We start from the raw sequence: 59,440 nt of genomic DNA on the forward strand, positions 1-59,440 counted from the left end.
GGATCCGAAGCCCCCCACCCCACCCCCAAAACCCAACCTAACCTAATCTAACCTCTCTCTCTCCCGCTCCTCTGCAGAACCGGGGTTCGGACGCGTGGGTGGAGAGACCTCTCCAGGAATGCTGAGCGGAAACTTTGGGCCAATGAGGTAACAGCGTGCTTGTCTCCATCAGCAGTTGCTAGGCAGGTTGGCGACTGGGCAGGGGGGGGAAAAAGGAGAAGGGGGGGGACGTATTGGTCGCTTTTTGCAGCCTGGCTCGCAAGATGTCTCCTCCTGAGTAGCGCCTCTTAAGGCGGGCGGGTTTCTCGAGGCAGGACGTTTGCAATACAAATCACAACACCCGGGCAGATACAGCAAAAGTTCTATGCCAAATGGGGGAGATTCGTTCAATTATGCATCACATCCCAACGTACCACAGTGTATGCCTGCTTCAGCTCTGAATATGTTGTAACAACACATGAAGGAATACAACACATTTATGATGTGTGTGTGTGTGTGTGTGTGTGTGTGTTCCCCTTCTATTTTTTTTCTTTTATTTATTTTTTGGTCTCCTTTTTTCCTTTTGATTTTTCTTCCTCTACTTCGATTAAGCTTCCTTCCCCTAAAAGTTGTATCAATCAACTTTTATTTTCTTCTTCTTTGTGTGTGTGTGTGTGTGTGTGTGTGTGTGTGTTTATATATATATATATATATATATATATATATATATATATATATATATATATTCACATAACTGTTGGTTTGATATTGTTAGGGGATTGTTTGTATTCATTCCTTTGTCTTAAAATAAAATGTTTAAAATGTATAACTTCGTTTGTTCATCAAATCATGTATTGTATATTCAGTTCTATTTTTAAAAAAATTAGCAAAAGTTAATGATTTTTAAGCTGCAAACGCGGACTGGAATAAATGTGCCTCACGCCCTACAGACTGTGATTTGATTTTATAATACCCTTCGTCCTTTTAACTCCCTCCCTCCCATTCTTTCGAGGCAGTAAGCCAGTGTGCACCAATTGCTGGGGAACATGGGTGGGAGGGTGCTGTTGAACCATGTCCTGCTTGTGGGTCCCTGATCGACGGCTGGTCAGCCACTGTGTGAACAGAGTGCTGGACTAGATGGACCCTTGGTCTGATCCAGCAGAGCTCTTATGCTCTTATGACTGTGACTCGGTTTTATAATAGCCTTTCTCTCTCCCTCAGTCCTTTTACCTCCCTCCCATTCTTTCTTTTCCTTCCTCACACTTGGCCAGACTCTCTGCCTTGTTAGTCTGTTGCAGCAAAAACAACCAAGAGTCTTACTGTACTTTAAAGATTAACAAATTCACTATGGCAAAAACGTTTGTGAGTACTCCCCACTTTTATCAGATGCAGGTCATCAAGACAGGGAGCTGGTGTGGTGTGGTATATACTGGGACGCGGGAGATCCGGATTCTAGCCCTCATTAAACCATGATGCTCACTGGGTGACTTTGGGCCGTCATGGTCTTTCACCATAACCTACCCCACAGGGTTGTGGTGGGGATAAAATGGAGAGGACGGTGGTCATGTAAAGTGCTTTGGGCTCCTTGCAAGAGGAAAAAAAAGTGGGTTATAAATATAATTTTAAAAACTCAAATGGCATAGAATCACAGAATAACAGAGTTGGAAGGGGCCTACAAGGCCATCAAGTCCAACCCCCTGCTCAATGCAGGAATCCACCCTAAAGCATCCCTGACAGTTGTCTGTGTTGTCACCGACAGTATTTTGTGAATGACTACCAGTAAGGTAACTATCACTGTGTGTACTCTTCCTACATTCCCTCTGATCTCATAAGAACATCAGAAGAGCCCTGCTGGATCAGACCAAGGGTCCATCTTGTTCAGCATTCTGTTCACACAGTGGCCAAGCAGCTGCCTCAATGGGAAACCGACAAACAGGCCATGGATGCAACAGCACCCTCACTTTGTACAGTTCCACCATCCCCAACCCCTATCTATTATATTATTATTAGCTGGACATCAGAAAAATCTTCCTGTTAGAGCAGTACAATGGAATCAGTTGCCTGGTGAGGTGGTGACCTCTCCCACACTAGAGGCCTTCAAGAGGCAGCTGGACAAGCATCTGTCGGGGATGCTTTAGGGTGGATTCCTGCATTGAGCAGGGGGTTGGACTCAGTGGCCATGTAGGCCCCTTCCAACTCTGCTATTCTATGATTCTATTACATTTATATACCGCCCCATAGCCTAAGCTCTCTGGGTGGTTTACAAAAATGTATCTATACATAGATATATCTATATATATAGATAGATCTGCCATCTTGAGGTTAACACTTCACGCATCTGATGAAGCAGACAGCGTCCACAAGTTATGCCATAATACATTTATATTTTTGATGCAGCCTTCTAAATGCTTGAGTGTTGTAATGTTATGCTCATTGGCTTTTAATAGAGAGAAGATTAGTCAGACAGGCTTATGATAGGCCCAGACCAAGTAGCCCTCAGAGCAGCAACCTCTTCTTGTCACTGTAAGAGTGTCTAAACTCATCAGGGTCAGGTAAATCTTTTCTCACTGCTTTGATTTCCTGTGGTGTGTATGTCCCTCTAAGATGAAACAATCCTGGAGGTTGTGGTCTGCATATGCTACACAGTGGCGATTCAGAGTTTATATTAAAGCCACCTCCCCACCCTAAGCACTGGCAGCTGTGGGACCCCCTCAAACTTTTGCAGAGACTGAGGTGTTTTTCCTGCCATGCAGGAGCTGAAGTCCAAGCATTCACTGAGGACTGTAGCTAATTCAGTCTTTCACATCTCTGTTCAGAAGTCTCACTGAATTAAATGGGGCTGACTCTCAGGTTAGTGGGTATAGGATTGCAGTCGAGGGAGTCACAAAACAGCTCAGGTTTTCATGGGGATGGGGGGCAATATCAGTGCAAAAGAGCTTAAAAACTGATCAGTGTATTTAGAATAATTTAATTTAAAAATGGGGAAACCTTCTCCTCATCTCTCTTTCTCTCTTACTGTCAATGATGTTACACTTACTCCAGTCAAGGAAGCTCATAGTCTTGGCTTTATATTTGATTCCTCGCTCTCCATTATTCCTCATATTGAGGCAGTAGCTAAATCCTGTCGTTTTTTCCTGTATAATATTGCCAGGATTCGATCATTTTTGTCTGTCTCTTCTGCCAAGACTCTTGTTCATGCATTGGTTATTTCTCGGTTGGACTACTGCAACCTTCTTCTCACTGGCCTTCCTTCGTCTCACTGCTGCTAAGATCATCTTCCTGGCTCGCCGCTCTGACCATGTTACTCCGCTTCTGAAATCTCTTCATTGGCTTCCAATTCACTTCAGAATCCAATATAAACTTCTCCTGTTGACCTACAAAGCTTTTCACTGTCTAGCTCCTTCCTATCTCTCCTCTCTCATCTCACACTATTGCCCCGCTCATGCTCTTCGCTCCTCTGATGTCATGTTTCTCACCTGCCCAAGGGTCTCCACTTCCCTTGCTCGGCTTCGTCCATTTTCTTCGGCTGCCCCTTACGCCTGGAACGCTCTTCCAGAACATCTGAGATCCACAAGTTCAATCGCAGCTTTTAAAGCTCAGCTAAAAACTTTTCTTTTTCCTAAAGCTTTTAAAACTTGATTTTGTTCTGACTTTTTACTGCCTGTTTGGTGCATTCTCTTCCCCTCCTTATTGCTTTATTATGATTTTATTAGAATGTAAGCCTATGCGGCAGGGTCTTGCTATTTATTGTTTTACTCTCTACAGCACCATGTACATTAATGGTGCTATATAAATAAATAATAATAAGTTAAATATTAATATAATAAAGATAATTCTATAACTTTTAAAACTAAGTTTCTGTGGCTTTGAACTCACTGGGCAGGGCATTGGAAAATAGGTTTTATTTTTTACTGAGCAATTGCATAGAACACTGGTTGTATATGTTTACTTAAATTTCTACATGTAATCGATGTAGGCGCGTTTTTAATGAAAGTAGCAAATTCTGCTTTCCCGGTCCTAAATGTCTACAGTCTTGAAATAGCTCCTCTTAAACCAGACTTGTGTACACTCATCTTGCGAGTACACCCTATTGAACACAATGGAACGGTTACTTTGAACACATTGGACTGCCACTGCTAATCCTTGGACATAAATTTCCACAGTATGTGGAATAGCCAAATGCAACCTGTCCCCACAATTGTAAGCTACAATTTTTGGTACACGGATGGCATGTACCAAAGTTTGTATACCAAACTGAGGTCATAATAGAAGTAGTAACAGTCAGTCTGCGCTATAACTTTTGTTTGCATCTGTTTATACACTAGAGGAAATAGTTAAGGATACCAGTTCAGCATTCTGGGGCAGCAGTTCAGGATGGTCCAAAACTCCATTTTAAGAATGCAATTCCTATAGGGTGGGGTGGCTCATTAGGGTGTTATCATAGAATAGTAGAGTTGGAAGGGACCTACAAGGCCATCGAGTCCAAAACCCTGCTTAATGCTGGAATTCATCTTAAAGCATCCCTGACAGATGGTTGTCCAGCTGCCTCTTGAAGGCCTCTAGTGTGGGAGATAGCAAATTATTATTTGGTTGCATGGCTTTCTGATATATATTTAGTAAAACTTTTTTTAAAAAATAAGGTTGTTAATTTTCTGTATTTTATAAATATCCAAAACTTGTGTGTATGTCCCCACCCCACCCCACCCCACCTAAGGCCAAAGAAGTTGAACAGAAATATCTGATTAGGAAAATAAATTAAATGCAAGTAGGCTGCAAACCAACCACATTGTATACTGTAGTTCTTTCTGAGGACTTTGGGCTGATTTTAAATGGTCATACTTTAAAGGCACCACCTCTACAGAGAGAATTACCATATTGGGGAAACTGCTTCATGAATTACGTGATTAAGGGCGCAATCCTACGCAAGTTTCAACAGAAAGAAGTCCTACGACTCACAGCATTAATTCAGCCTTGTTTAGCTTGGAAATATACAGTAAAGCGGGTTGTAGACACTTTAGCGGGTAACTACTCAAGTCTAAAAAGGCAAACATCACTGCAGCCTAAAAAGTAGATTGAAATCTATTAAATGCTTTATTTAGGAAAACAAAAACAAAAAAAATAGGAAAAGAAAGCAAGGGGAAACTAGTCAAATGGACAATGCAGGATTAACGGAAAGTAAACAAAAGGGACAGAGTCATATGCAGAAGCTGCTGTCCAGCCACCCAGCAGTCTCTTTCTGCTCCTTTTAAATGGGAAACTAGATTTTTGACAAGGACCAGACAAAACAGAAAGCAATGTGTAGTTTAACTAAACACATAACTGCACCAAGCTGTCAACACGGGGAGATGATAATAATAATAATAATAATAATAATAATAATAATAATAATAATAATACACCTAATGCTGCATTTCAAGCTACAAACCCATGGTACAATTCGTCTGAAATACAGAGTCCCCTTGCTCACAATATGCCCTCTGAGCACATAGCCATGAGGACAGATGCCTGTGTACTGGCTATGTGGGTGCACATACATACAGGGAGGCAACATTTGTTCATGACAAGTGACCACATCGGTGCCTAAACATAAGGCTACTTGGACGCTTCGTAAGATTTGCCTCCCAACTGAACTCAGCCATGGCAATGGAAGTGGCCACCATATATCGAGCACTGAATCACAACTAAGATATGATTAGTCAAACAAACTCTCCAATTATTGATATGCTTCTTCCTGGATTTGAATCTTTTAAAACGAACAGCCATGCTCCATTTGACCTCCGACATTCCAGTTATTACTAGGATTTACAGAATTCTTCTGAGTGTATTCTTTGATGTGATCTAAGATTTGTACTTTGACAAAAGCTCATTCCACTCTTCAGCATTCTAGGGTTTCTCACTTGTGTGTATTCTTTGATGTTCTACAAGTGTTCTGCGAATACTGAAACTCTTTCCACACTCAGCACATTTATAAGGTTTCTCCCCACTGTGAATTCTTTGATGTGCTTTAAAGTTACTGCTAGCATTGAAACCCTTTCCACATTCCGAGCATGTATAGGGCTTCTCACCTGTGTGAATTCTTTGATGTCTCTTCAGGTGTGCACTCCGACTGAAGCTCTTTCCACAATCAGAGCATTGATAGGGCTTCATGCCTGTATGAATTCTTTGATGTGTTTGCAAGTGTGTTCTACGACTGAAGCTCTTTCCGCACTCAGTGCATTTATAAGGCTTCTCTCCTGTATGAATTTTTTGATGCTCACGAAGTGTGTAGCTCTCAATAAAACTACGTCCGCACTCCAAACATTTATAGGGCTTCTCCCCAGTGTGATTCATTAGATGTCTTTTAAGATTTCTACTAAGACCAAAACCTTTTCCACACTCAGAACATTTATAGGGCTTCTCTCCTGTGTGGATTATTTGATGTCTTTTAAGGCTTCTACTGAGACTAAACGTTTTTCCACACTCAGAACACATATATGGTTTCCTGCCAGTATGAATTGTTTCATGTGATTTAAGGCTTCTGTTATCAGTAAAACTCTTTCCACACTCAGAGCATTTATAAGGCTTCTCTCCAGAGTGAATTTTTTGATGTGCTTTAAGGTTTCCGCTGTGACTAAAAGTCTTCCCACATTCAGAGCATATATATGGGTCCTCAGCTGTGTGGATTTTTTGATGTCTTTTAAAAAGTGTATTATGACGGAATGTCTTTCCACACTCAGAGCATTTAAATGGCTTCTCCCCTGTATGGATTCTTTTATGCTCGCGAAGTGTATAGCTCTCACTAAAACAATTTCCGCATTCAGAACATTTATAGGGCTTCTCCCCTGTGTGGATTCTTAGATGCGATTTAAGGATACTGCTAGCGCTGAAACTCTTTCCACACTCTGAGCATTCATATGGCTTCTCTCCTGTGTGAATTCTTTGATGCCTCTTCAGGTGTGTGCTACGACTGAAGCTCTTTTCACACTCAGAGCATTTATGGGGCTTCTCTCCTGTATGGGTTATTTGATGTGTTTTAAGATGTGCGCTGCAACTGAAGCTTTTTCCACATTCAAGGCAATTATAGGGCTTCACGCCTGTGTGGGTTACTTGATGTTTTTTAAGCTGGTCATTACGACTGAAGCTCTTTTCACATTGAGAACATTTATAGGGCTTCTCCCCTGTGTGAATTCTTTGATGTATTTTCAGGTTTGTGCTGCCATGAAAGCTCTTTCCACACTCTAAACATTTAAAACGTTTTTTGTTAGTATGGATTCTTTGATGCTCTCTAAGGTTTTTTATTTGACTAAAACTCTTTCCACAATTGAAGCATTCATAGGGCTTCTCGCCTGTGTGAATACTTTCATGTTCTTTAAGGGTTTCGCTACTGCTGAAACTGTTTCCGCAATCCGAGCATTTATATGGCTTTTCCCCTATGTGTAGTCTTTGATGCGATCTAAGGCTTCTTCTAGGAATTAAACTTTTTCCACACTCTGTTTCATAGCGCTTCTTGTCTGCGAGAATTTTTTGATGTGATATAAGGAAAATGGTCTGATGGAAGCTCTTTTCATATTCTGAATATTTATAGTGGTTCTTGCCTTCGTGGAATTGCTGATGCAGTGTAAGGTCTGAGTTGCGACTGAACTGTTTCCCACACTCCAAGCATGGGTATATTTTCTCTCCGGTGATAATTTTTTGGTGTTCAGCTTCTTGAGGAGCACAAGATTTGTCCTCCCACTTCCGTTTCACTTTTCCTTTCCTTTTCTGCTGCTTCCTCTCTTTATTGCAGTCCTTCTCATCACCTAAGGAATAAAAAGAGAAATCTGATTAGGGAGGAACAGATTCTCAACTCAGGGAACAAACCCAGTCAATTGTCTGTTTTGACTAAATGAGGAGAAAATATGTAGTAGGGATCAGTATTTTCCCAAATATATTGACTAGCATCTGATGATCAGTAGAACTGATCTGAGTGATAAACGGAATTTTAACCCTCCCTAGGCATAGGATCACACAATCAATTTCTATCAGAAAGAAATGTCTGTCAGCAGACAAGAATGCTTAGCCTGATAACCTCAGGGAAAAAAGAGAGGAACCCCACTGTGAGAACACTGTGGAAAGGATACAAACATCAAAGAACTGTCTGAGTATGATGACTAAGTCACTACTGGGTTCTACTGTGATGTAAATGAATGTGTATTCTATTGCAATGACACCATTAGACTTAACAACTCATCTTTGATAAATACATGATCATTAACACTTCAAAAGGTGCAGATAAGTGTAACACCACAATTAACATAGAGATACATATACATACATCTTACTGCAGACAGTTGATGAAGATACAACAATATGAAACAATAATCACACCTTAAAAAAAACATTTCAGGCTTGGATCTATGGAACTCTGCTCCTGTTTTTAATAAAGCTTCTAAATAGATCTCAATATTAGGAAAAGCTGCCTCAGCTATTAAGCCTATAAATTCTGCCTGGTTCCTATGGAGTAGGCATAGGATTGACATCGCTACTAAAGACAACGCTTCAAGATTAACAAAAGTGAGATGCTTTTTACAGCAATTATTTACAGAAGGGAATAAAGTGTTACTTTGCAGATAATAGGTTAAGATTGTTTCAGTGTAGTTAGATTAAATATGCAGCATCTTCCCCAGCCAAATAAACTCTCAATGGCCCAGTTTTCACTTCACAACAACCAATGGATCATTTAACCCATGGGTTGTCTGGGATGATGAGGAAGAGAGACGGTGTTGAAATGTGCTCCACTCTGCCTTACCCAGGGAGGCGGCCCCTCCGTCACGCGGCTGTACGATCCCCTCGACCACCTGCGTGGCCTCTGGCGGCATGTTCTGTGCCTTGGGGAAATCCGTGGCTGCTTTGGCCAGCACGCCCTGCACCTGGAGTGAGGAGCCCAGGAAAGGAAGGGGGACGAGGGATTGGGAAAGAAGATAAACAGGTTAGCAAGGGCCAAGAACCGCATTTCTCCATGTCCTTGAACTCAATCCTGGTATGAGAAGAGGAGTAAAACAAGGCGTCTCAAGCCTCCCCGGTAAAAACAAACAGAAGTACCCAGAGACAAGCTCCCTCCTTCCCAGTAAGTTTAGGAGCTTGTTCATGTGAAGCGGTTTTGGTGCCTACAAATGCTAATCCTTGTGATTCCCCAAGGAGGGCCTGCTCCACTCAGAACCACTCTGCCCTTGACGGGGGTGAGGCAGTCGGGACGTCCCTTTCTTGGGAGACCATACAGAAAGGGAGAGGTTCCTTGTGGGCATTTTTAGGATAACATCCCATACATTCTCGGCCCCAGGAAGCACTCCAGATGAAACTCTCTCACCTCCTTTTCCTGCGTTGTGTCCTGTGAACCGCCTGCCTTGGCCACCGCCTGGGAGCCAAGGACCTTCTTCTGCATTGGTTGTTCCCAGAATCCTCCACTGCTCCCAGCCTCATGGTCTTTCCCTGCTTTGTAGCCAGATGAAAATTGCTCCCTCATCTTCGCTCGCTGCCACAATAACGCCTGGAACAGGGCTGCAGGATGGCTTTGCTCAGCTGCCATTTTCTTTCTTTCTTGTGGGAAGGCCTGCTCAAACATGGGCAGCCATTAAGCCCTGCAGTCAACAACTTTTTATGTGTCACAATAATTACTTTCTTTCATATTTATTCATTTTTATATTTATTTCATTTCTATACTGCCCAGTAACTGAAGATCTTTGGGCAGTACACAAAAGCAAAAAACAGATTATAAGGAACAGTAACAAAGGTTTCTCTCTCTTTTTTGTTGTTGTTTATTCGTTCAGTCGCTTCCGACTCTTCGTGACTTCATGGACCAGCCCACGCCAGAGCTTTCTGTTGGCTGTCGCCACCCCTAAATTCCCCAAGGTCAAGTCTGTCACCTCCAGAATATCATCCCTCCATCTTGCCCTTGGTCGGCCCCTCTTCCTTTTGCCTTCCACTTTCCCTAGCATCAGCATCTTCCCCAGGGTATCCTGTCTTCTCATTATGTGGCCAAAGTCCTTCAGTTTTGCCTTTAATACCATTCCCTCAAGTGAGCAGTCTGGCTTTATTTCCTGGAGTATGGACTGGTTTGATCTTCTTGCAGTCCAAGGCACTCTCAGAATGTTCCTCCAACGCCACAGTTCAAAAGCATCTATCTTCCTTCGCTCAGCCTTACTTATGGTCCAGCTCTCGCAGCCATAGGTTACTACGGGGAATACCATTGCTTTAACTATGCGGACCTTTGTTGTCAGTGTGGGATAAAGTAGATACTTGGGGGGGGGCAGCAGCAGCAAGGCGTCTTTTCCACCACAGCCCAACTAGCAGAAGCTTGATGGCTATATACTACCTTCAATATCATTGGCAGTATGCCTAGGTACAGGGAGCACAGGCGGGAGGGTGCAATTGCTCCCGTGTCTGCTTGTGGGTTTCCCAGAGGCAGCTGGTCGGCCACTGGGCGAACAAAATGTTGGACTAGATGGAACCTTGGTCAGAACCAGTGTGGTTCTTCTTTGGTTCCTGCTGCCACACATGCCTATGCACTGTGCATGATGTGGTCATAGCACAGGACACTCAAGCAAAGAGGCACTGGGCAGGCTGCAGCAGTGAGACCCACCTGAAGGTTGGTAGAGACCTGCAGCTTGAGTAACAGGGCTCTGGACTGTTCTCTCGGAATTCCTTTCCTCTTAGCTTAGCCCTTAGATTACCCCCACATTTCCCAATGACACGAACCCCCCACAGCAACCACTGGAGTCCAGGTCACCCCACTCGCATTTTGAACTCACCAAATTCCCACAGAGGGCTGCCAATTAGTTTCCGGGTGAAGTATAAAGTGTTGGTTATCACCTTTAAAGCCCTACATGGTTTGGATCCAGGCTACCTGCGGGATCGCCTTCTCCCGTACAATCCGCCCCGCGCACTCAGGCCCTCTGGGAAGAATTTACTCCAGTCAACAAAAACAAGGCTGACAACTATTACCCAGAGGACCTTTTCTTCTGCCGTTCCCAGTTTGTGGAATGGCTTGCCGGGAGAGATTTGTCAACTTAATAGCCTTCCGGAATTTAAGAAAGCCATAAAGACTGATCTTTTCTGGCAGGCCTACCCGGCTGAATTTTAAATTTGCCTTTTAATGATGTGCTGCTTTTAGTGATGTACTGGTTTTAAATGTTTTAATTGGTTGCATGATGTTGCATTTGTGTTGTTCTCCTCCTCAATCCGGAGGGAGAGGCGGGTAACAAATAAATTTATTATGATTGCTACGGGCAGAGAAAATAAAAAACTGCTTTCCCCAAGGGAACTTGCAGGGGAGGAAGGGAATGTTCTTTCTCCCCATGTAGTTCTCTAGGAATTTCTCCTCCAGCTTAAATTTTATATTGCCTCTCCCCAGGCAATATGGAGGGCCTGCCTCTTTAACTCTGAATCTGCACAAGAGAATAAGCAGACCATAGAATTGTGGAGCTATAAGGGACCACAAGGATTATCTAGACCAACACTCTGCATGTGCAGGAAAAGCAATTAAGAACGTAAGTAGAGCCCTGCTGGATCAGACCAAGAGTCCATCTAGTCCAGCACTCTGTTCACACAGTGGCCAACCAGCCATTGGCCAGGGACCCACAAAGCAGGACACGGTGCAACAGCATCCTCACACCCATGTTCCCCAGCAACTGGTACACACAGGCTTACTGTCTCGGATACTGGAGGGAGCACATAGCCATCAGGACTAGAAGCCATTGATAGCCTTCGCCTCCAGGAATTGATCCAACCCCCTTTTAAATGGAAAATAGTTCTTGACCATCATCCCTTTGGCACCCTTTTATGTACCTGAACAGTGCAAACATGACTCCCCTCAGCCTCCTGTTCTCTAGACTGAATATCCTAAGTTTTAGATTGCCTCTCCCCAGGCAATATGGAGGGCCTGCCTCTTTAACCCTGAACCTGCACAAGAGAATAAGCAGACCATAAGTTCCATCAGCCTGTCCTCATGGGTCATGTTTTCAAATCCCTCTATCATCTTTGTTGCCCTCCCCTGAAACATGGCTACAAGGACATTTATACTCAAACTCTTGTTCCAGATTCACTACACAAGACTTTTCTGTCTCTTTCTCCAGCGAGGCCCTGAGTAATCCTCAGTGCCACCCTGGCCACCATTGTCAAGACAGCCTGACTGTCCTAAATCACCCCTAATTGCCCTTGTGGACAATCTGTAAATTTGGGCGAGAAACATTAATTGCATGAAACAATTCATGTGAACAACTTTTCTCCTCAGGATAGATTGCTTCTTCCCAGGTTCAACTTATGCTTCCACCCACCCACAAATCTACACAACAATCTGGCAAACTCTGGTCCTGCTGCTAAATGCCAGATATGTTGTTCTTGTTTTTCTTAATTCCCCTGGCTCATAGTTTTCATAGAATCATAGAAAAGCAGAGTTGGAAGGGGCCTACGAGGCCATCGAGTCCAACCCCCTGCTCAATGCAGGAATCCACCCTAAAGCATCCCTGACAGATGGTTGTCCAGCTGCCTCTTGAAGGCCTCTAGGGTGGGAGAGCCCACAACCTCCCTAGGTAACTGATTCCATTGTCGTACTGCTCTAACAGTCAGGAAGTTTTTCCTGATGTCCAGCTGGTTTTGATCTCACCACTGCAGCCCTGTGACTCTCCTTGAACACACACACACACACACACACACACACACACACACACGTCACTAGTGTACCCCCCTTTGTTTAGGCAGGTCAGTGCCTGATGCATTTTGTTTTATTCCCTCAGGATGGATCTGAGGAGTCAACCAGATTAGCCAGGAAGTAGACAGTGGAGCCAGGTGATCTGGAGGAACACCTCCTCCCATATGTATCTGCCCAGATCCTAAGATCGCCTTCAGGGGTCCTTCTCCGTGATCCCCTGCCAAAGGAAGTGAGGCAGGTGGATACCAGGAGGAGGGCCTTCTCTGCTGTGGCACCCCAAATGTGGGATAAGCTCCCTAGAGAGGTTTGCCTGGCACCTACGTTATACTCTTTTTGACACCAGGTGAAGACCTTTTTATTTTCCCAGTATTTTAACAGCTTACCATCTTCACCTTTTAACTTCGATGTTTTAAATTTGTATTTTAAATCTGTATAAATCTCTGCATTCCTTCTCAGTTTTATCCTGACTGTGCTTTTATATTGTGTTTTATATTGTGGCTTGTTTCATACCTTGAATTGTACTTGATGATTTTAATTTTTGTGAACTGCCCAGAGAGCTTTGGCTATTGGGCGGTACAGAAATGTAACAAATAAATAAATAAAGCATGGCAGGGAGTGTGGGTCCATGGCTCATGAGGGAGAGCAGAAAATCATAGAATCATAGAATATGTGTGAAGATGTCCCTCCTTTCATCTGTCTTGAATCTCTCACTAGTGATGACCTTGTGTCATGATAGAGGAAGAAAAATGCCTCCCTACCCACTTTTCCCACACCATGTATAATTTTATACACCTCTATCAGTCTTTCCTTACCATTTTTCCAGGCTAAACAATCCTAGCCATTGTAACCTTCCTTCATAGGGGAGATGCTCCAATCTCTTAATCATTTTAATTACAGGGATGACACTAAGTGAAATCCTAAATGATATTCATTTATAAATGCTATTGGAAGGCAGCCAGGTGGGCAGTGTACACTTTGAAGTATCCTTGAAGAAAGAGAATCTTCTGTAAACCGCCCAGAGATCTTCCAAGCTAAAGAATCCTAGCTCTTGTAACTTTCCCTCATAGGGGAGTTTCTCTAGTCTCTTTATCATTTTAGTTGCCCTGTTCTGCACTTTTTCCAACTCTACAATATATAGGTGCAGTGATCAGAACTGTGCACAGTATTCTAAGGGCTCATCTACACAAAGCGGGATATTCCACTATGAAAGCAGTATAAAAAAGGCAGCTGATTTATAGCGGTAAATACTGCTTTATAGCGGTATTGAAGTGTACTGACAACTGTGGGGGCCCATTGACACATACCATATACCACTTTCATAGTGTTATATCCTGCTTGGTGTAGAGGCGTCATGGGCCCCAACAGTTGTCAGTGCACTTCAGTACCACTATAAAGCAGTAGTGTAGAACCTGTAGTGCACTTCAATACTGCTATAAAGCAGTAGTGTGGCTCCTGCCTTTTATATACTGCTTTCATACTGGAATATCTGGCTTGGTGTAGATGAGCCCTAAGTGTGGTTGCACCAAAGATTTGTATAAGGGCTGTATGATACTGGCAGTTTTATTCTCAATTCCTTTCCTAACTATGCCTAACATGGAGTCTTCCTCTTTTACAGCAGTTGCACCTGGGTTGACATTTTTATCAAGCTGTCCACCACAACCCCAAGATCTCTTTCTTGGTAAGTCATTGCTAGCTAAGATTCCATCAGGTTATACTTGAAGTTGGGGGGGTTTTTTTGCCCCAATGTGCATCACTTTACACTTGCTTACACTGAACCATGTTTGTAATTTTAATTTCCATTCTTAAGTTTGGAGAGATCCTTTCAGAGTTCCTCACAATCCCTTTTTGTTTTTTAACCCCTCAAAACAATTTGCTGTCATTGACAAACTTGGCCATTTCACTAAGAAGTGATCCTTATTCCAGATCATCTATAAACAAGTTGAAAAGCACTGTTACCAATACAAATCCCTGTGGGATGCCCCATTTACACTTCTCCAGTGGAAGAATTTGCCATTTATCCCTCATCTATGCTTTCTGGTTTTTAACCAGTCACTGATCCATAACAGGACCTCTCATCTGATTCCATGACTGCTAAGTTTGCTCAGAAGTCTTTGGTGAGGGATTTTATGGAGAGCCTTTTGGAAATCCATGTAAACAATGTCTAATGGATCACCCTTGTCTATATGTTTATTGACACTCTCAAAAAACTTTAAAAGTTTAGTAAGACAGGACTTACTTATGCAGAAGCCATGTTGATTTCCCCCCCCCAAACAGGGCTTGACCTTCTATATGCTTACTTTTTGTTGTTTATTCGTTCAGTCGTTTCCGACTCTTCGTGACTTCATGGACCAGCCCACGCCAGAGCTTTCTGTCGGCCGTTGCCACCCCTAGCTCCCCCAAGGTCAAGTCTGTCACCTTGAAAAAAAAATTAAGCTAACTGGCGTGTAATTTCCTGGATTCCAACCCCACCCGGATCTCTTTTTAAAAATTGGTGGCAATAATTCCTTGACACTGCTCATTAACCATGCCAGTGATATCTTGCTACCTTTCTTAACTTGTGGTACACATTTGAGCTGAGCTTCTATTATTGTAGTTTTGAGTAACCTCCAAGCATTTTGAAGGGATTTAATCCTCTTCAGTCCCACTTTCATTTTACTTTTCACCTGTTCCCTAATTTTAGAAAAGTTTCTTCTTTTTAAGGGAAATGCTGGATTGCCTGGCAATTTTCCACCTGAATATATATTAAATCTGATAGCACTGTGGTCACTGTAATCCAGTCGGTGCAACAATAGTTACATTTCCTACATTACCTAGGGAGAGGTAATGTGATGTAGTGGATTTGGGGGATCAAAGTTCTAATCCCCACATGGCCATGAAGCTCGCAGGGTGACTCTCAGCCTAAGCTATCCCAGAGGATGGTTGTGAGAATGAAAAGGAGAGGAGGAGGATCATGCAAGCCACTCTGGGTTCACTGCAAGAGATAAAAAGGTAGGCTATAAATGTAATAACAAAATAAAACCTTATTCACCATGGTTAAAGGACCTGAAGTGACTTCTGAACACAGCCTGGCTTTCAGGCTTAACCACCATGGTTAAAGCCATGGTTTAAAATGTCTTCTGAATGAGGCCAGTATCTAATTTAAGAAGGAATGTAGTTTTCAAGGGCTGAGCCCTTTTTTTGTGTTAGGTTTTTTTTTAACCCTTATTGAGATGTATTCTTAAACTTGGTGCAAGTCCTTTCTCTGAGCTTTTATTTTACGAATGTATCTATAAGGCCTAAAACCTTAGCCTACACTGCCCCCAAACTAAAGCTAGCCTACACTTTTTCTGTTTATAAGCGGAATCTTCCATGAGCTGGGCTTGCACAGTGAAGTAGTGTGCCTTGAATTGCTTCTATTGCTTGGTATTATTTATTTAAAACATTTGTATCCCGCCCTATATCATTAAGATCTCAGGGCAGCGTACAGATAAAAGCATACAGTATAAAACAATAAATATACACAGCTAAAAACAAATTAAACCACGAACCAAGTTAAAACAATATATAATTTAAAAGCAGTAAAAACAATTAAAACAGTTCATTCCTAAACTTGGGTTCCATTGAAATATGCGGCTGAGGTTCTCTTCAACAATCCGGGAATCCCTGCTAGAGCAAGGCTGCAAGAAATGAAGCGCTTGCTGGATTCTCTCCCCCGGATTTAGCTCCCAACACGAAGTTTGCAAAAGGTTACCCTTCCGGGATTTCGCTCCCACTGCTGCTGTGCCTTTGTTATGGCTTCAGCGGATAATTTATGGCCTGGGTTCAGACAACACGCTAAACCATGCTGCTTAACCACCAAATAGTTAAGAGAATGCATTCACCATTTTGTGGTTAAGCAGCATGGTTTGGTGTGTTGTCTGAACCCAGGCCTATGAGTTTTAAACGATTACCGGAGGCGATTTAATTGCTAAATAAATCAACGGCACTTACCTCCTCCTGGCACGGGTGCTGAACTCGCTCGTGTGCTGACGCTCGCAGAACGGACTCCCTTGCAAGCCGGGGGTCCTTATATCGCTAGGCTCGACTCTGGATATCGCTCATACAGCTGGGCCGAAGCTGAGCCCCGTCCCAGGGAGCCCCAGGGTTTGCCGCGGGGCTAAGCGTCTCTCAGCCCCTGCAAGCAATTTCTTCTCCTCCTCCTTTGCAAACGGGGAGGGGGTTTATTTTAGCCCCCGGAGGTACTGCGCTCAGCAGCCCCCACCCAGCAGAAGAGCCCCTTCCCACCCGCAGGAGCACAAAGCGCCCCTGTGGCAGGAGCCTCTCCCGGGACGAACGGATCCCAAACCCCCCAAAAGAGCCTCTCTCTCTCCCGCCCGCTCCTCTGCAGAACCCGGTTTTGGGCGCGCGGGTGGAGAGGCCCCTCTCCAGGAATGCCGAGCGGAAACTTTAGGCCAATGAGGCAATGGCGTCCTCGTCTCCGTCAGCAGTTGCTAGGCAGGTTAGGGAGGCCGGAGGGGGAAAGGAAGTTCGCTTTTGCATCCTGGCTTACCAAGATGTCTGCTCCGGCAGTAGCGCCTCTGAAGGCGGGCTCGTGTCTTGTGGCAGGAACTTTGTTGGGGAGAGGAGTAAATGGAAGGAGTGGGTGGGGAAGGATGTATAATGGCTGAGAGCTTGCGTTGGGTCCGATGTTAGTCCTACTTCGAGGAGACCCATTGAAGTAAAGCCTGGCACAGGGCTTAAGCAGAGGATTCCCCCCAACCCCCCAGCTCTGCTGCCTTTCCCAATGGCTCCTCCGTTGCTGGAGAAAGCGGTTTTGTTAGCAGTCCAAGCTCTCCCCGTTTCCGTGATCAGTGCGTGTTCATCAAAGGAATGCAGAATCTTGTTTGTGGGTTAGAAACCTTTGTGGCACCCTTTGGATCAGGCAGCATTCGTTGCAGACCTCAGAATCTGTCCCCCTCCAATTCTGCCTCTGCAGTTGTTTCGCTTTAGGAGTCTTCAGTGCGGCCAAATGCTGGGCAAAAGCGGGTGGGGAGATGGATTTTCCCGACAGCAATATCCCTGGTTCAAACCACACGACAAACCACACTGAACCCATACTCAAGGTTAAGTGTAGGTTAAATATAGGCCTTTGAATTGTGGGTTTGTTTGTTTATTTATTTATTACATTTCTATACCACCCAATAGCCGGAGCTCTCTGGGCGGTTCACAACTCTCTGGGCGGTTGTTGTTGAAACGTTTATTTTTGTCTTACCTGAAACCCAGTTTGTTCTAACAAACCATGGTTTGTTAACCATGAACAACCCACAATTCACAACCCAACAATAAACTGCCAGAGATTCCGCCCAGCCTCTGTCTCCTGGTCACTCTTTCTCTCACCAAAAACAAAAGGAGGGTTGCTCCCAAGCCAAGGTCAGAAAAAAGGAGAAACGGGTTCTCAGGATGCAAATAATTTATTTTCACGAAGCCCGACACATTTCGGCCTGCACTTTAGTCAAAGGTCTTCCTCAGGGGGCTGTAACGTTAATAACACATTTAAATACATTAGGATAACACATAACATTAAAATATGTTTTTGTTATTACGTTAACTAGGCACATTGCCCATATGTAAGTTTTAAAACTTTTAACATTGCACAGTAACACTAGGGCCTATACACATGTGGAATTAATAAAATCATTTTTTTAAAAAAAAATATTGTGAATGTCAACAAACAAAACAGAAAATACATTGTGAAAAATGTGGGGGGGGGGGAGAACCACCCATACATTTTGTATATAGAATTATCATTTCCATCATATGACGCAGGGGGGTGGTGGAAGGGAGAGAATTATACAAAGGTTTCAAGAAAAGCAGACCAAATATCCGTATATTTATCCACTTGCAAGTTGCATCTCTCTAACACTCGTTCAAAAGTTGATAATGTTATTAGGTCCTTGATCCATTGCATTGTGGGAGGTGTGAATTTATCCTTCCAATGTGTCTTTGGGCTGTCATAAGGGCTCTGAAGATCCATGTGTTAACTTCCAAGAAGCCGATAGGTAATTTAGGAGGAGATGCACATTATTCCATATTATAGCTCCGGCTATTGGGCGGTATAGAAATTTAATTAATTAATTAATTAATTATAGATTGTTTCAGGGCAAAGTTCATCCTTATTATAACCTTATTATGATTTTATTAATAAAATCGTATAAAACTAGTTTCCAACAGAAGTGTAATGTACAAATCTTTACTTGTTAAAAGATAGTGTCTGCAGAATATCCTCTAGCAAGATCATTGTCTCCTGTGATAATCTGTGGCGATTCAGAAGAGTAACATTCAAATCCATCCTTATATTATTGTTCATTTTGGGGTGGGGTGGGGGCTCTGCCAGGTGTTTCCATATAGTTGTGATAAGTCCAAAGTGTCATAGTGAGGCACACTGCTGCTATTGTAGGAGAGAGTCTGCAAATAGTTGCTGAGTTGCAGGAGCGGTAAAAATTCTAGATCTTCATTCAAACCACTTGGATACAGAATCTATTCTATTTCCCTTCTTAGTAGTAGCTGTTTGTGTATTAAGTCTATCCAGTGCCCCAAATTTTAAATCTGCGTAAGAATGCTGTTTCTACAAAATGGTTTACTAATGGAGCACCTGACCCATTGTTTTTTTATGTTGCTCAGGTACTCTCCTATGCATCTTTTTAGACTTCTGATTGCCTACATAAATCTTAGGGTATTTACATGGGATAGCATAAATGACAGCAGCACTGCTGCAGATGGTGAAATGACTCAAAAATGTTTCTGCTGGTCAGAGGGATTTGTGAATTCTGTGGCTTCGGAGGCGTATTTGCAATAGCAGCAGTGTACACATGGATGATGACCTTTATGTCCACCGGATCATCCCTGTCTGAATTTTAAACTCACAGCATTGTTATGATCAAAGGAATAAAATGGAATTCACCTGTAATTTCCAGATAAGAAGTAAGGCATGGTGGCACCAGGTAAAATATTGGGTGAACTTCTGTCATGTATTATTTTTATTGCTGCATTTAAACCCAAGGCGGTGTACATAATCCTCCTTTCCATTTTATCCTCACAACAACAACCCTGTGAGGTAGGTTGGGCTGGGAGTCTGTGACTGGCCCAAAGTCACCCAGTGGGTTTCCATGGCCGAGTGGGGACTAGAACCCGGATCATAGAATCATAGAATCATAGAATAGCAGAGTTGGAAGGGGCCTACAAGGCCATCGAGTCCAACCCCCTGCTCAATGCAGGAATCCACCCTAAAGCATCCCTGACAGATGGTTGTCCAGCTGCCTCTTGAATGCCTCTAGTGTGGGAGAGCCCACAACCTCCCTAGGTAGCTGATTCCACTGTCGCACTGCTCTAACACTGATCTCCCAACTCCCAGTCCAACACTTACACCACACTGGATGTACTTTGAATTCACTTTTGATCAGTAAGTTTCTTATGTTCCTGGTTCTTTTAAAGGAGACTCATTGGTTTCTCTTGACACCCAGGGAAGTGCTGACTATGTGCAGTGTCTCCTGATGCTTCCTTGCAGGTGGTTGGTCATATAATCATATGTTAAACTGCAGTGGATTTGGTCTGAAGGTGTTGTGTTCTTTTATGCTAAAAGCTCTACCCACGGCTTTTTCTCTGCTTTTTGGAGGCTTTGTGCAATTACAGCATAGGGGTACCCTTTTTCTCTTAACTGCAAAGACTGTCTGAGATTCTTGTCTGAAATCTGAACAGTTACGTTTGAGTCTTAAGAACTGTCCATATCAGAGGATATTTCTTAGAGAGCAGGGACGGGAGCTATTGTAGCTCAGATATCTGGGAACATCAGTGGGTTTTCTGTAAATGGAGGTAATAAGATGTTCTCCCTCCTTCACTTTTAAGTCTAAGAAATGAATTTCTAGGGTGTTAAACTGAATATCAAATTTAACATTTTCATCCTTAGAATTTACCCTCGTTATAAATTGTTTCAAGTCCTCCCCATTTCCCCGCCAAATGTTAAATACATCATCAATATATCTCAGCCATACCAGAAGATGTTTTACGTATTGGCCCTCTGATGAAAAATGTTACCTTTCGTATTCTGCCATGTACAAATTGGCCACTCTGGAGCAACTCTACCTATATTCCAGCTATACTAGAGTGACCAGATACAAAAGAGGGCAGGGCTCCCGCAGCTTTAATTGTGATGAAGAGGGAATTTCACCAGGTTCTGCATGCATATAAATAACACCTGCTGAAATTCCCTTTTCTATACAACTATAGAAGCCCTATCCTCCTTTTCATATAGTCACCCTAAGGTGAACCTGTTTAAAAAATGTTTAATATTTTGATATAGGATGTATTTAATTTTATTATGTCACTTTTAACCTCTTTATCAATTTTAATGTCAGTGATCATATTTATGGGATGTAACTGTAGTACAATTTGTTTCATATGAAATGATTGTGTATTTTACTACATTAACATGAAAGTTCAATTAAAATACGTATTTTAAAAAAGTATAGTGTATTGATTTTCTGTGCTGAGTATCACCTGGAAGAAAGAATCCCGGCATCAATCTCTTCCCCATATATACACCTTGTACCTTACGTTCCTATAACAACGATTTAATGTTCCCAGTCAGTTCTATAAAGGCAATGCCCACTTAATTACAGCACACGAGCACCAGAGAGATGCATTCCCTAGAACATTTTGAATTGGAAAAAAAATCTGGAACATTTTTCAGTTCTAAATCATCCAAGATCTGGCTTTCATGTTTATTTAATATAATTTTTGTAAACTTTAAAAATAAAATGAATGCTATGTTTGACATACATTTAATAAATCATTAAAAAAAATAAGCCTGTGTTAATTTTCTGGGTTTTATAAATGTCTCAATAGAATCATAATAATAGTTGGAAGGGGCCTATAAGGCCATCGAGTCCAACCCCCTGCTCAATGCAGGAATCCACCTTAAAGCATACTTGACAGATGGTTGACCAGCTGCCTCCTGAATGCCGCTAGGGTGGGAGAGCCCACAACCTCCCTAGGTCATTGGTTTTATTGTTGTACTGCTCTTACAGTCAGGAAGTTTTTCCTGATGTCCAGCCAGAATCTGGCTTCCTGTAACTTAAGCCCATTGTTCTGTGTCCTGCACTCTGTGTGGCAACCTTTCAAGTATTTAAAGAGTGCCATCATGTCTCTCCTCAGGCTCCTATTCTCAAGGCTGAACATGCCCAGTTCTTTCAGTCTCTCCCCATAGGGCTTTGTACGTCTCTTTTTTGCCATAAGACCAAAGAACTTGAAATAAAATACCTGATTAGGAAAATAAATTACAACTATGCTGCCATGCAATATACATCATATACTGCTGTTCCTTCTGAGGATTCTAGGTTGAATTTAAATGGTAATATTCCAAGGCATTCCCTCCCCCAATACCACACACAGAGAGAATTACCATTCTTTTAACTGGGGAAACTGCTTCATGGATTACATGATGGAAAAAGAAATCCTATGCTCACCAGATAGTTAGTTTTCCCCATGCCCCTTGTAGCCTGCAGAGAAAACCATACCAGCTTCCTCTCTGTGCTTGGAAAACAGAGCACAGAGACAGGAAATAGGGGAGGAGACCAGGCTGGCTGGCTTATGCCATTTCCTATGGCCAACCAGCCCTTTTCCCTTCCTCTCCAAAGTGCCGTTGCTAGACAGATGAAATCACCCATCTAACAGAAATGCGGAGCGACTGGAGCACGGAGCTGCCTCTCTCCTCCTGCCCTGCATTGGATACCTATTTTTAAATCAATTTTTTATTGAAAGTTTCAAGAAAACAATGAAACAAAAAAAATTGCAAGTGTTAACTACATGAATTAAAGGCCTTAGTTTCAAATATTACAAGAAGCAAAAAAAGGAGTAAATTACACATAAACTTCAGCAAAGGCGGAACAAATACAAGTCCATTTGTGAATGGCGCCTATGTACCACTCTTTCAAATGTTGCAAGTGTTGATAGGTCTTTAATCCATTGCATTATAGGTGGTGAGCTTTTATCTTTCCAATGTTGTAGTATTAGTCTTTCAGGAGTCAAGGGGGGTGGGACAATTAAACTGGCCATGTGTTACATTCCATAATTTAAGAGAGCCCGTACTTCAGAAAGAACTTCCCAATACAAAGTTTATCCATCTGATGACTTCCTCACAGAAGGACACAACTATTGGGCATTTCCAGAACATATGGACAAAAAAAGCATTAACTGTGCAACACCTCCAACAATTAGCCAAGTTAGACAAACCTTTGATAAGGCAACATTGTGGTGTCCAATAGATCCAAAACAAAAGTCTCTGCCGAATAAGGCAAAACTGGAGGTCCATAGACATACCAGATAGATACCAACACCAAGATGGTGGTACATTGATTAGATAAAATAGGACATTCCAATTCCCTCTTCTGTTCTTGCTGAAAACCCTGTACATCTTATTTATTCACTAAGTATTTATAAACATGCATCGTGGATCAATATGCTTGGTCAGCTTCAATATGTGTTTCCAATAGCAAAGGAGATTTCGAAGCAGTAAAAGCTGCAGGGCCGAATCTATATTCTAACTAATGTTGCAATTATAGGTATTGCCATTCAGCTGTAGCAGACAATTCAAATTTATCTTGCAAAGCTGAAAACTCATCATCAACACCCAATAATTGATCCAGGGTAAAAATCATTCTGTCTGTCCAGGTCTGCCACAAAAACATTTTCCTTCCCATTTTAAAATCCAGATTTCCCCATATAGTCAATTTAGTATGGGAAAATGGGTCAAACTGTAATTGGCGTGACGTCATATGCTACATCGCTGACCGCTGAGGTTGTGGGAGGAGCTCTGACCACCTAAATATGCTGAGAATGCCATCCATTTGGAGAGAGGCTCCAGACAGGAAGATGCCAAAACCGACCAAGGTGGAAAATCAAATCTAAGCCAACTGGTGCTGAACCCACCTTCTTTAATTGGAAGTTGCATCCTTTTCAGATATTCATGGGGGAGAGGATACTCTGCAGCATCTGGATTCAAAGGCTGCTGACTATGTGGATAGGATTGCATCCTAAATGTGCAATCCTATGCAGTGTAGACACAAAGAAGTCCTAAACTCCCAGTGTTCATTCAGTCTTGTTTAACTTGAGAACTTAAAACAAAAAGGGTTTAATGTTCCCTGTCAGCTGTATAAAAGGAGAGCACTCTAGCACATGATCACCAGGAACATGTGTTCCCTGGATCATTTTGATCTGAAAAAAATTCCAGAACATTTTTCACAGCTCTAAATCATGCAAGATCTGACTTGCATGCTTTGTTTTGTTTTTGACTTATAAAATAAATTAAGTGTAACTAGGCTGCAAGCCAACATATATCGAATAGTGTTGCTCTTTCTGAGGATTCTGAGCTGATTTTAAATGCTAATATCCCAAGGCATTCCTCCACCACAAACATAGAATTATAATATTTCTCACTGGGGAAACTGCTTCATGAATTACGTGATTAAGGGTGCAATCCTATGTAAGTTAAGACAGATAAAAGTCCTACAACTCCCACTGTTAATTTGGTCTTGTTTAACTAAATGGGTTCTAGGCACTTTGGTGAGCAACTAAGCTAAGTTTAAACAGGCAAACATCACTACAGACTAAAAACTAAATTAAAATCTATTAAATGCTTTAAGAAAATTAGGAAAACAGTATGATGGTTATAGAAGCATTAGATTTCCCCCCTGTTGATTACATCATGGGCAGTAAAAGAAAATTTAACAAATATAAATTAATTCAAAATATTACTGCTAAGAAATTGCACTTCTAACATTGTTATGACTCTTCTTCACTACTCTTGCACTGAGGAGCTAAACTAAAACATACTAAAAACTATTAACACTTTTGTACTTAATCCAGCACACTGCTAAATATAAAAACTAAGCCAAAGGACTACTAAATTCCTCTAGATATGTACAGAATTACACTTGCAAGTTTTAAAGTTTATGAGTCCAAATAGATCCATAGTCACCTATACCTTTGGGACTAGATAGGTGAAGCAACAAAAGAATCAAGTGAAGCAGAAGGGGGGAGGGAAAGGGGGGAAACATACCCCAAAAGGGCTCTTTTTACCTGTGTTTTTATACACCTGTTCTAGCCAGAGCTGAAATAATTACCATCTTCCAATCAAAATGAGTTGAGTGGGTGGTTAGAACATACTTTCACCAATCAGAAGTGAGGTGTCTAAACCTTCCAGTAACATTTTATGCCTACATAGTTTGGGAATATTTTAGGCATGTATAAAAGGGTTAATCATCTTATCTTGATAGTCTCTCTCTCTCATATGCATCTTCTTTTAGCTCGTGGTCTTCTTCAGCCTTATTTGCTCATATTCTGCTCCAGCACTTCCTCTTAATCATTGCTGTGCGGATTGTTATGACGTCTTCTGGCCAGCAGGCGGCAAAGTAAGGACATTTTCATATCTGAGATGTCTAACAAGGATTTTCCTCCCACCACTGGGCATCTGAGCATGCTCAATTCTTATGTTCTTCCACTCATATCGGCTTCTCTGCCTGCACAGTTCACTGTGATGGGACTCTGATCTCGCTCTGCAAAGCCGCTTGAAAAACAGCTGCATTTTTTCCCCTTTCAAAGCCAGTCCTATAAAGTCTTAGTCAGAAATATTATAATGCCGTAACGATATAAAATCAAGGTCTTCTTCCCAAGATTAGGAGTTGGAATAGAAGTACAAGGTCTTCTTACATATGAATCTGGGGTCTTTTAGGTGGTCTTTATGTAGGTCTCCCCTAAACCCTCATTTAGACCATTCCACCATTCCAGATCAAATTAGCCACTTTCAGCCTGAAGCAGCCTTTTCGTTATTTTGTTAGCAAGCACACATAGGTGGTATCTACAGATTCCTAGGTTTCATCATCCACTACATCTCCTTAAACCCAAAGGAGGCACACTGATCCCAGTTGCTCAGAACATGACTGAGGGAGAAAGCTAGATAGGAACAACCAGCTAAATGGGCAATGCAGGAATATTCAAAGCAAAGCAAGCAAAAGAGACTGAGTCATATGCAATGGCTACTGTCCAGCCACCTAGCTGTTTCTTCCTGCTCTTTAATTATTTTTTTAATATTGGAGACGAGAGCCAAAGATAACACCAAGAGATCCAGTGGTGTGAGGAAACATGGAACTCAAAGGCCAGTAAGGCTGAGGCACAATTCTTGACAAAGAGCAAATGAAGCAGGAAGCATCATAAAGTTTAATTAAACACATAAATGCACCAAGCTGACAAGGAGAAATAATAATAAAAAATCCCTAATGCTGCATTTCAAGCAACACACCTAAGATACAATTAGTCTGAAGTACAGAGACTCATTGCTCACAATATGCTCCGTGCGCAGGTAGCAATACACAGGAATCTATCATCATGACAATGTTCAGCATTTCTAGGGCTTATCACCTGTGTGCATTTTTTGATGTTCTATAAGAGTTCTGCGAATACTGAAACTCTTCCCGCACTCAGCGCATTTATAAGGCTTCTCCCCACTGTGAATTCTTTGATGTGCTTTAAAATTACTGCTAGCACTGAAACCCTTTCCACATTCTGAGCATGTATAGGGCTTCTCACCTGTGTGAATTCTTTGATGTGTTTTAAGGTATGCGCTACGACTGAAGCTCTTCCCACAATCTGAGCATTGATAGGGCTTCATACCTGTGTGAATTCTTTGATGCGTTTGCAAGTGTGTTTTACGACTGAAACTCTTTCCGCACTCTGAGCATTTATAGGGTTTCTCCCCTGTATGAATTTTTTGATGCTCACGGAGTGTGTAGCTCTCACTGAAGCTACTTCCACACACAAAGCATTTATAGGGCTTCTCCCCAGTGTGATTCATTAGATGTCTTTTAAGATTTCTACTAAGACCAAAACTCTTTCCACACTCAGAACATTTAAAAGGCTTCTCTCCGGTGTGGATTATTTGATGTCTTTTAAGGCTTCTACTGAGACTAAATGTTTTTCCACACTCAGAACACATATATGGTTTCTTGCCAGTGTGGATTGTTTCATGTGATTTAAGGCTTCTGCTATCAATAAAACTCTTTCCACACTCAGAGCATTTATAAGGCTTCTCTCCAGAGTGAATTTTTTGATGCGCTTTAAGGTTTCCGCTATGATTAAAAGTCTTCCCACATTCAGAGCATATAAATGGCTCCTCAGCTGTGTGGATTTTTTGATGTCTTTTAAAGAGTGTGTTATGGTGGAAGCTCTTTCCACACTCAGAGCATTCATATGGCTTCTCCCCCGTATGAATTCTTTTATGCTCACGAAGTGTATAGCTCTCACTGAAACAATTTCCGCATTCAGAGCATTTATAAGGCTTCTCACCTGTGTGGATTCTTAGATGTGATTTAAGGATACTGCTAGTGCTGAAACTCTTTCCACACTCTGAGCATTCATAGGGCTTCTCCCCTGTGTGAGTTCTTTGATGTCTCTTAAGGTGTGTGCTCCGACTGAAGCTCTTTCCACATTTGAAGCATTCATAGGGCTTCTCGCCTGTGTGAATACTTTCGTGCTCTTTAAGACTTTCGCTACTGCTGAAACTGTTTCCGCAAGCAAAACATCTATATAGCTTTTCCCCTGTGTGAATTCTTTGATGCGATCTAAGGCTTCTTCTAGGAAATAAACTTTTTCCACACTCCGTTTCATAGCGCTTCTTATCAGCGAGAATTTTTTGATGTGATATAAGGTAAATGGTCTGATGGAAGCTCTTTTCATATTCCGAATATTTATTGTGGTTCTTGCCTTCGTGGAATTGCTGATGCAGTGTAAGGTCAGAGTTGCGACTGAATTGTTTCCCACACTCCAAGCATGGGTATATTCTTTCTCCTGTGTACATTTTTTGGTGTTCAGCTTCTTGAGGAGCAAAGGGTTTGACTTCCCACTTCCGTTTCGCTTTTCCTTTCCTTTTCTGCTTCTTTCTCTCTTTATTGCAATCGTTCTCATCAACTGAAGGAATAAAAAAAGAAAACTGATTAGGGAAAAACAGATCTTTCCAAATACATTGACTAACATTTGATAATCATAGAATCATAGAATAGCAGAGTTGGAAGGGGCCTATAAGGCCATCGAGTCCAACCCCCTGCTCAATGCAGGAATCCACCCTAAAGCATCCCTGGCAGATGGCAGAACACAATTTAAATTCTCCATATGCGTAAAACTGCACAACAACAACAACAACAACAGTAATAATAATAATATTTCTCACCCGTCTCTCCATTTCGATCGAGGGGGGGAACAGCAGTAAGTATAAAATACATAGATTCCTGGCATCAACAAATGAAGGTACTCAAGAATCGGAACAAAGATCTCCTCCTAAGACCTTCAGGGGCCACTCCAAATCACAGTAGATAATTCTGGGCAATTTGATATTGTGGTTATTTATAATTCGTTTATTTATTACAGCACTTTTATCCCGCCCTTTAGCCAAAAAAGGGCTCTCAAGGCGGCTTACTAAAGGAATTCTTAAGACAGTCCCTGCCCACAGGCTTACAATTAAAAAAAAAAACATGACACAAAAGGAAAGGTGATTGGGAGGGAGAAGGGGGGGAAAAAAAGGCAAATTAGGCACTGGATTCTTAGGCCTTAGCTAGACTTAAGGTTTATCCCGGGGTCATCCCTGTGCATCTAAATGACACACAGGAGATCCCGGGAACAGGCAGGGACGACCCAGGGACGATTCCAGGACAAACCTTAGGTCTAGCTAAGGCTCTGGTTACGAAGTTCATGTGGTCATGGGCAGAGTGGAAGGGCTGCCGCGTCCTCTCAACAGCCTCATACAAACCCAGGCACAATGGAAGGATGCCGCTTCCTTTCACTCTGGTGGCCTCAGCAGTGACAGCTGAAAGCAGGAGGAAGGGGGCCTCTCAGTTGGATCCAGGCATGCATTAGATATTTCCCCCTTCTCTTTTATACCCTAAATACTCCTTTCTCATGCGACACAATCCCTCCAGCTATTCCTAGCTGTTTTTTTGGCAGGTGTCTCAAGTGACGGACATTTAGCAAAAAGAAATGTCTGTCAGGGGAATGCCTCGCCTGATACCCATCACAAAGAGTGTTACATACATATCCGTCTGGGCTCCAGTTGGAATAGCAACTAAGGCCTTAGCTAGACCTAAGGTTTACCCTTAGGTAAATATTCAGCTTAGGTAAATATTCACCTCATATTCAGCTTGTAGACTGCAAGCTGAATATGAGCCAACAGTGCGATATGGCTGCAAGAAAGGCAAATGCTATTTTGGCCTGCATTAATAGAAGTATAGCTTCCAAATCACGTGAGGTACTGGTTCCTCTCTAGTCGGCCTTGGTTAGGCCTCATCTAGAGTACTGCGTCCAGTTCTGGGCTCCACAATTCAAGGACACAGACAAGCTGGAGCGTGTTCAGAGGAGGGCAACCAGGATGATCAGGGGTCTGGAAACAAAGCCCTATGAAGAGAGACTGAAAGAACTGGGCATGTTTAGCCTGGAGAAGAGAAGATTGAGGGGAGACATGATAGCACTCTTCAAATACTTAAAAGGTTGTCACACAGAGGAGGGCCAGGATCTCTTCTCGATCCTCCCACAGTGCAGGACACGGAATAACGGGCTCAAGTTGAAGGAAGCCAGATTCCGGCTGGACATCAGGAAAAACTTCCTGACTGTTAGAGCAGTACGACAATGAAATCAGTTGCCTAGGGAGGTTGTGGGCTCTCCCACACTAGAGGCAATCAAGAGGCAGCTGGACAAGCATCTGTCAGGGATGCTTTAGGGTGGATTCCTATGATTCTATGATACCCCAGGGTCATCCCAGGGTCATCCCTGTTCATGTAAATGACACACAGGATATCCGGGGAGTAGGCAGGGACGACCCCGGGATAAACCTTAGGTCTAGCTAAGGCCTAAGACACTTTTTCAATAAAAGAGTATCCCAGTTATTGTCCTCAACGATATCCCCAAAATGCATTGATTCAGGCAAAGGATAACAACAGTTCCCGCTCTCCTAGTCCACCCCCTTCCATTGTCTAAAGGTCCCCGGCTCATTCAAAAGACTCCACGCTTTATCCCTTGCTATCTGTAATGAAACATGTTACCTCAACCTTCCCAGCAAATGTGATGGGAACATTGTGGGTAGCCTATCTAGGCATCCTTTAAAAGAAAAGAAAAAACTTTTCACGCTTGGAACTATGGAACTCCATGCCACTTTTTTTAAAAAAAAGTTTCCAAATAGATCCCACCATTCGGAAAAGCTGCCTCAACGATTAAAGTTTTAATTTCTGCCACCACAATAAACCCACTATAAGAACATAAGAAGTGCCCTGATGCTGGATCAGACCAAGGGGCCATCTAGTCCAGCATTCTGTTCACACAATGGCCAACCAGCCATTGGCCAGGGACCCACAAAGCAGGACATGGTGCAACAACGGCCTCCCACCCATGTTCCCCAGCAACTGGTGCACACAGGCTTATTGCCTTGAATACTGGAGGTAGCACACAACCATCAGGGCTAGTAGCCATTGATAGCCTTCGCCTCCAGGAATTGATCCAACCCCCTTTTAAAGCCATCCAAATTGGTGGCCATCACTACATCCTGTGGTAGTGGGTTCCATAATTAACTATGTGCTGAGTGAAGAAGTCCTTCCTGTTATCTGTCCTGAATCTTCCACCAATCAGCTTCATGGGATGACCCCGAGTTCTAGTATTTTGAGACAGGGAGAAAAATGTCTCCCTCTCCACATTCTCCACCCCATGCATAATTTTGTACACCTCTATCATGTCCCCCCTTAGCCTCCTTTTTTCCAAGCTGAACAATCCCAGTTCATGTAACCTTCCCACATAGGGGAGATGCTCCAGCCCCTTAATCATTTTGGTTGACTTTTTCTATACCTAAAAGAAACTCAGTAGCCTGGTTCCTTTGAAGTTAGCATGTGATTGACACCAATGCTAAATTTCACCCTTCAAGATTAACAAAAGTGAGATGCAGCATCTTCCCCAGCCAAATAAACTCTCAATGGCCCAGTTTTCACTTCACAACAACCAATGGATCATTTAACCCACGGGTTGTCTGGGACGATGAGGAAGGAAGACGGTGTTGAAATGTGTTCCACTCTGCCTTACCCAGGGAGGCGGCCCCTCCGTCACGTGGCTGTACGATCCCCTCGACCACCTGCGTGGCCTCTGGCGGCATGTTCTGTGCCTTGGGGAAATCCGTGGCTGCTTTGGCCAGCACGCCCTGCACCTGGAGTGAGGAGCCCAGGAAAGGAAGGGGGACGAGGGATTGGGAAAGAAGATAAACAGGTTAGCAAGGGCCAAGAACCGCATTTCTCCATCTCCTTGAACTCAATCCTAGCTCATCGTTTCTAAAGTTGATATAGTGGTTTTAAATGTTTGTGAATTTTGCATGTTTGTTTGTTTATTTATTTATTTATTTATTACATTTTTATACTGCCCAATAGCCGAAGCTCTCTGGGCGGTTCACAAAAATTAAAACCATCATAAAACAACCAACAGGTTAAAAGCACAAATACAAAATACAGTATAAAAAGCACAACCAGGATAAAAACCACGCAGCAAAATTGATATAAGATTAAAATACAGAGTTAAAACAGTAAAATTTAAATTTAAGTTAAAATTAAGTGTTAAAATACTGAGTGAATAAAAAGGTCTTCAGCTGGCGACGAAAGGAATACAGTGTAGGCGCCAGGAGGACCTCTCTGGGGAGCTCATTCCACAACCGGGGTGCCACAGCGGAGAAAGCCCTCCTCCTAGTAGCCACCTATTTTTGTAGATTGTTTTTAAACGTTTTATTTTTAGGGAAGTTTCCCCAAACCCAGTAGGGAAGGAACGACTCCAGACCGGTCCAGATTCAGAAGCTTTATTAGAACTACACGTGTAGGAGAGAAGCTCACCCCCAGCAAGCTGAAGACTGAACTCCTTGCCCATCATCCACATCAGCATACTTTTGCTAGCTGAAGTAGATTCTTCCTAGAGGACCTGAGTGTGCGGGGCGGATTGTACGGAAGAAGGCGATCCCGCAGGTAGCCTGGACCCAAACTATGTACAGCTTTAAAGGTAATAACCAACACTTTGTACTTCAATCGGAAAATAATCGGCAGCCAGTGAAGAGATTTTAAAACTGGTGTGATATGGTCATGCCTAGGTGTACCGGTGACCATAAACAGAAAACCATTCTTACATAAACAATGCCATATTTTGGCAGCCTATGTCTGGTACAAAATGTTGTTGTTGTTACTATTATTACATTTATTTGTATCCTGCCTTTTGCCCAATGCTGGGCCTCAAGGCGGCCTTACAAAGTTTAAAATATACATGGGCGGGGGGGAGGGAAACAAAACCATAAACAATTAAAAAATACACAACAAAATTATAAGACATTAACATAGATGGAGGGCTGGATTATTCTCCAAAGGCCTGCTTGAACAAAAAAGTTTTAGCCTGCTTCCGAAAGCCCATCAAGGAGGGAGCCAGCCTAGCTTCCCCGGGAAGAGAGTTCCAGAGCACCGGAGCAGCCACCGAGAAGGCCCTCTCCCATGTTCCCACCAAGCGTGCCTGTGAAGAAGGTGGGACTGAAAGAAGGGCTTCTCCAGAAGATCTCAAAGCACGGGCAGGCTCATAAGGGAGAATACGTTCTTTCAAATAACTTGGACCCGAACCATATAAAATGTTGCATTCTATTCTTTGATAAACACCCCAAGGAGAATTTGAGAGTCCAGAGTATACCCTGACCCTTCCAAAATGCCCAGTCAGGGGGCTTAGCTGATAAACAATGAAGCGATGAGCCTTCGTTTATACTGGTTCCTAAACACAAAGCAGACGTGTTTGAGGAAAAAGCAACAAGTAACCATGGTAGATAACAAGCCAAGAGATCAGGACAGCCTTGAGCAGCCGGCCAAGAGGCTTCCTGTGTCTTCAAATTCAAAAACAAGGACCGGGGGGGGGGGGGGGGGGAAGGGATCAGAGTATTTTTGGGTGCTTGAGCACTTTTCCACAACACACAAGGGGTTTTAACGGGGTGTTTTCAGATTTCCCTGTCATTATCTTATGTGAACCACCCAGAGAGCTTTGGCTATGGGGCGGTTTTTAAATGCAATAAATAAATAAATAAATAAATGAGAAGAGGAGTAGAACAGCACGTCTCAAGCCTCCCCCGTAAAAACAAACAGAAGCACCCAGAGGCAGGCAATCTCCCTCCTTCCCGGTGAGTTTGGGAGCTTATTCATGCGAAGCAGTTTTGGTGCCTACAAACGCTAATCCTTTTCCGCTGGAGGGACAATGCTGCTGCCTGAAATAGGTTTTCCTCTTTCCCTGGAACTTCATAAGATGCTTCAGGTTTCTTGTGATCCCCCAAGGAGGACCTGCTCCACTCAGAACCACTCTGCCCTTGACGGGGGTGAGGCAGTCGGGACGTCCCTTTCTTGGAGACCATCCAGAAAAGGAGAGGTTCCTTGTGGGCATTTTAGGATAACATCCCATACATTCTCAGCGCCAGGAAGCACTCCGGATGAAACTCTCTCACCTCCTCCTTTTCCTGTGTTGTGTCCTGTGAACCTCCTGCCTTGGCCACCGCCTGGGAGCCAAGGACCTTCTTCTGCGCTGGTTGTTCCCAGAATCCTCCACTGCTCCCAGCCTCATGGTCCTCATGGCCTCTTCCTGCTTTGTGGCCAGCCAAAATCTGCTCCCCCATCTTCGTTTTGTGCCCAAAGAAAGCCTGGAACAGGGCTGCGGGATGGGTTTGTTCTGCTGCCATTTTCTTTCTCAAACGTGTGTAACCATTAAGCCCTGCAAAGAAACGAAAACATTTTGTGGGTCACAATAATTAGGTTCTTCTGCTTTTTAAAAGCAAAAGCAGATAGTTTTGAACAGTAACCAGCATTTTTCTCTCTCGGAAAAGATAAATTTGGTAGTTCAAGGGTGGGGTGGGGGTGGGCTCTCGCAAAAAGCCTTATTCACCGTGGTTAAAGCCATGGTTTAAGGTGTCTTCTGAACACTGCTTGGCTTTCTGGCTTAACCACCATGGTTAAAGCGACGGTTTAAGGTGTCTTCTGAGTGGGCCCACTGTAAAACCTAGCTCTAACAGTCAATATCAAAGATCCATATTTACCTATTATGTGAACCACCCAGAGAGCTTCGGCTATTGGGCAGTATAAATATGTAATAAATAAATAAATGTAAGGCATGGTGGACAAAGCCAGCCTAAATGTGTGTGGTGGGTTTCTCGTTCTCCCAGGATCTCTCTCACAAGCTGATGAAATCCTGGCCCTTTTATAACCCTCATGATAACAATGACGTCCTTAATTTTGGACCAGGTCATACCACCGTTCCCATTTTTCTCAGTGTAGTTTTTTTCTGGAACTGATGCCAGTAACATTCAGGCAGAGGTATCCTTGCTAAGTTAAGCTACGTGCTGCTTCCAGCAATTGACCAAGGCATTCGTGGCAGCCTCCCTCCATTTCCAAGAATATTTTCCATTATTCATAATTATCTCACAAGACATACATACAGAACTAGTCACACCTACAAGATACAATAAATTCTTATCAATTCTGCCCCCTCCAATGCATGTTCCACTACACAGGGATACCTCGTGTTCCCCAGCCACACAAACCCTAGGATGACCATACAAAAAGGAGGACAGGGCTCCTGTATTTTTAACAATTGCATAGAAAAGGAAATTTCAGCAGGTGTCAGTTGTATATATGGAGAACCTGGGGAAATTCCCTCTTCATCACAACAGTTAAAGTGCAGGAGCTATACCTGAGTGACCAGATTTTAAAGAGGGCAGGGCACCTGCAACTTTAACTGGTGTGATGAAGAGGAAATTTCACCAAGTTCCCCATATACACAAATAACACCTGCTGAAATTCCCTGTTTAATACAACTGTTAAAGATACAGGAGTCCTGTCCTCCTTTTCATATGGTCACCCTAACAAACCCTCCACGGCAACCACTGGAGTCCACGTCACCCCACTGCATTTTTCACTCACCAAATCCCCTTGGATGATGCAGGCAGAGAAAATCGAAAACTACTTTCCCAAGGGCAGTGGCAAGGGAGGAAGGAATTGATCCTTCTCCCTGGATGGTTCTCTTTGCAATTCCTGCTCTTGGTTTAAATTTTAGATTGCCTCTTCCCAGGTAATATGGAGGGCCTGCCTCTTTAACCCTGGACCTACAGAAGAGAATAAACAGACCTTGGCTACAAAGGGGTTTATACTCAAAACTCTTGCTCCAGATTCAATACAGTATATTTTTCTGTCTCTTTCTCCAGTGATGCCCTGAGCAGTCCTTGGGGGCTCCTGGTCACTTTTGTCAAGTGAGTCTGGCTGTCCTAACTAGCCCCCATGTGAAGAATCCATAAATCTGGAGGAGAAACCTTGTTAATTACATGAAACAATTTATGTAAGCAACTGTTTTTCCTCAGGACCGACCGATTTTTCCCCAGGCGCCCCTTATTTTTCCATCCACCTAAAGAACCACACAATAATTTGGCAGACTCTGGTTTGGCTGCTAAATGCCTCATCTGTTTTCACTTATTCCCCTGACTTGCATTTTCCATTCCTCCAATGTAGCCCTGGGACTCTCCTTATTCTTTACAGCACCCAGCCCCAAATAATCCAGCCCTCTCTGTTTAGGTGGGTTAGCACCTGATTCATTTACTTTTTTATTTTCTGTGGGATTTTTGAAACCTAAACCATAAGCCGAACTCTTTAACTTGGGATAAGTCCTTTTTTCTGAGCTTTTATTTTATGAACTGCTCTGTCAGGCCTAAAAGCTGAGCCTACACTGAGCCTGAGATGAAGCTAGCCTGCAGTTTTTTTGTTTACAAGCAGATTTTCCACTAGGTAAGCCTTAGTGGCTCTTGTCAATGTAGACCTATGGATTGCTTTTATTGCCCCCTTCTAAGCTTTGGTTGAGTTATGTGGCTAAGAGACCTGCCTTCTTTTGTATCTGGTCACTCTAGTAAAGCTATTTAAAAGAGGGCAGGGCTCCTGCAGCTTTAACTGTAGTGATAAAGAGGGAATTTTATCAGGTGCTGGTAAACACCTGCTGAAATTCCCTTTTCTATACAACTGTTAAAGATACAGGAGCCTGGTCCTTCTTTCCATATGGTCACCCTACCTGAGGTTCTCTTCAACCATTTGGGAATCTCCGTTAGAACAAGGTTGACAGAAATGTAAGTTCTTACTGGACACGCCTCCTAGGATTTAGCTCCCAACTAGAAATGTGAATGCCGGGAAAACAATGAGGTGGGGGACACATTTTTTCCCTCAAGACTGCTGTTTTTCCCCCAAAAATGGGAAAAAATGAACAGCTTTGGATTATGATTTTTTCTTCTTCTAGAATTTAAGACAAGGTGTTTATATATTGTTACTCAGCCTTTACTCCCTTCAAATAATTTCTAAAAATGTAATGTACAGAAAGACAGAGATGTAAAATATCTGGAAATAATGTCATGAGGAAAAATATTTTTTTAATCCTCTATGTAAAGATTCTCATATAGTTTTTCTTCAATTTCTTATTAAAGTTATTGATCCAATGTATCTTTTACTGATAGACATTTTGGGATGATCCAAGTCATGCACAGCTTCCCAACATTTGAAGAGAATCACCATATCATAATACAGAAAAAAATACATTCTTGACAGTTTGAATTTTGTTCTAAAGAGTCCTTTGATTCTGGACTTATCTCCCTCTGTTTCTAGTTATTCCTGATTCTTCTGGCTTCTAGGATGATTCAGATGTTTTAACGACTAATTGCTGAAATTCTCTTTTATCAGACATAAACCAGAAACCTAAAATACGTTATGTATAACTTCATTTGTTCATCAAATCATGTTTTGTATATTCAGTTTTATTCAGACATTGATTACACATTTACTGAGTTCACTTTTATTATTATTATTATTATTATTATTATTATTATTATTTATATAGCACCATCAATGTACATGGTGCTGTACAGAGTAAAACAGTAAATAGCAAGACCCTGCCGCATAGGCTTACAATCTAATAAAATCATAGTAAAACAATAAGGAGGGGAAGAGAATGCAAACAGGTACAGGGTAGGGTAAGCAGGCACAGGGTAGGGTTTTAAAGTCTATTTAAAGTTTTCAAATAGAATAAGTTTATGAGCAAACCAAGTTATACATAATATAACTATAAGAATAAAAGTTGCTTTACGTTCCTAAAGCAGCCTTTGACAACCTGATGCCATACAGAAGTCTTGGACTACAACATCTGAGGCTGATAGGAGCTGAAGTCCAAAATATCTGGAGGGGACCAGTTTGGGGAAAGCTGTCCTAAAGCAACAAAGGATGCATCCTATGTGGATACTTGGCAGCCTCCAAACTCAGAGGCTGTTGAGTATCCAATGCAGGGCGGGGGGACTGCTGGTGGCCATCTTTGCCTTTGTGCTCCAGCTGCCCTGCATTTCTGCTAGATGGGGAATTTCACCTGTCTAGCAGCAGCAACTTGGAGGCTGGAGGGAAGGAGGCTGGGGTGGCCATACAATGGCAGAGTTTGGACGACGCACTAATCAATGGCTGTTTCCCATTCCGTTCCTATTACACTCCCAGTTAGAATCATAGACTAGTAGAGTTGGAAGGGGCCTATAAGGCCAGCAAGTACGACCCTCTGCTCATTGCAGGAATCTACCTTAAAGCATACCTGACAGATGGCTGTCCTGCTGCCTCTTGAATGCCTCTAGTGTGGGAGACCCCTAGGTAACTGGTTCCATTGTCGTACTGCTCTAACAGTCACGAAGTTTTTCCTGATGTCTAGCTGGAATCTGGCTTCCTGTAACTTGAGCCCATTATTCCGTGTCCTACACTCTGGGATGACCGAGAAGAGATCCTGGCCCTCCTCTAGGTGTCAACATTTCAAGTACTTGAAGAGTGCTCTCATGTCTCCCCTCAATCTTCTCTTCTCCAGGCTAAACATCCCGTTCTTTCAGTCCCTCCTCATTGGGCTTTGTTTCCAGACCCCCGATCGTCCTCACTGCCCTCCTCTGAACATGCTCCAGCTTGTCTGCATTCTTGTTGGTGTGGTGCCCAGAACTGGATGTAATACTCAAGATGAGGCCTAACCAGTGCCGAATAGAGGGGAACAGTACCTCGCGTGGTTTGGAAACTATACTTCTGTTAATGCAGCCCCAAATAGCATTTGCTTTTTTTGCAGCCTTGTCCGCCTTAAACCTGCTGCTTATCAAACCTGCAGTAGCAACCTTACTCTGCATATATTTAACCAGTCATTGTATGGCCCCTTCCTCTATCTCCCAACTCCCATAATACAGTGTCTTCAAACAGTGCCAATCTATTACAAGTTGATTAGCGTGTCGTCCGAACTCCGCCGATATGTCATAATGCAGCCACCCTGGCCTCCTCCTCTCTCTGCCCTCGGGAACATCCCCTTTCCCCCATTTGCAATATCCATTTTCAGAGCATGGACAGGTAGCCAGTGCAGTTCTTTCCGTGTCGTCTGCGAGGAGGTTGGGAGCCCAGTTTTCTGGCTCTGACATCAGAGCCCTGTCTCCAACCTTGGAACCAGGAAACCGAACTACTCTATGCCCACCCCAATAGATGCTGTCTGGGGGTGGAGGCATAGGATTGCTCCCAAATTGACTTATTTTTCACCCCCCCAATATTTCCAATTTCCCCCCACATGCATACACACCCAGGGGAAAAAACAGCTCTCCCCCCATGGCTTCAAAATCTCCAGAAATTTTAAATCTCTACTCCCAACTGTAAGTTTGTAAGAGGTACCCTTCCAGGATTTAGCTCCCTTGGCTGTGCCCTTCTTTTGGCTTCAGCTGATAAGTTATGAGATTTAAATGGTTAGCTGAGGGAATATAATACCTAAATAAGGTAGGGTGGCCCTATGGAAAAGAGGACAGGTATCTTTAACCGTTGCATTGAAAGGGGAATTGCAGCAGGTGCTATTTGTATGCAATGCAGCACCTGGTGAAACCCCCTCTTCATCACAACAGTTCAAGCTGCAGGAGCTATACCAGAGTGACCAGATCCAAAAGAGGACAGGGCTCCTGCAGCTTTAACTGCTGTGATGAAGTGGGGGTTTCACCAGGTGCTGCATGCATAACAATGACACCTGCAGAAATCCCTTTTTCTATGCCACTCTTAAAGATGCAGGAGCCCTGTCCTCCTCTCCATAGGGGCTCCCTAAATAAGTAAACACTTACCGTCTCCTGGCACAGGGGCGTAACTTGCTTGTGTGCGTCCCTGGGTCTCCCCCCGCTCCCTCCTTATACCGCTAGGCCCAATTCGGGGATATCGCTTATACAGGTAGGCCAAGGCGGAGTCTCTGTCCTCGTTGCTTTCCCCAGAGCTCCAATGGATGCTTCTTCGCTGAGGGTCTCTCAGCCCCTGCGGGGAATTTCTACCCCCGCCTTGCAAAAGGCAGGGGGGGGCGTATTTTAGTCCCCGAAGGTACTGCCGCGAGCAGCCTGCCTCCGCCCCCTCCCCCCTCCGCAGCAGAACGGGCCCCTCCCACCCGCAGGAGCAAGAGGCGACCCTTGGGTCTGAAGCCCCGTCAGGACGGACGGACGGATTCAAGCCCCCCCCTCTCTGCCCCCCAAATTAATCTCTTTCTCTCCGTCTGGTCTGCAGAAGCGGGGTTTGGGCGCAGGGGTGGGGAGGCCTCTCTAGGAATGCTGAGCGGAAACTTTGGTCCAATGAGGCAATTGTATGCCCGCCTGCGTCAGCAGTTGCTAAGCAGGTTGGAGATTCAAGGGAAAGACTAGGGAGAGGCAGGCGGAGGGGGAGCCGCCATTTCCCTGTTTTATTGTGCTGCCTGCAGAGCGAGCGGTCTCCTCCTGCAAACAGCGCCTCTTAAGGCGGGCACGTTGCTTGAGGCTGGGACTTTGCTGGGGAGGAGAGAGCCATGCAAGGGGGGAGTGAAGGAAGGGTGGGAAGGAGTGGAGAGAGATGTGTGGTAGTTACGGTGACCATATGAAAAGGAGGACAGGGCTCCTGTATCTTAAACAGTTGCATTTGTTGTTTATTCGTTCAGTCGCTTCCGACTTCATGGACCAGCCCACGCCAGAGCTTTCTGTCGGCCATTGCCACCCCTAGCTCCCCCAAGGTCAAGTCTGTCACCTCCAGAATATCATCCATCCATCTTGCCCTTGGTCGGCCCCTCTTCCTTTTGCCTTCCACTTTCCCTAGCATCAGCCTCTTCTCCAGGGTGTCCTGTCTTCTCATTATGTGGCCAAAGTCCTTCAGTTTTGCCTTTAATACCATTCCCTCAAGTGAGCAGTCTGGCTTTATTTCCTGGAGTATGGACTGGTTTGATCTTCTTGCAGTCCAAGGCACTCTCAGAACTTTCCTCCAACACCACAGTTCAAAAGCATCTATCTTCCTTAGCTCAGCTTTCTTTATGGTCCAGCTCTCGCAGCCATAGGTTACTACGGGGAATAGAAAAGGGAATTTCAGCAGGTGTCATTTGTATATATGGAGAACCTGGTGAAATTCCCTCTTCATCACACCAGTGAAAGCTGCAGGAGCCCTGCCCTCTTTTAAATCTGGTCACTCTAGTATAGCTCCTGCAGCTTTCACTGTTGTGATGAAGAGGGAATTTCAACAGATTCTCCATATATACAAGTAGCACCTGCTGAAATTCCCTTTTCTATGCAACTATTACTAGCCCTGTCCTTCTTTTCATAGGGTCACCCTAGTGGTAGTTCAGTACTTGTATTTATTTGTAAGACTTCTATACCACTTAATATAATAAAATCCCTAAGCAGTTCACATATAAATATTAAAATCACATTAATTTTATGCATTACCTTTTTATACTGCCCAGTACAAAACTATAAATACAAGTCAGATCATAACATGAACTATAAAATTTAAAGTACCTTATAAAAGGAAAATAAGTTACAGCCCAGGGAAAAGCCTGTGTGAAAAGACATGTTTTCAAGAGGCATTTAAAGGATGTTACATTTTCCTCCTGAACCGCGTCAGGGAGGGTTTTCCAGATGGTGCCGCTACAGAGAAGAAAAACAATGGTTGTGTTCACTTCAGAAGACACCTTAAACCACGACTTTAACCATGTTGAACAAAACAAAAAGCCTTATTTACTGTGGTTAAAGTCATGGTTTAAGGTGTCTTCTGAATGGGCCCAGTATTAAAAAGAATTCCAATGATAACAATAGTAAAAAAAAAAACAATACAAGGAGCAGTAGGATTATATTCTGTCATTTATATCTCACCCTTCTGCCAAAATCCAGCACTCAAAGCAGCTGTGCTTTGTGTCCTGAAGAACTCCCTAGGGTGGGCCTGGATGGTCTTGTACCCCCAAATAGGTAAAGTTCTCTAGGCAGTTCAAAACGATTGAAACTGTAAAATACAACACAATAAAACACAACGTAACAGTTTAAAACTACAGTATAAAATATAAATACCCAAATAGAACCAGACAGCAGTGCAAAGTTTTAAACTTAGTCTAAAATGGTACCATACAAGGAAAAAGGAAGGCGAAGGAAAGAGGGGGGAAATTCTTGCAGCAGGGTGGGTGGAATGGCCCTGCTCTCCCTCTGGACAGCTTGCCTGCGAGGATGACTGCTGGACATTAAAGTTTTACAGTGTAAAGGCAATGAATATATCTTGGAAGTGGAAATGGGAGAGACTGGAAGGTTGTGGTTTTTTTTCCACTTGGAGGGAGGATCAGAGCAAATGAAGTGGGTGGAGATAGCTAAACTGAATTCAGAAATGGGGCACAATCATGATTTGATTGAAAGAGGATGGAGTTAGGACCATGTCCACTTAAGCTTCAAAATAAGGAGCACACCTGGATTCTGTACAGTGCTTGGCACATGTCTTAAGCAGAAGTTTTTCCCAGCCCTCCTACCTTTCCCATAGCCCCTGTTGCTGGAGAAACCAGTTTTGCTAGCAGTCAAGGTATCGCCCTTTCTGCTTTCAGTACCAGCGTGCTCATCAAAGGAGCGCACAATCTTGTTTGTGGACTGATCCTTCACGGCACCCTTTGGATCAGGCGTCATCACTGCTGACCTCAAAATCTGTCCCCTGCCAGTTACAGCTCTGCAATTGTCTCACTTTAGGAGTCTTCAGTGCAGCCAACTGTACCATGGAAAGGAGATGGAGAGGTATTTTGAAAGCATTGCTTGCTTGCTAGGATCTTTGTGGTTTCTAAAATTGTGAAGCTTCAGTTAACAGCAAAAATCTCCAAAGGGCTAGACCAAGCTATTTTTATTGCCTGAAGGGGAATAGAAAATAGCACCCTGCTCTCAGTCATTTTTCTGCCTGTTATAACACTAGAACCCAATGGGGTCACCCCATGAAACCCTACACCAAGCAGGATATTGCACGATGAAAGTGGTATATAAAAGGCAGGAGCCACACCAAGCAGGATATAGCACTATGAAAGCGGTATATGGTTTGTGTCAATGGGCCCCAACAGTGCACATCAATACCACTATAAAGCAGTAGTGTGGCACCTGCCTATAAGGCCATCGAGTCCAACCCCCTGCTCAATGCAGGAATCCACCTCAAAGCATACCTGACAGATGGTTGTCCAGCTGCCTCTTGAAGGCCTCCAGTGTGGGAGAGCCCACAACCTCCCTAGGTAACTGATTCCATTGTCGTACTGCTCTAACAGTCAGAAAGTTTTTCCTGATGTCCAGCCGGAATCTGGCTTCCTGTAACTTGAGCTCGTTATTCCGTGTCCTGCACTCTGCGAGGATCGAGAAGATCCTGGCCTTCCTCTGTGTGACAACCATTTAAGTATTTGAAGAGTGATATCATGTGTCCCCCCAATCTTATCTTCTCCAGGCTAAACATGCCCAGTTCTTTCAGTCTCTCCTCATAGGGCTTTGTTTCCAGACCCCTGATCATCCTCGTTGCCCTCCTCCGCTCCAGCTTGGTGTAGATTAGGCCTAGGACAGATAAAAGGAAGGACTTCTGCACACAGCACACAAGATCGAGTTAATATTCTGTGCTTATTAAATATCTTAAACATTTCCCTCCGCAAAAGGCCAAAGTAGTTGAACCGAAGTCTCTGATTAGGGAATAAACCATCAACAAAATGCACATAAGTGTCAATCTGATAGATACTGCATACTGTTGTTCCTTGTGAGGATTCCAGAAAAGGGTAATAATATTTCTCCTCTGAGATTTATCACACTTCCAATTGTGGAAAGTACTTCATGAATTACATTATTAATAAATGGTGCAAACCTATGCGTGTTTAGAAAGAAAAAAATTCTTACAACTTCCAGCATCCTTCCAACCAGCCAAGCTGAGAATTGTAGGACATTTTTTCTGCCTCAACATGCATATTATTCCCCCTAAAATGTATTCTGTATGCTTATGCACACCACATTTAAACATTTATTTGCTCTTGCCAAATAAATAGCAAGCAGGATTTAAGGAGATCCTAGAAAACAAAAGCAGATGCTTCTACGCAAATGATACAGTGTGCCAGCAACTTCTGCCTACATTCTTTTTTATTTATTTATTACATTTTTATACCGCCTAATAGCTGAAGCTCTCTGGGCAGTTCACTGGAGACTGGAGCCAAAAACAACCACCAACACCATATAGTAATAAATAGTCAATAAGTTTTATTGGAGATAATCGTCGGTTCTTACAATCTTATCAAGGAAAAAGAAAAAGAAATTGAGCATACTAATCAAAATAAATAATCCATAACAATTTCCATAACAATGGAAATGTCTCCACCACATTTTGAGGACTGATTTTGAGGACTACCTTGTGTGAACCCCGTTTATTATTAAGATTTGGCTGGTCAAATATAATCTGCTACAATTATTTGTATACTTTCTCCTGGGTTTGAATCTTTTAAAATGAAGTGGTGTGCTCGATCGGACGATCATCCCACATTCCAGTCACTACAAGAATTTACACAATTTCTCCCTGCGTGCATCCTTTAATTTGAACTAAAATGTGTACTGTCATGGAAGGCGATATTTAGGACTTCTTCCTGGTGTGAATTCTTTGATGCACTTTCAAATTACCATTAATACTAAAACTCTTTCCGCATTCTGAGCATTTATAGGGCTTCTCACCTGTATGAATTCTTTGATGTCTATTAAGATGTGTTTTTCGACTGAAACTCTTCCCACACAACAAGCATTTATACAGTTCCTCACCAGTGTGGATTCTTTGATGGGAATTAAAGTCTGTGCTGCGACAGAAGCTCTTTCCGCATTCAGAGCATTTGTAGGGCTTCTCCCCTGTGTGAATTCTTTGATGTGATTTCAGGGTTACGCTATGACTAAAACTCTCTCCACACTCAGAGCAATTATAAGGCTTCTCGCCTGAGTGGATTCTTTGATGTGTTTTAAGGCGTGCACTACAACTGAAGTTATTTCCACACTCAGAGCATTTATAAGGCTTCTCACCTGTGTGAATTCTTTCATGTGTTTTAAGGCGAGTGCTACAACTGAAGCTCTTCCCACACTCTGAGCATAAATAGGGCTTTTCACCTGTGTGAATTCTTTGGTGTATGGTACATTTTATGTTGTCTCTGAAACTCTTTCCACATTCAGAGCATTTATAGGGCTTCTCATCTGTGTGAGTCCTTTGGTGTCTTTTAAGGTGTGTGCTTCGGCTGAAGCTTTTTTCACACTGAGAGCATTTGTGAAGTTTCTCCCCTGTATGAAGTCTTAGGTGTATTTTAAGGTTTGTGCTACAACTGAAGCTCTTTCCACATTCTGAGCATTTATAGGGGTTTTCACTTATGTGAAATCCTTTATGTTCTTTAAGGGTTCTGCTATTACTAAAATCATTTCCACACACTGAACACCTATAGGGCTTCTCGCCTGTGTGAATTCTTTGATGCTCTTTATAGCCAGTGCTATCTCTGAAATTCTTTCCACATTCAGAGCATTCATAGGGCTTCTCCCCTGTGTGAACTCTTCGATGATTGTTAAGGTGTGTGCTCCGACTGAAGCTCTTTCCACATTCAAAGCACTGATATGGTTTATCTTCTGTGTGAATTCTTTGATGTGATTTAAGGTTACCGCTATTACTGAAACTCTTTCCACACTCAGAACATTTATATGGCTTCTCATTTGTGTGAATTATTAAATGTCTTTTAAGAGTTCTTCTATAAATGAAGCTTTTTCCACACTCAGAGCATTGATAGGGCCTCTCGCCAGTATGTATTCTTTGGTGCTCTTTAAGGCTTTTGCTGTCAAAGAAGCTCTTTCCACACTCTGAACATTTATAGGGTTTTTCACTTGTGTGGCTTCTTTCATGTGATTTAAGATGCGCATTCCGATGGAAGCGTGCTTCACACACCAAACATTCATAAGGCTTCTCACCTGTGTGAATACTTTGATGTATAGCAAGTTTTATGCTCTTCTTGAAACTTTTCTCACACTCGGTGCATTTATAGATCTTCTCTGTGTGAATTCTTTGATGCACTTTAAGGCTTCCACTATTAGTGAAGCTTTTTTCACACGCAGGGCATTTATAGGGCTTCTCTCCCGTGTGAATTCTTTTATGCCTTTTAAGGGTTCTTCTACGAACAAAGCCCTTTTCGCACTCAGAGCATTTATAGGGCTTCTCACCTGTGTGGCAACTTTGATGCTCTTTAAGGCTTTTGTTCTCAGCGAAACACTTTCCACACTTGGAGCATTTATAGGGCTTTTCACCTGTGTGGCTTCTTAGGTGTGATTTAATATGCGTACTCTGATGAAAGGCCTTTTCACACACTAAACATTTATAGGGCTTCTCACCTGTGTGGATTCTTTGATGTAAAGTCAGGGTTACACTATGACCGAAACTCTTTCCACACTCAGAACAGTGATAGGGCTTCTTGCCTCTGTGGATTCTTTGATGTAATTTAAGATGTGTGTTCTGATGGAAACTTTTCCCACATGCTGAACATTTATAAAGCTTCTTGCCTTTGTGGAATTTTCGATGCAAATTAAAGTCTGATTTACGACTAAATTGTTTTCCACACTCCAAGCATTTATATGTTTTCTCTTCTCTGTGAATTCTTTGATGCATGGTAAGGTAAATCTGCCAACGGAAGCTTTTTCCACACACAGAGCATTCTAACAGTTTCTCCCTGTTGTGAATATTCCTTTCGCCGCCTTCATGATATTTTTCTACTATTGGAATTTCAGGAAACTCAGCCATTTGAGGAGCAAAGATTTTGCTTGTTCTTCTGCTTCTACACTTCTGTTTTTCTTTTTCTTTTATTCTCTGCTGCTTTCTCTTTTTATTGCTGCCCTTCCCATCACCTGAAGGAATAAAAAGAGACATCTGATCAGTGATGAACAGATGGTCAGTTCAGGGAATAAACCCAATCAATTGCTACTTTAAATGAGGGGAAAAAACTTTAGTAGGAGTGAAGAAATTTCTAAAGAGACTGAATATCCCCTGATGATCAATAGAATTCACAGTCGTGGACAGGATTCAAATCCTTTGTATGCATTAGCTCACACAATCAAATTCTACCATCTCAAAATGAAGACACTTAGTGGCAGCATGGGGAAAGATGGTTATATGGGACCCTCAAAGGCCACTCAAAATCAAAGCAGATAATTCTTGGCAATTTAATATGGTACAGTGTAAACTGCCCAGAGAGCTTTGGCTATGGGGCGGTATATAAATGCAATAAATAAATAAATACAGTGTGAAATGGCAATATGGTTCTTAAGACCTGGTATTCATTAGGTATTTTCCCCCCACTTTAGACACAGACTTCCCTTTCCACGTTGACAAAGTTCCTCCAGCTGAAGGACAACTAAGATGACGCAGGAGCATCTCCCTTTGAGGAAACGTTACATCAGCTGCAATTGTTTAGCTTGGAAAAAAAAGAGGCAAAGATACCTGATAGAGGTGGACAAAATGATGCCTGGTGTGGAGAATGTGGACAGGGTAGGGTGACCATATGAAAAAGAAGGACAGGGCTCCTGTATCTTTTAACAGTTGCATAGAAAAGGGAATTTCAGCAGGTGTAATTTGTACATATGGAGAACCTAGTGAAATTCCCTCTTCATCACAACAGTTAAAGCTGCAGGTGCCCTGCCCTCTTTTAAATCAGGACACTCTAATATAGCTTCTGCACTTTAACTGTTGTGATGAAGAGGGAATTTCACCACGTTCTCCATATATACAAATGACATCTGCTGAAATTCCCTTTTCTATGCAACTGTTAAAGATACAGGAGCCCTGTCCTCCTTTCCATAGGGTCACCCTAGGATAAGGAAAGATTTTTCTCCCTCTCCCATAATACTAGAACCTAATGGGGTGATCCCATGAAGCTGATTAGTGGGAGATTCAGGACAGATAAAAGGAAGGACTTCTTCACACAGTGCATAGGTAAACTATGGAATTCACCACCACAAGATGTGGTGATAGCCACCAGTTTGGATAGCTTTAAGAGGGTGGTGGTGTCATGACTAGGCCTGTTCCCCTTAGGCTGGGGAAAGGAGTTTCAGGCGATCAATAGGAATCAGATTCTGAAGCAGAAGAGACAGCGCTAGAAACGTACCAGCCTACACAGGGAGTAGGGGAGGTGACGCTCTCAGGCTCTTCACCAGCTGAGAATGAACTTTTGCCAGACCTTATCTCTGAAAATGTTAACAACACACAGTCTGTGGGAAATCGGTATTCTTCAGAGGGGGAGGGCACTTCAGGGCTAGCTGATCCTAGAGTCTGTCGCAGACTCAAACATCCAGAGCTAAAGGAAGGTGAAAGAAGGGTAGCTTCTCACCAAAGGCTTCTTCAGAACCAGTCTCCTTGAAGTTAAAGCATTCTGGGAAATGACTTTCCCTTTTTCTTGAAAGGACAATTGTCTCGCTTAGTCTGCATAGTTTTGCCTAGAGGAAAGTTCCTCCAGGTAAGACTCTCTTCAGGTGGGAAGAGATGTTTATTGCCTGAATAAAGCTTTGTGGATTACGTGGCAGACCTCTTTATTGTCTCCCTATAAGGCGGGAGGTTTTGGGAAACACAACAGCGGGATAAACTCCTGGAGGAGAAGGCTATCAATGGCTACTAGTCCTGGTGGCTATGTGTTGCCTCCAGTATCAGAGGCAGTAAGCTGGGGAACATGGGCAGTGGGATGCTGTTGCACCCGTGTCCCACTTGTGGGTTCCTGGTCAACAGTTGGTTGGCCGCTTAGTGAACAAAGTGCTAGACTAGATGATCCAGCATGGCTCATTTTATGTTCTGACCAGGAAATGGATCTTGGGGTCATATTAGATAGCTTAATGAAAGGTCAAAACAGTGTGCACCAAATAGGAAAAGGGCAAATTCCATGTTAGGGATCACTAGAGAAGGAATTGAAAACAAAATTGCTGCTACCGTATTTCTTCTATTCTAAGACGCACTTTTTCCCCTAAATAAACAGCTCTAAAAATGGAGTGTGCCTTAGAATCGATGGCGTCTTAGAATCGAAGCAATACGGTAAGAGGAAAAGAGGAAGCTCCTGCAGCAGCCTCGAGCCATGTGAGCGAGGAGGAGCTGGGAGGGTAAGCGCCTGGTTTTTTGTTAGTCAATTCGTAAGTCCCATCGATTTCCATGGGACTTACTCGCGTGTCGTCGTCCCCTGGTGCACAGACAAGTAAAGAGCGGGACTGGAGAGTTAAGCGTTTTAGCTCCTTAATTGCGTCTTCTCCTCTCTCTCCCCGCCCGAAAATATTGTTTACTCTTTGTTTCAACGCCCCCCTTCTTCCTGTGCAAACGGCTGTTTCTTCTCTCAAAGAGGGAAAAAAGAAAAGGACACAACCATTAGAAGAAAGCGCGGAGGGGGGGAGGAGGTTGGCTGGGCGGTGAGGGAAGTATTTCTTCGATTCTAAGATGCCCCTTTTTCCAAAATAAACATCTCTAAAAATGGGGTGCGTCTTAGAATCGATGGCGTCTTAGAATCGAAGAAATACTATCGTAACACCTTTATATGAATCTCTGCTGCTACTGTACTTGGAATAATCTATACAATTCTGGTCACTGCAACTCAAAAAGATTTTTTCTTGAGCTGGAAGAAGTGCAGAAAATGGGTTGGACGGGGTATGATAGGGAAGTATAAAACAATTCATGGTGTAGAGAAAGTGGTGTAGAAGGAGCTGAAAGTATCAGATAGATACAGCAGAGGCGGGAGAAGGGAGCATGTTGCCAGGGAACGGAAAAAGAATGTTGACGGTTGATTTGATGGGAGAAGGGAGAAGAGGAGAAGAGCTGAGAGAAGGAGACATGGCTGACCGAGAGAGAAGCTGAAGAAAGTCTTCATGAGAGAAAGGAGGAAACAGATGAAGTAGAGAATAAGCACCTGTGACAGCAGAAGGCCAAGAGTAGCAGATCTAACAAGAGAAAGGGAGCTCTTACTGTGAGAGAGTGAAGGATCTGTGCTGTGTCAGGCCTGCCTGAAGAAGAAAACAGGTCTTTGGGGGTTTGCGTTTTCTGAAGGGACACCTCCGGAGATTGGAGGAAGCAGGGACAGGACTGCAACAGATTTGTTGAAACTGTATTTGTTTAAATTCTGGAAGTTTTTCTTTATTCTTGCATCAGTGTTTTATGTTTTGACTCCCCTTTCTTCATTAACTGAATTCTGTTCTTGCCTTTATTTTATAAATTTGTGTTAATCTCACCCTGTTGTTTGGATCTAATTACGTATCTTGGAACCTGAGGTCCGTTCCAGAGAAGTTATTCTCCCTCTCTCATAATACTAGAACCCGGGGTCATCCAACCAAGCAGAACCGAAGGAGATTCAGGACAGACAAAAAGAACAACTTCTTCTCACAGCGCATAGTTAAACGAAGGAATTCACTTCCATACGATAAGGTGATAGCAAGTAAAATACACTGCTCTAAAAGGGGATTAGACGAATACATGGAGGATAATGCTATCGATAGCTACTAGCCACGATTGTCAATGCACTATCTCCAGGATCAGAGAAGTCTGCCACTGAATAACAGCTGTTGGGAAAGAATGGCAGGAGAACACAATTTGCAATATTTGTGGCCTTACTGAAAAACATCTTGTTGGCAACTCTGGAAAACAGAGAGTAAAAAATCCAATACAAGTCCTACTTAGAGGAGATCCATTGAAATGAATGGGACTTAAGTTAGCCATGATTAACACAAGCTCTATTAATTTCAATTGGTGTAATTTAAATAGGGACTTATGTTGAATTTTACCCAGGATTCTAGACCAGAGAAGCCTTTGGACAGATCCAGCACAGCATTTATGTTATAACAAGGGAAAATTGGAAGCTTTACCCAAAGAGGCCAGATTCTCACAGGTCTCCTCCATGACTTCCCTGTGGAGAGCCCTCTGGCCTGGATCCAGCAGGACCCACTCCTCCTTCGTAAAGTATACAGTCACATCCTTAAATGACACGAGACCCTGAAAGCAGAAGAAAACTTTTTCTCTGAGTAGGTAATGTACAAATCCAAAAGGAAAGGAAAGTTGGTGGAGATTCGCTTGCAGGATTGAGGGGTAAATCAGTAGAACCCTTAAAGGACAGCTTCCAGAGAAGGGAAGGGGGAAAGGCCAGGATTTGAGGCCCAAGGGTGTGTGCAGAGGACAGAGGCGCCCAGATGCTCTGCTTTCTACCGTCTCCCCTCAGTGATCCCTCCCATACCTGTTCTGGCTTCACAAGCGCCGTTTCCACTCCACCAGAAAGAGGAAGCCTTGAAGGAGCCCATAGTATCATTTCAGAATCTTTGAGGATGCTTCCATTTCCTATGAAGAACGCAACAAAGGTGGGAAGACATTTTATACTTGTAATAAAAGTATAAAAATAAACAATAATAAGCATGTTTGCATTTCAGTTCCTTGAGTGAAATTGTCTTTTACCACAATATCTTTGGGCATAGGGAAAAATTCCTGGTTTGGATACATATAGACTGGTTTCAGACAACATGTTAACGAACGGTGGTTTAAATAGTCATGGGTTATGATGTTGTGTGGAGGGAGTTTTTTAACCAAAAGTTGGTTATTTGGCCGAAATAACCCATGCAAAGAACCACATCTAAGCAGAATTGGTTATTTAACCCACCATTGGTTATCATGCTGTGTAGTGCCACTGTTGGTTATTTCGTCAACCACTGAGTTGTAAGGTAAGAGTTACCTAGGGAGGAAGGCCACCATCAAAATTCACAAAAATCATGAATATCTCTGTAAATAGTGGATGAATTCTAATTTATGATAGGGTGACCATATGAAAAGGAGGACAGGGCTTTTGTATCTTTAGCTGAAAAGAGGATTTCAGCAGGTGTCATTTTTATGCATGCAGCACCTGGTGAAATTCCCTCTTCATCACAACAGTTAAACCTTGACCCAATACAGAAGAGGGCAGGGCTCCTGCAGCTCTAACTGTTGTGATGAAGAGGGTATTTCACCACGTGCTGCATGCATACAAATGACACCTGCTGCAATTCCCTTTTCTATTCAACTGTTAAAGATACAGAAACCCTGTCCTCATTTTCATATGGTCACCCTAATTTATAATGTTACACTTTGTAGGCATTTCATAGAAATATAAATTTGATAGTTACAACTTTGACTCAAAAGTCAATAGCTTTTTAGATATTTGTGTATTTATAATATCAGCCCTATCTGTAAACTAGTTTTAGGTGTTACACAGGTAATAAAGGCAGAACAAGAAAAATCCTACTGGAATTTATTTTGTGTGTGTATTAAATTGCATTTTTAATGCCTAGTAGGGAGTATAAGCACCCAGGGAGCTTCGGCTATTGGGCGGTATAAAAATGCAATAAATAATAATAATAGTAATAATTATTAAAGTATTTTAATACGTAATAAGTTTAATAGGTGGCAGTTTAATGTTGATAGTAATATGTAATGTAACTGCAGTGTTATCAAAGTCATTCACTATCATCTTTTTGGAACAGTAGTTACTATAACGTAACATAACTGTTCATATATTGCATATCCTAATAGGCTGTAGTCAACATGGCCACCATCATCATCACCAGAATCTGAAAGGTACGGTTCAATGTGTGAATGATTATCACACAGGTCATTGTTTCCTCCACATTCATAAGAAGTGTCATGCTGGATCAGACCCAGGGTCCATCTAGTCCAGCACTCTTTTCACAGTGGCCAACCAGCTGTCGATCAGGGACCAACAAAGCAGGACATGGTGCAACAGCACCCTCCCACCCATGTTCCCCAGCACTGTTGTAAACAGGCTTACTGCCTCTGATACTGGAGGTAACCCATAACCGCCAGGGCTAGTAGCCATTGATAGCCTTCTCCTCCAGGAATATATTCAACCAATATGAACCTACCCGTACACTGTGCGCAACATCTAAGGTCCTCCACCAAGTGCCTACTCCGAGGGAAGCTCGGAGGATGGCAACAAGGGAGAGGGCCTTTTCGGTGGTGGCCCCCCGACTGTGGAATGATTTCCCCGATGAGGCTCGCCAGGTGCCAACACTGTTATCTTTCAGGCGCCAGGTCAAGATTTTTCTCTTCTCCCAGGCATTTAACAGCATTTAACAACGCTAAGTTTGTTTTTTAATGGACCCCAGAACTTTTGTTTTTAAATGGATACTGTTGTTTTTATACTGTTGTTTTTATGTTTTTGTATACTTTTTTAACGTTTACTGTTTTTAACTTTTGTAAACCACCCAGAGAGCTTCAGCTATGGGGCGGTATATAAATGTAATAAATAAATAAACCCTCTTTTAAAGCAGTGGATTCCTGCATTGAGCAGGGGGTTGGACTTGATGGCCTTATAGGCTCCTTCCAACTCTACTATTCTATGATTCTAAAGTCATCCAAATTGATGGCCATCTTGTGGTAGCAAATTCCATAGTTTGACTCTGTGCTGTGCAAAGTAGTCCTTCCTTTTATCTGTCCTGAATCTCCCATCAATCAGCTTCATGGGAGGACCCCCATGAAGGAGATGAGTAGGTAGATGAGAAGGACTTTGGTTTGGGGTTGTGAGTGCAAGTGTATGTGTGTAAAGCAACTCAGCCAGCTTCTGTTGCAGCCAAAACAACCAAGAGTCTTGTGGCACCTAAGACTAATACATTCATGATGGCAGAAGCTTTTGTGGATTTGTCAGATGCTGCTCATCAAGGCGGAGCGTTCTACCTAACCATCGCTGTGTGTACGCTTCCTACATTCCATTTGACCTCACTGTTTACAATTTGCACACTTGTACACACACACACACACACACATCCCCAGCATACACATCTGCAGTCTTGAGGTTAACATTTCACGCAAATGAAGAAATGACAGTTTCCACGAAAGTTATGCCATCAGAAATGCCTATTTTAAATTTAAGGATGTACGAGTTATATTGTTATGTTCTGTGGTTTTTTAATAGTCTGGGGTTGGATCCAGGATCTGCCTCCATCCAAAGGAAAGGCTCCGATCACCCGGGGTCCCTCCGCTGCTTTTGGAGGAACACCCCCTCCCAATTCTGCAAGATGTCCTGACTCTCCGTGTAGGGGCTGCCATGGGAACGAGCAGATGGGGAACTCCACTTCTGCGAGCGCAGTTGATCCAGTGTTAATCTGGATCCAAGCCCTTCTTATTGCGTTACGGTTTTAGTATTTCAAATTGCTTGCGGACAAGCTTGATGGCTTTTTAACCAGTAGGTCAGTATATTAATGTGAATAATAATACATAGTTTATGATACCACATGCTTCGTTGTTCATCCATTGTCTCTTTCTTTTCCCCCAACCTACCTCCGCCACTTTTCGGGGCTACAGGCTCCCTCTCTAACCATCTGTTCCCAGGTGTGCCTCCGCACTGTGCATGCCTAGGTGCTGCTGGTTTTGCTAGGATGACCACATGAAAAGGAGGACAGGACTCCTGTATCTTTAATAGTTGCAAAAAAAAGGGAATTTCAGCAAGTGTCATTTGCATGCATATCACACCTGGTGAAATTTCCTCTTCATCACAACAGTTGAAGCTGCAGGAGCTATACTGCAGCTGTACTGTGACCAGATTTAAAAGAGGGCAGGGCACCTGCACCTTTAACTGTTGTGAAGAAGAGGGAATTTCAACAGGTTTTCCATATAAGCAAATGACACCTGCTGAAATTCCCTTTTCTATGCAACTGTTAAAAATACAGGAGCCCTGTCCTCCTTTTCCTATGGTCATCCTAGTTTTGCCAGCAAGCAGGTGAGGAGGAAATGGGTGGGCTGCAGCCCCTTAAACGTGGGCTGAGCCCCACTGGTGGCCCCCACCAGTATGAGAAACGCTGTTCCAGGGTGATCCAGTATGGGGCTCTCAAACGTGCTCTTCATATTTGCATCCCCACCCACCCCTAGAATTCATTGCCCCACGAGTCGTTTTACAGGCATGCAATCTGGCGGGGTCTGAGTGCAAATTCATCCCCCTCCGCCTTTGCAAACGGGGGAATTACTTTAAAATTTAGGCCCCGGAAGAACTCACCTAAGCATCTCCCGCCCAGCAGAAGGGCACCCCCCGTCCCCGGAGCAAGAGGCGTCCCTGGTGCAGAAACCCGCTCGGGATCGGTGGATCGGAAGCCCCCCGACCCGATCTCCACGGCGTTCCCTCTTCGCGGCTGGGCGCTCGTCTGCAGAAGGCTGGGAAGTCCAGGAATGCTGAGCGGGAATATTCGGCTAATGAGAAACGGAATCCCCGCTTTCGTCACCGGTTTCTGGGCTGAAATGAGAACGTGCCTAGGATTGCAGCCTACTATTGAAAAGCCAGGGAATAGTAAAACAAAGATCTGGAAAAATTAAAGGCATGCCTGTGCCCAGGGGAACAGAACACTGTATGCTGCCTTGAGCTCATTAGATTGGTAATAAATGCAAAATAGAATAAATAATAGAGGACTCCATCTAGTCCTACCATCTACCAAGGGTCCATCTAGTCCAGCCCTCTGTTCACACAGTGGCCAACCAGCCATCCGCCAGGGATGAACAAGCAGGACATGGTGCAACAGCACCCTCGCACCCATGTTCCCCAGCAACTAGTGTATACAGGCTTATTTCCTCTGTTACTGGAGGTTGCACATAGCCATCAGGGCTAGTAGCCATTGATAGCCTTCTCATCCAGGAATTGATCCAACCCCCTTTTAAAGCCATCCAAATTGGTGGCCTTTACTATATCTTGTGGTAGTGAATTCCATAGTTTAACTATGTGCTCTGTGAAGAAGTATTTCCTTTTATTTATCCTGAATCTTCCACCAATTAGCTTCATGGGATAACCTTCATTGGGTTCTACTATTATGGTAGAGGGAGAAAAATGTCTCCCTATCCAATAATTTTGTACACCTCTATCATGTCTCCCTTTACCTTCCTTTTTCCCAAGCTGAACTATCCTAGCTATTGTAACCTTCCCTCAAAGGGGAGATGCTCCAGTCCCTTGATCATTTTAGTTACAGGAATGACACTAAGTGAAATCCTAAATGACATTCATCTATAAATGCTATTTCCCTTGGACAGCAGCCAGGCAGGAAGTATCCTTGAAGAAAGAGAATCTTTTGCAAACCTCCCAGAAAGCTTTGACTATGGGGTGGTATAAAAATGTAATAAATAATAATAATAATAATAATAATAATAATAATGATGTTTAATTGTCAGACAGAGTGCAATGCCAGTGCAATGCACCCAAGTATCCTCCTCCCATTTATTCCACAAGATGTAGTGATGGCTGCCATTTTGGATGGCTTTAAAAGGGGGTCAGACAAATTCCTGGAGGCGAAGGTTATCAATAGCTACTAGCCCTGATTGCTATGTGCTACTTCCAGTATCAGAGGCAGTAAGCCTGTGTGCACCAGTTTCTGGAGAACATGGGCAGAAGGGTGCTGTTGCCCTCATGTCCTGCTTCTGGGCTGCCCATTGGGGCAGCTGGTTGGCCACTGTGTCAACTTAACACTGGACTAGATGGACCCTTGGGGTAAAACCCAACATAAATCCTACTGAAATGAATGGGGTTTAAGTTAGTCATGACTCCCTGAAGCCCCATTCATTTAAATGGCTCTACTTTAGCCTGGAGAAGAGAAGATTGAGGGGAGACATGATAGCATTCTTCAAATACTTAAAAGGTTGTCACACAGAGGAGGGCCAGGATCTTTTCTCGATCCTCCCAGAGTGCAGGACACGGAATAACGGGCTCAAGTTAAAGGAAGCCAGATTCCAGCTGGACATCAGGAAAAACTTCCTGACTGTTAGAGCAGTGCAACAATGGAATCAGTTACCTAGGGAGGTTGTGGGCTCTCCCACACTAGAGGCATTCAAGAGGCAGCTGGACAACCATCTGTCAGGGATGCTTTAGGGTGGATTCCTGCATTGAGCAGGGGGATGGACTCGATGGCCTTGTAGGCCCCTTCCAACTCTGCTATTCTATGATTCTATGATTCTAAGTTGGACTTCCATTGGATTTATCCTTAGTTCTATCCAGCATCACTGTTCTTATTCCTTCCATTCAAGAGGCAGCTGGACTGTCATCTGTCACGGATGCTTTACGGCAGATTCCTGCATTGAGCAGGGGGTTGGACTCGATGGCCTTATAGGCCCCTTCCAACTCTACTATTCTAGGATTCTAGGATTCTCCCTCTCTTCCAAGGTGGAGGACGGGGAATCCCAGGAGATGCATTGGATGGCCTTTGGCTAGCATCCGAGGAAACCGGTCCACACCAAAGCTTCTGCCCTAGGGGATGTGACATTCTTTCAGAGGCCTGGTTCAGACAACATGCTAAACCATGTTCCTTAACCATTATTGCATGGTTTAGCGTGTTGTCTAAACCAGGCCAGGGGCTGCTGCAGTAAAAACAAACGAACCAAAAACCTTCCTTGTTGCTTCGGGTGCAAAACCGACTCAACACGGGATTCCCCGCCCCGCCCCCTATTTTCTCTGTTTCTCTTTCCTGCCCAGCAACCGTCAACGGAGGTACTGACGCGTTTTTTTCATTGGCCGAAAATTCCCGCTCAGCATCCCTGGACGGGCTTCCCAGGGCACCGCAGATGACCGCGTGGCCTCCCTGGAGGGCGCAGAGGGAGAGAGGAAGACGGTGACACAGTCGCGGGGTTCCGACCTATCCATCCCGAGGGGGCTCCTGGCTCAGGGGCGCCTCTTGCTCCTGTGGGGTGGCTGCCCTTCTGCAGGGTGGGAGCTGCCGTGGTGAGTACCTCCGGGGGCCAAAGCCCCCGCCCCCTGTTTGCAAAGGAAGGCGGAAGGGCAGAACTTGCACTCAGACCCAAGTTGATCGCCTCTCCCTGAGCAATGCTTTAAAAGGATTTGGGTGGGGGGCGGAATTAAGCCAACGACGACCCAGATTTCTTGAAAGGGGCGAGGACAGATCCCTAGGAGGAATCCACTGGACCTCCCTAGAAAGCAAAGGGAGCTAGGATCAGCAGCATAGCCAGATGATCCATTGCCCCCCTCCCTCCGCCCATATCCAACAATCTCAGCCTATGCTCAAACTTGGGGCGACGTGTGTAGGGGGCAGGTGTAGGGAGAAAAAAAGAGTCCCTGGGGAACCTGGCTGCTTCCTCCCCACACAACCGCCATTTCCTTGTCTAGAAACTTTCCTTTCTGTCCCCTCCCCAGCTTCAATCCTTTCTGGCTGTTGCTTACTTTTTCCTATCGCATCTCTTGTGTACTGCTGTGTAGTGGTTAGTGTTGGATTAGGATTCTGGAGATCCGGGTTCTAGTCCCCAGTCGGCCTAAGAAACCCACTGGGTGACTTTGGGCCAGTCACAGACTCTCAACCCAACCTACCTCACAGGGTTGTTGTTGCGAGGATAAAATGGAGAGGGGGGGGAGATTATGTATGCTGCCTTGAATTCCTTGGAGGAAAAAAGCGGGATACAAATGCAATAAAATAAATAAATAAATCTCTTGAAAACCTTTTCCTGTTGCTTCTTTTCCTCCTTCGCTATCCATCCAGGCTTGGCTTAAATATCTCCAGCAAATGAAAACCCACCTCCTCCTGAGGCAATGTATTCCACAGGAAGTTTCTCCTAACTTCTAGCTGAAATCTGCTTCTATCATTGGTTCTAGTCCTGCCCTCCGGAGCAACGGAGAAGATGTCTGCTCAAACTTCTGCATGACAGCCTTCAAATATTTGAAGACGGCTATCATGTCTCCCTTAATCTTCTCGACTCTGGGCTCAGCATTTCCCCAACTCTTATTGTCTGCTCTTCTAGATAGCCTCAGTCGCCCTCCTCCTGTCTAATCTTGTACATTCCCCAGATCAAACAAGAGTAAATGGATCAAGCAGAACCTGCCAGCTAGTGTAGTGTAGTGATTGAAGTGTCGGACTGGGACTTAGGAGATCCGGGTTCTAATCCCCACTTGGCCATGAAGCCCCCTGAGTGACTTTGGACAAGTCGTTCACTCTCCGCCTAACGTATCTCGCAGGGTTGTTGTAAGAATAAAATGGAGAGGAGGAGGAGGACCATGTGAGCTACCTTGGGTTCTTTGCAAGAGGAGAAAGGGTGGGATAGAAATGTAATAATGATTAAAAGTTATTATTGGATAGGGTTGGGTGGGGGACCACAAGGACAGCTTAGGACAGCCTTCCTCAACCTAGGGCGCTCCAGATGTGTTGGACTGCATCTCCCAGAATGCCCCAGCCAGGGCTGGGGCATTCTGGGAGTTGTAGTCCAACACATCTGGAGCTCCCCAGGTTGAGGAAGTCTGGCTTAGTAGTATGTGGGGGGCATTTGGGACAGGGAAATGCTTTGACAAAGGTCATCAGGAAAAGGTGAGGGAGGTCAGGGGTCACTAGTGACCGCAGAGGGCATTGCTGGAGAAAAAGACAGAAAAGTCCAGAATGATGAATGAGCGTCAACACCTTCATGGGCCAGATCTGTTCATTCTCTTTTGCAGGGCAACATTTAAAGGGGTATTCTACCACCACCACCCCATACATACAAACACCATACTATCTGGTGAAAGAGAGGGAGAAGGAATTTCAGGAAAACCATCTGGGGAGAAAGAAAAATCCCTTCCTCTTCTGTTCCTCTCCTTCGGAAAGTAGCTTCTCATTTATTTAAAACGTTTCTTGGTCACCTTAAAAGGCAGAAGCCCTCCCAAGGCGGCTTGCAACAATAAAATACATAAAAGCAGTTAAAATATTAAAAGCAGTTAAAATATTAAAAGCAATAAAAACATAAACACAACAAAATAGCTATTAAAAACAATAAAAGCCAATGTTTTCAAGGCCTTCTTAAAAGCCTGCAAGGATGGTGCATAGTTGGCCTCCGACTGGATTTTGTTTCATAGAATCATAGAATAGTAGCGTTGGAAGGGGCTTATAAGGCCATCGAGTCCAACCCCCTGCTCAATGCAGGAATCCACCTAAAGCATCCCCGACAGATGCTTGTCCAGCTGCCTCTTGAAGGCCTCTGGTGTGGGAGAGCCCACCACCTTCCTAGGTAACTGGTTCCATTGTTGTACTGCTCTAATAGGAGGTTTTTCCTGATGTCCAGCTGGAATCTGGCTTCCTGTAACCTGAGCCCGTTATTCCGTGTCCTGCAGCATGACAAAGGTATGAGGCCACTGCAGAGATGGTTCTCTCCTGTGTGGACACCCACCTAAAACCTCTCATGGAGGGTGGGCAAGGAGAACTTTCTGAAAGTGCAGGCAGGCTGATGTGGGTGAAGGTGGATCTTCAGGTAACTTGGTCCCAAACTGTTTAGGGCTTTAAAGGTCAAACCCAGAACTTTGAATTGAGCTTGGAAACACTGCCTGGCAGCTGCCTGGCTCATTTTCCCTGCTTGTAGCATCAGGATCCTCTGTGGGGAATAATCAGGTGAGTAGTGCACAGTGCATCGGGGTGAGACCAAAAGCTGCCGTAGAGGGTTAGTG

General features: G+C 43.5%; 2 protein-coding genes across 2 annotated transcripts; both read right to left on the reverse strand.

Moving 5' to 3' along the window:
* Window positions 1-5,120: 5,120 nt before the first annotated feature.
* LOC134395598 (zinc finger protein 91-like) lies at window positions 5,121-39,087 on the reverse strand. The gene is made up of 7 exons (XM_063121756.1): window positions 38,856-39,087; window positions 33,180-33,442; window positions 30,761-30,881; window positions 26,061-27,616; window positions 9,305-9,547; window positions 8,747-8,867; window positions 5,121-7,757 (listed from the first exon to the last, which is right to left on the reverse strand). The coding sequence occupies exons 2-7, from the start codon at window positions 33,408-33,410 to the stop codon at window positions 5,863-5,865; spliced, it is 4,167 nt and encodes a 1,388-aa protein (XP_062977826.1). The 5' UTR covers window positions 33,411-33,442; window positions 38,856-39,087; the 3' UTR covers window positions 5,121-5,862.
* A 4,536-nt stretch (window positions 39,088-43,623) lies between these two features.
* LOC134395599 (zinc finger protein 883-like) lies at window positions 43,624-56,668 on the reverse strand. Its single transcript, XM_063121758.1, has 5 exons — window positions 56,520-56,668; window positions 54,050-54,240; window positions 44,930-45,374; window positions 44,455-44,848; window positions 43,624-44,283 (listed from the first exon to the last, which is right to left on the reverse strand). The coding sequence occupies exons 1-5, from the start codon at window positions 56,666-56,668 to the stop codon at window positions 43,624-43,626; spliced, it is 1,839 nt and encodes a 612-aa protein (XP_062977828.1).
* Window positions 56,669-59,440: the final 2,772 nt, after the last annotated feature.

This window comes from Elgaria multicarinata, chromosome 3, assembly GCF_023053635.1.
Source record: "Elgaria multicarinata webbii isolate HBS135686 ecotype San Diego chromosome 3, rElgMul1.1.pri, whole genome shotgun sequence".
Classification (NCBI taxonomy): domain Eukaryota; kingdom Metazoa; phylum Chordata; class Lepidosauria; order Squamata; family Anguidae; genus Elgaria; species Elgaria multicarinata.

What these genes read in the sequence shown, in the direction of transcription:
- LOC134395598 (XM_063121756.1), bottom strand. Translation starts at nt 33,410, where the DNA reads ATGGCAGCAGAACAAACCCATCCCGCAGCCCTGTTCCAGGCTTTCTTT. An exon ending in CGGAGGGGCCGCCTCCCTGG is followed by an intron (nt 27,617 to 30,760) that starts GTAAGGCAGAGT and finishes TTATTCCTTCAG; the next exon opens with TTGATGAGAACGATTGCAAT. An exon ending in TGCACACAGGTGATAAGCCC is followed by an intron (nt 9,548 to 26,060) that starts TAGAAATGCTGA and finishes ATGTTTGAGCAG; the next exon opens with GCCTTCCCACAAGAAAGAAA.
- LOC134395599 (XM_063121758.1), bottom strand. Translation starts at nt 56,668, where the DNA reads ATGGATAGGTCGGAACCCCGCGACTGTGTCACCGTCTTCCTCTCTCCC. An exon ending in GCTGGGCGGGAGATGCTTAG is followed by an intron (nt 45,375 to 54,049) that starts GTGAGTTCTTCC and finishes ATAAATGTTTAG; the next exon opens with TGTGTGAAAAGGCCTTTCAT. An exon ending in AGAAGCCCTATAGGTGTTCA is followed by an intron (nt 44,284 to 44,454) that starts GTGTGTGGAAAT and finishes AAATGCTCTCAG; the next exon opens with TGTGAAAAAAGCTTCAGCCG.